The sequence below is a fragment of the Lissotriton helveticus genome, chromosome 4_2 (genome assembly GCF_964261635.1).
Source record: "Lissotriton helveticus chromosome 4_2, aLisHel1.1, whole genome shotgun sequence".
NCBI lineage: Eukaryota > Metazoa > Chordata > Amphibia > Caudata > Salamandridae > Lissotriton > Lissotriton helveticus.
In genome coordinates this window covers 129,259,804-129,331,892 of record NC_136064.1, presented here as the reverse complement: position 1 = coordinate 129,331,892, position 72,089 = coordinate 129,259,804, and the positions used below count along the sequence as shown (strand labels likewise).

General features: G+C 43.7%; 1 protein-coding gene across 1 annotated transcript; it reads left to right on the top strand.

Annotated features, from left to right (window-relative positions):
* The first annotated feature begins 20,110 nt into the window (after positions 1–20,110).
* On the top strand, positions 20,111–61,833 carry LOC144752251 (nicotinamide N-methyltransferase-like). The gene is made up of 3 exons (XM_078640257.1): positions 20,111–20,295; positions 33,482–33,689; positions 61,044–61,833. Exons 1-3 carry the CDS (start codon positions 20,148–20,150, stop codon positions 61,495–61,497), a joined length of 810 nt encoding a protein of 269 aa, XP_078496383.1. The 5' UTR covers positions 20,111–20,147; the 3' UTR covers positions 61,498–61,833.
* Positions 61,834–72,089: the final 10,256 nt, after the last annotated feature.

Here is a 72,089-nt window from a genome sequence, read left to right as displayed (position 1 = left end):
GTTTCATATACGCCGTTATATACGCAGCTTACAACGAGGCTTGGAAAGTAATGCAAATTGAAACTGCAGAAAAAATACGAGAAATTGATTGTATAAATTTGGAAAAATCACTGTCTGTAGTGGACAATGGGTTAACGACTCTGTCCTCCAGAATTTATTCACTGGACAGCATTGTATCATCTGCTAATGATATAATAGAGCAGGTCTTGTTAATGTTACAACATGTCCAGTCCCAATTACGTTCTATTGTACACCTAGGCTGGACGTTACAAAATTTGCAATCAGGTCACGTGCCATGGCGTCTAATCAACATAACGTCATTATTTTCTATCTTTAACCTTACTGATAAACAAATCAGTTTGGCACAAAAAGGAGCAGATTATACGATTCTGAGCATTGAAAAACTTGAGAGATTACCATTGACAATGTCAGAGAGACATGTCATTGAATTGATAATACATGGTACAATCACAATTCCGATAACAACTTTTCAGTTTCAATATTGCCAAAAGTATATACCAGCAGGCCTGTATGAAAGGTTGGGTAAAGGATACATGAAGTCAACCTGGAAATTACCTTATACACATAAATGTTATAGTGAAGGGAAAAAAGAAGCATTCCTTAGTGGTAACAAATGTAAAAAATCACTAAGCTGTACACTTCTGTGTCAAGGTATTAACTTGCAGGGAGCCTGCGAAGGTTCATCAAATAACGTTTCATGTCACCTGCATGGCACTCCTGCAACACAGATAGAGCCTTTTTTCATACAGCTTTTCAACGGCAGCTACGTTGTAATAAATGACCGCAGCGGCTGTGGCATGATGCCAGGATTAGCTTATCTTGTGAGCGTTACTTCCAGGGTCATTTGCTGTATGCAAGTATTGTATCCAAACAGCAATCCAGACAAGGAGGCAACATTATGGCCTTCTGTGAATATCTCTTCTATTCAAATTGATACTTTAAGCAGAATGAAGTCTATTCTTTTACAAAAAACTGTGCCAATCTTCTGCACCCCAGGTCGTTTTTGTCTCAATTTTGTATTTCGAAAAGTCGAAACCCTGTCTAGACAGTTGGGCATTAAAGGATGCAGAATACATTGTTTTGTATTTGTCAACATAATTTTAATTCCTGTTCTGTTTATATTTCTAAAGTAAAATGTTTCTGCATTCAATATTCTGTACCCTGAAAAATATGGAAACTTATTCACAAAGGTTTTTTAGCTACCCTTTGGAGGTGTAGGACAGTGTTCCCATTGGTTATAAATATATACATTTTCTAGGCATTGTTGATTTGTGCAAGAAATGATGACCTTACTGGTTATAAGAATACATGTATTCATAATCTGAATATTCATGATTTGTGAATACTGCTGACATCTATAGATCAGACATCATATTATTAATCTTGAAGTCCCAATCATCAGAGAAGGTACTATAAGTAATAAGACACTTAATTAAATTAAAAATAAGTGTGGAATCTTCACAGCTCCAACGGGCTAAAAATGTTCTATTCTGTTTTGTCCTAAGCTATACCATCAGGTATAGGAATGGCTGATATTCACTGCTGACAAGTCTCTTTGTTCACGATGGGATGATTTGTGTGGCTTGAGGAGTAAGTTCACTTTCTGACTTGCTGTGTCCATTCTTACATATCTTTCATTTATCAGCATATCCAGAGTTATTACTAGAGTTAACCAAAATAGAAGAAAAAATATTCCCAACACAATCCATAATTCATTCCTTGGTGAAACCAGGTAAGTTTTTTCCATGTGATGAAAAAAGTCTGTTGCTTGTTCTTTAAAAGTTCTTTTTGCTGGCGTTGTTTCAGGTTGGCTGGGATCCTCAGAAAAAGTATCAACCTTTATGAAATAGCGAGTGGCAGTTCTGCCAATGGCTGGAATTGCATCCGGATTTATTGAATTCACTGGAACCACTTGATCGCTTGTTACTTCATTGTAGACAGGTCCTTCTTGTCAAACTGTTATTTGGGTCTCAAGAGGAACAAGTGCAAAGCTTTGTTGCATAGTTCTTCTTTTCTCACTGCAGATTCTTCAATGGTGATGAGTCTCTCAGTTTGAACAGCTTGGATTGTAGCTAGAGGAGTGCGTCTGCTACATTGTCGGAGTCCACTTGGCCTACTGCTTAGTATCGGCCACATAGTGTGGTCTGATCAGGTTGATACACACAAAACTGTTCTCCTTTTTTCCAGCCTGGGCAGCATTATCACTGTTCCTGTTCTGTGGATTGCTAGGACAGGTACTGGTTGTCTGTAAGAAGGTCCAAATTCCTTCTTGTCCGCGATATTCTCTCTGACTAGATCACCTAGCTTTGGGATCCGGACAGGCCTTGCTGGGAAGGGTAGTTTTTCCCCAGTGGTAGTTGGCTTCAGGAACACGTTGCTTTGTTTTGTTCTCAGTTCGTTTAAGTCCTGTTAAACAACCAAACGATCTTTGATATAACATTTCTCAATTTCCACCACTGATGTGTGACAATCAAGGTCCAGGACCAACATTCTTGTCCCAAATAGGACCTATCATGCTTTGATACCCACTAGAGAACTTCTTGGCAAGTTGTTAGGACTACGTTGGGCACTTATTAGATGTGTAACCCACCCGTCACCCAAAACTAATCCCCTAGCTGTTATAGATTGCCTCATGTCCCGGTTTTTCTCTTTCTACAACCAAACTTCCCTCAGGATGGAATGGACTAGAGAACAGCAATGCAACGCCCAAACGGGCCATGGCTTCTTTGGAAGCTTGAGAGCTCGAGACTCTGGACGAGCGCTCTAGCAGTCAGGTTGACCGGCTAGAGCCCTATAAACTCACAGTATGGTAGCGCGCAGCGTGTGCGAGTTGCGTGTGCGCCGTAGTATCGCCGGAGTCACGCCAGAGTCCAGCCCGTCTGCGCCCGTCTGCGCTGAGGACGGGCTGGACGGCTGGTCGCTGGGTCTTCATGACGAAATATCTACGGCTGTCAGGTATTCAAATCATGATCTGCTTAAATTAAAACCATCCCGGCTCCCTTGTCACTTTAAAGCCCCCCCCGGAGGCCTTTTCCCACCCTCTTTGCTGTGGGTGCTCTCTTGGGGGTTTTGGGGGCTCTAGCCCTCCACCTTTACTCCACCCATTGGTATATCACACTAACAAAAGAGGTAACACCGTGAGGGAAGATGGCTTTCTTATCAATGCCCGCTCGCTAATTAAGCATAATATTGCTTTTAAAGAGTCTGTGCTGAACACAAAGCCCTCATGGGTTTTTGTTACCGAATCGTGGGCAAAGGATTCTTCGGGCCCAGACCTCGTTGAGGCAGTGCCAGAGGGCTATCTTTTGGCTCGGCTGGACAGAATAGGCCGGGTAGGAGGAGGTCTGGCTATCCTTAATAAAGATAGCTTTTATTGTCATACCCTACCTTTATCGGATCCTCAGGATAACTTTCAGGCCCTGTATTTCTCTCTAAAGGGCGTCTTCGAAAGTCCATTTAATGGGATCCTGATATACTGCCCCCCCGGCCCCAGAGCTGATTTTATTCAACAACTGCTACGCATCCTTGAACCCTATTTTGGTTGTGAACATCTGACGATCCTGGGAGATTTGAACTATCACTTAGAGAGCTTGGAGGACAGGGATTCTCTCTCCCTACTGGATGCCTTATCAGCCTGTGGGCTGAATCAGCTTGTGAGGGGTGCCACCCATCAAGCGGGTCATACACTTGATGGGATCTTTTCCAACGAGGTTGGCGGTAAATGCCCACCTCCCCCTTTCTTGGTCGGATCACTTTGCTGTTCCGATGGAAGTGATCTGCCCGATTGCCGTCAGAAACAGCAAAATCTCGAGTAAAAGGGAATTACGGAGGAATTTTAAAAACATCTCTAATGGCTCTCTTACTCCCTGGATTTCCAGTATGTCCACCTCTCAAGAGGAAGACGTTCATCAGGCAGTCTCGCAGTTTGAAAAGGCCGTTACCATGGCATTTGACGAACTGGCTCCTGCCCGGTTGCGCTATTCGGCGAGGAAAAATCGTCGGCTCCGTGGTTTTCTGAGCACTTAAGACTCCTTAGGCAGGGAGTCAGGAGACAGGAGCGTCTCTGGCAGACCAGCTGGGATCTAAGGGATAAAGAGGCGCACAAGATCCTATTGAGGAGCTATAAGATGGAGGTGATAAGGGTGAAACAGGAATATTTTACGTATCTCACTGTTTCACTCTCCTCCCCGAAAGAACTCTTCAAGATTGTCCATTCCCTTAAATCCTTGCAGACCCCGGACCCGGTTATTACCTCTCAGCAACTTTGTAACAACATAGCGCTCTTTTTTCAGACCAAGATCGCTGACATCTATTCAGCTTTAGAGCTGCAGAGGACTCTTATCACTGTGCCCTCTGTCCCTTTGGCTTCGGTACCAGTCTCTGCTGAGAGGCGCCTTGCTTTCTTTCCTCCTCTCTCTCTTCAGGAATTAGAAAATCTCCTGAATAAAACCAGGTCGGGCTCCCCATTAGATGCCTGTCCGCTTAGGATTCTTAAGCACTGCAGGGAATCTTTCCTGCCTCCCCTTGTTGAAATTATGAACAGGGCTATAACGGACGGCGTCTTCCCTCAGCAATGGAAGAGGGCTGTGGTAGAGCTTTTGCTTAAGAAACCATCTCTCGACCCGGGAGTATTAAAAAACTTCCCCCCGATCTCACGGCTCCCTGCCCCCGCGAAAATGCTTGAAACCCATCTGAACAAGCATCTCGCTGGTTTCGTGGAAAGTTCGAGTCAGCTGGATTACTCTCAGCACGGTTTCAGGAGGGAACATAGCACTGAGTCGGCCCTCACCATAGTGCTGGATAATATCCGCACACGTGCTGATATGGGCCTGACCACCCTCCTGATCCTGCTCGACCTCACGGCGGCCTTCGACACCCTCTCTCCCTCGGTGTTAACATCTCGTCTGAGGGAGATTGGTGTTGAGGGGTCTGCCCTGGGTTTGATGACCTCGTTCCTAGATCAGAGAGAGCAGAGGGTGATGTTGGGGGATTTCCTATCTCCATCCCTGTCTGTGCATTGTGGGGTCCCTCAGGGGTCGGCATTAAGTCCGACCCTTTTTAACATCTATGTGACCCCCCTTGCCAGACTGATAAGATCTTTCGGGATGGAGGTAGTTTCCTATGCTGATGACACCCAGATCCTCGTCTCTCTCTCCCAGTCGGCAATGGATGATTCACAAATTATTGAAACTAAATGGGGAGAAGACGGAGGTCATGGTGTTCGGAGGGAAGGAGGAGATATGGTCGGCAAACTGGTGGCCTGACTCACTGGGAGCCTGTCCTGTCCCGGCCTCTTTGGCCAAGAATTTAGGAGTTTTGATTGACCCTACCCTCAGCATGCGTCAACAGGTCAACAGAACAGTCTCAACCTGCTGGGGCATAATCCATGTACTGAGAAAAATTAGACACTATCTGTCCCAGCAGGCTAGAAAACAGGTCGTGGTCGCACTGATTGGCTCCCATCTGGACTACTGCAATGCGCTGTATGCAGGACTAAATAAGGGTCTGTTGCAGCGCTTGCAAATGGTCCAGAACGCGGCGGCCAAATTTGTATTAGATCTGCCTAGACGTGCCTCGGCTACCTCTGCCAGAAAACTGTTACACTGGCTCCCTATTGAAGATCGTATTCATTTCAAAACTCTGTGTATGACCTACGGGGCCCTGGCTAGAGGTAGCTCCACTGGGATTGGGTCCATTCTGTCCCTTTATAGTCCCTCTAGGAACTTGCGCTCCTCCAACAAACCTTTGCTATCTGTACCACGCACCCGTAGAGCCAAATGGGGTGGCAAAGCCTTTTCTACGCTAGCATCTAAATCTTGGAACACTCTTCCGATGGAATTTAAGTCTCTTCCCACCATGCAGTCATTCAGAAAGGCGCTGAAAACTCATCTTTTTGCGAAGGCATATTTGTAGTTGTGTTCCGCCTTTTGTTTTTCTGATCTGTTTGTTAGGCGCCTTGATGCCTTCGGGTTTTAGTTGCGCGTTTATACATTTTATTTCATTCATTCATTCAGCTACACGCAGGACCCTGGTCAGAATTTAGCTTGCAAATTGCGTGGGTGCCGATAAAGACTCACAAATCTTTTATAACAGTTTGAGCGTCAGCCGAGCATTGAGGCCACATCCAAAGGAACCTTGAACACGAATCCACTGCGACCATGATATATTTGTAGTTACCATCCCTTTGTAAGGGACCGCAGTGGTCCAAAGAAACGCAAGCTAATGGTTTATCTGAAATTAACAGGGGCGTCTAGGCAGGAAGTTTCACAGTTGAGACTTTCATCTTTTGACATATTTCACAGTCCAGAACATTGTTTGTGGTCTGCTTACTAATGCCTGGCCACCAGTACCTATGTTTTAATAAGGAATAAGGAAACTATGGCTGAAACACCTGCATAAGCAGAGGCCATCCCTTCATGGGCTGCAAGGATTAGTCCTAGTCCATGTTCCATGATTGGAATTACCTTATCCCCCCACTCCAGGGATTCGAGCAAATGGAACATTGTTCGCATCAGTTATATATGAGTATTTGAGTGGAAACCCTTTAAATAACGCTGTACCGTGGACTTTGCTTGTAGCATTGACAGGAAGCATTATTTCACTGTCAATTTTTGTTTTTGAACAAGTAATTGCAGCTACGGAAGCCAATTGTACAGCCCCCTTTGCAGCTTCATCAGCCAATTAATTCTCTTCAACGTGAATGACTCAGCGTGTGTATCACATCAGTGTTTTGTAGCCATTTGGCAACTGAACTACTTGTTCCCAAAGCATTTTGTGCTTGATTGTGCCACCTTTTGCATCCTTGAAACCATTTTGAAGCCAATTCTGTAAATATTAATTTTAAGATTGAACACAATAAAAAGAATCGCACACTATGAGTGTGGGGAATCTTCGATCCGTATTTTCAAGTGCCATTGTGAATGCTTGTAGTTCACCTCCTTGAGCTGTACAATCTCCTAGAGATTGCTTTTTTGTGACCATCGATCTGAATTTGCCATTGCGCATATGACCTGACATGCAGCACTTTAAACTTGTTTGCCTTCCGTAGCGGGTTGTACTGGTCCGTCAGTATAAATTATACATTCATACTGGTCTAGAGGTAGAATTTCATCAGGCAGAGGACATTCGTGTCCGTATTGCAGGAATGCTTGAGTTTTCAAATAAGGATCAAAAACGTATTCAACATCAGTTGCAGTAAGAGCATTAACCCATTGTATCCATCTCGGAGGTAACGCTTTAGTATTTGTAATGCTCACTTTTGTCACTGCCTCTAAGGCAGGTACAGGAGTTATGACCAAATTGCATTTCCCCTCTGCTAGAGTTCTTTCTATTGCTACAGCGGTTTGAACTGCTGTCAGCATTTTTTCTGTAGAAGTGAATTTCATTTCTGCTTGTGTGTACAAATGTGATTTGTGCGCAATTGGTACTTTTTCACTTTCCTTAAAAGTTAAGTTGGTAAAACCGCATTGACCTGGAATGATTCAGATCACTAAGTTGCGTACGTTTATGCGTGTTTGTAAATGTTTAGTTGCTAACATGTCTTTTTGTAGCGAACAGAACATTTGTATGTGTTCTTGTGTCCAATTTACAGTTTTAAAATCAGGTTTGATTAATTTGAAGAGAGGTTTAACCCTTTCTGCATAGTTTAGAATGTAACTTCTTCCAAAATTCAAGAAACCTAGAATCGATTGTAAATTCTTCAGCGTTTTTGGAGGTTGGAGCAGCGCACACTTTTCTAAAAAGTTGGCTGCAAGGATTTGGCCTTCACTTGAAAGTGGATTTCCTAGCAAAAGGAAGTTGAGATAGGCAATTCTTGATATTTTCAAATTGAATTTGTACCCTTCAGAGGCGAAGCCAAGTATAATGGTGTTCATTCTGTTCAAGTCAGATAGATATCATCAACATATGACAATGCCTCGTCATCTTAAATTTGTTGTAACACTGTCACCCTCGCTGAGAATAACCCTGGACTATTCTTGAATCCTTGAGGGAGACAACGGAATTGACGCAGTGTCCCCTTATTGAGAAAGTGGCCAAATACCTACTTTCAGCTGCAATTTTTTGACAAATGAAAACATTAGAAATATCTAATGTGATTTTAAAGTTTTTACGCACAATGTTTTTCATTAATGCTGTACTGTGTACATTTTGCACTGCAAATGTTTTACAACATACGCTTAAGTATCTGTAATCCAAAACTAGATGATATGTATTGTCTGGTTTGGAAACAGGAAACATATGATTGGTCATTGATGAGGTACAAGTTTCAATCACCCATTTATATTCAAGTTGATCTAAGCTCTCCCTGGCCTGTTTTTTAGCTTCTTGCTTATCTGGGTAGTTGGTTGATTTTTTAACTGGATTTTATGGTGAGGTGTATCCTCATCCCATCCTACATGATTTTTGTATAATGCTGGGGCATGGACGACTGACCATTTCCTGGCATAAGTATATATTTGAAATGTACTGGTACTTGATTAGAGAAGGCTAGCATAATGATGTCTTCGCCATGTGGGCACTCCCTGACAAATTCTGGTGGCCAGTCCCATTCTGCTAGAAGTATTTCATAACCCTTTGAAAGTTGTTGCCAAAAGAGTGCTTTCACTTTTCTTGGTATGTCTTCCTCCATCCGGAGTGTTATTTCATATAACCTATGTGGAGAGCTAACCCTAGTGTCTGCAGTTTCAACTTGAATGTCTTCATTCAAGTCCACTGTCTCCAGAAGTCCCTTCAGTTACTTCTGCTGTGCTGTCCAACATTGTCTGAGCCAATTCTCTGTTCTTAAGTAGTGTCCTCAAGATCAGCGGCATGTCTGATTTTCGGACCTGCTACCTTCTTTTTGGTGAATTGAGGTGTTGGTTTACTTTTCTGAACATGTTGATCATCTTTGGACTTCACGCGTTCTTCTTTTTGATCCGACCATCCTCTTCTTTTGGATGTTTGTGACAATATCTGAAAGGTACAAGAGGAACGTGCATCAGTATCTTGATACCTGTCAGGTTTTCTCAAATCATCCTTATTCCTGAGGTTATACCTCCTTTCAGAGGAACTACCTCAGAAATGAGAACACGTCTCTTTATAAGTTTGTTTGCTATTCTCCCGCTTCTTTTTAGGAGATATAGGAATGTTTTTAGTAAAGGCCTATTCAGGACTTTCAGACAGTTGTGGTTTAACTGGTTTCCCACCCAAACTGTCTCTGCCCAATTCTTCATAGGATTTTTCAATTATTCTGGCTAGTTTTTGTAGTTATTCTGTTACATCAAATTCCCTTAATTTTTGGTGGATTGCACCTGATGCTGCTTCTCGTTGAATATTAGATAATATTATTGTTGAGACCTGGTTGAAATGTTTCAGTAATTTCATACTTAAATTCAGAGCAGGCTCTGCCTCGTGTTGGTTTTGAATCTGTTTCAGGACATCAGATATTACCACCACAGACGAAACACCATGTGTTTTAGTGTAGATAGCAGCGAATATTGTACTCCTAATGGTGCAGTCCTCCAGATGTGGTGTTATCCCCATTGGTAAACGGATTGTTAAAATTCTATGTTTCTCTTAAGGGCTGGTATTAGGAAATACCGCTTTGATTTGAGTAATCTTTTGAGCTGTCTAGAATGGATTTTGTTAAAGTAATCAAATGGAAAAGGACACTTGTATCTACAAACCCATTGGTTCACTTTGACAACCCTCATAGAAGCCAGAAGTGTTTTTTACGATGCGGTATATTCGTTTATCCGCCCCTCTTCTAGCGACATGGCATAGTCATTGGGTGGTCAAATGTAAGGTATGCCTGCCTCACCCGAGGCACCTCTGGAGAGTGTAGAAGTGTCCAGAGATCAAAAAAGATAGGTGCAGTGGCCAACCAGTGAGGGTATAGTTAAAAAACAGTATAAGCACCAAAACCAAATTTAATAAAGACGGTGAATACTGTAAACTAAAAGTCAATGGATATATTCGGTAATCGTGTGACTAGATTACCATATACGTTGTTTTTTTAAAAGTCGACATGTTTCAGCTCCTATAGGGCCCAGAAGGGTCGGTGGAGCTTTCGTCCGTGCTTGTGCTGGCTCTGCCCCTGGAAGCTGCTTCCAGGGGCAGAGCCAGCACAAGCACGGCGCACAACGCATGTCGCGGTGAGTAAAAAACGGCGGCTCTCAGCACCCTGAGGGAGTGATTTTCGCCCCGCAATCAGGATAATTTTCCCATGATTGCCTATTAAGCATTCGAATACTGCACGAGTAGTGTAAGTACAATTTTGTGTGTACGTCCTGACGAAAGCTCCACCGACCCTTCTGGGCCCTATAGGAGCTGAAACATGTCGACTTTTAAAAAAACAACGTATATGGTAATCTAGTCACACGATTACCGAATATATCCATTGACTTTTAGTTTACAGTATTCACCGTCTTTATTAAATTTGGTTTTGGTGCTTATACTGTTTTTTAACTATACCCTCACTGGTTGGCCACTGCACCTATCTTTTTTGATCTCTGGACACTTCTACACTCTCCAGAGGTGCCTCGGGTGAGGCAGGCATACCTTACATTTGACCACCCAATGACTATGCCATGTCGCTAGAAGAGGGGCGGATAAACGAATATACCGCATCGTAAAAAACACTTCTGGCTTCTATGAGGGTTGTCAAAGTGAACCAATGGGTTTGTAGATACAAGTGTCCTTTTCCATTTGATTACTTTAATATTGTCCTTGGGGAACTGAACGGGACAACTATTCCTCATCCCCCCTTTTTTTGATGAACGTAGAATGGATTTTGTACACATTTTGTGGGCAATTTTCCCATGACTGCGTGTAAAGTCTGTGGTGTGATTTTTAGTGTATTCCCCTGGTGAGAGGTTTGTTGTGGAATAACTACTGGAGGTTGGACTGTGAAAGTCTGCATGACATATTGTACCAATTGTCTATACATTCTGATTAACTTTTTGAGTTCAGTAAGTAATTCTATGCATGACATTTCTTCAATGTCAGGATGAGGTGTATAGCCAGCCATAACCGTCCATGTTGCTCCAAGTCTACCTAGTGGACTGAGCCTGGTAATGTGATTTAAATGTTTTATGGCGCTTTTGAACCAGAGCTCAAGCTCCTGGTATGTGAGTGGAATTTCAATATGCTTGAAAGGAATATATTCCTTTGGTGGATCATCTTCTTTGTAGAAGTGAATCATTTTAGTTACTGGATATGATTCTGAGAATACTATCCATGAATAGAATACCTCTGTCTGGTGATATTCATGTGCCTCTATCACAAAAACTGCTCTACCACCTCTGGGTGTTATGCCATGTTTTATACGTTTTAGAGTGATGGCTCTCCGTAAGTTTGGAGAAATGATTATAGCATTCTCATCGGTTTCATTAAAACCTGTTAAATTAAAAGCTGGTACGGCAGTGTCACCTGTAGCTCTAACAGTTTTGGTGTTATTGGCTCCCGTTAGGGACATTTCTGTCTAATGAAAATTGCAGAGCAAGATTCAAGGGAACAAAGATAAGGTGCACAATATTTTGGAACACTGTATTCTTCAACGTGGAACAAACCAAAAAGCTACTACATAGGATTTTCGTCCTACTCAGCTATGGCGGATATTTATCTCTACCCACGCCAGACGTCTAATGGAGTTTTATGAGTAGGGGTCTCTGAGAAAAGCACAACTGAGTTACTTCAGTATCTAGCTTTAAATGGGTGCCTTACCAAACGCTGGGCCCCGGGTAGTGTTGTTCACTAAAGTTTAGACATGAGACTAAGGTCAGTATGTCTCTATTGAGTACATTAACCTGAATTAATTATGCATGTGCCAGATAACTCAGTGGTCACTAGAAAATTTATTGAATGAACAAGAAGGGATTTGTTTCTGACAACTGCTTAAACATGACAACTTTGTTTCCCTTAGAGTCGGAACAATATCTTCAAAGTCGGGGAAACAATAGATAACCGTTTCACTCAGTCAATCGTGCATGCTTTGTTTCTACAGAGTTTGCACAAAAATAGAGAGACAGGCGTTTCCATAAAAAGGGGTTTATTGAACAGTCTTCTTTCTCTTGCAAGAGGTATGAACTGCTACAATCGTAAGACAGAATGCGTAGTTTATTTATTTATTTCATGCCTTTTTATATAGCGCGGACTTTACCTGAAGCTGTCAGAGCGCTTCAAAGTAGGAACAGAACTGATACATGAGGAGAAACATTACAAGTGAACATATTACAAGAGCAAACGTTAAGTTACATGAGGCAAAAATGACAATTGTGAGCAAACAAAATACAAGAGGTAGAAAACGGTGCATTACAGGAAGAAAAAGTGACAAGTGTGCAGGTTACAAAAGCATACACAGGTACAAGTAGAGGTATAATACTGCAATAAATGGCAGACACTCAAACACAAAATGTTACGTAGGCACTGGTGGCACTTGTGCAAGTATCTAAAGCTAACAAAATGTAAGAGGCAGCAAACAGTGTGTTACAAGAGAAAAGTGACGTGTGTATGTAACAAACAAGTACGAAACACAGGTAGAAGGATAATACTGCAATAACTGGCAGAACACAATGGGAAGGTACTTCCATAGTCATGGAGAAAAGGATTCTCTATAATGGAGGGTCTTCCTTCAGATAATAGAGAGGGAGTGAATTACATTTGGTAGTGTCTTTGAAGGAGAAAAACTTTGAGGTCAGTTTTGAAGGTCTGGGAGAAGGTGGTGGTCCGAAGGTGAGGCGGAAGTGAGTTCTAGATTCCCACCGTGTTGCCTGAAAAGGATTGGGCCATCGATCTTTTCTTCTTGAAAGTGGGAGGTTCAAGAAGGACATTTTCTGCATTACGTAATGTTCTAGAGCCTCCAGAGAGTTTCAGTTTATTCGCCAGGTAGCAAAGAGAGGAGTGCAAGGCTTTGTGGGTGATACATGTAGTCTTATAGATAGATCTTGCCTCGATGGGAAGCCAGCGGAGGGTTGATAGCATGGGTTTGATGTGGTCGCTTCTTTTGGCCCCAGAAATGAAGCGAGCTGCTGAATAAAGAATTGATTTATGGGGGGACAGGTGGAATTTGGGGAGGCCAGTGAGAAGAGAATTGCAGTAGTCCAGTCTGGAGAGGACCAGCGATTAGACCCGGGTTTTAAGGTCTTGCTCCGGGAAGAAGCGACAAATTCCCCAAAGAAGGCTCAGTTGTTATCGAGCAGACTTTGCAATGGAGTTGATGTGGGATACTAGATTGTTTTTTGTTGAGTATGACGCACAGGAATTTTGCGCTGTCGACAATGATGGGTTTATTGTTAAGTAGATACATCGGATCCATCCATGATTGAACCTGGGGAGGAGAGAGTGAGGAGGAGAGGAGGAAGAATTCAGTTTTGGAGGGATTCAGAATCAGTTGATGTGTTGACATCCAGTTTTGAATGGAGTCGAGAGTGGAGCTTAGGACAGATAGGTCATCAGTGAAGGCAACCTTGAGGTTGATTTGGGTGTCGTCTGCATAGAGATGATAGTGGACCCTGGATTTACTTAGGAGATCGCCCAGTGGTTCTAAAACGAGATTGAACAGTGTGGGTGCAAGTATAGAGCCTTGAAGAACACCTTGACCTACCGCTGACGGAGGTGAAAGACTGTTCGCTATTTTGATCATTTGGGATCTATCAGAGAGGAAGCAAGCAAACAAGTTGAGCATTTGAAGTGTAATGCATATAGCATTAACAGTAATATAAAATAGTACTGTAATAGCATGGTCTGTAGCAATGACATTTATAAAAATACATACATAAATAACACAGGCTAAAATACTCAACTGGTGCTTCTAAAATAATCCTACCCCAGTGTACCTAACCTAAGTCTAGTATGAGCGAAGAAGTAGCTGCTGTCTTAGCATAAGTTTAGTTTTGCCAAGGATTTCCAAAGGTTTCCCTACGTTATAATCAGCTCCATACGTTAGAATGAGAGAGGTTGGTATCTCTTTCCCAGGATTCTATTTTCTTACACCCCGCAAGGGGAGTCAGAAAAACTGGAGCTGGATTCTCGGCGAGGAGGATGACTGTGTCTGGTCAGTGCATCAGTTGGGGACTTGATTTCATTCGGGACTTGCTGTGGCGAGCCGTGTCGTGCAAGTAGGTAGGTGAACCGCACCGTGCCTTGCGAAAGCAAATGAAGGTATATTTATACTTTGAAGGTATTTTGGAATGCCAGTATTGACTTAAAAGTCGGGCATATGAACATCATGAATGAACCCCTAAGGAATAGATGTTCATGCATAATAAATGAGTTCCTGGAGAAATTAATATCCAGGCAAGGGGAAGTCCCTAAAGCTTAAGAGTTTGGTTTTCCAAGACTTTGTTGTGATGTATATGAACGGATGTAAGTAGCCATGCCTGTATTTGGGTAGCATGGACTATGCCTAAATAAGGAATGGGTTTCTATGCCTTTATAAGGGCAATGTGAATTGTACCTATATAAGGGCATGAATCGGGAAATTCTTATGGAATCTAAATCGATACACAACAAAGGGTGGAGGAAATTGCTGAAGTGTACAGATGGAGATCCCACTGTAGGTGGGCAAAACACCCTGTTTTATCCTGCTTAGAGCTTTTGTTCCGATCAAAACTGGTTCAGTGGGCCATTGCGTGAAAGGTATGCAGCAATGTGGAGCCTTGCTCAACCCTGCCCTGCCAGATGATTGCTGCTTCCAAAAAAGTTACTAAGTCTGAAGGTAATACCTTGAGCCAGGGCAAGGCAATCCATCTTTCTGTCTGAGAACCACTCTCCACCACTGCAAAATCCAGGTTTGTTCCACTGAGACCAGGTACTGAAAAAATCAGCTTATCCTGCACATCTTGATGATGTTACGTAAGACTTTGAGGGACATTACACGGACCATGTTAGAAGGTCAAAGGTTTGATAGGGTGTTTTCTTGGGTTTGTTTTTTACTTAAAAATTGTTGGTGCTACTTCAACACAGCACATTTCTTGGAGTGTTGTATAATATTTTAGGACCCTATTGTAATTTTACCAATTCATGCCCTTCGATAGGTATAAATCACCATATCCTTATATAGGCATAAGAATCATAACCATATTTAGACATAGCTCATGCAGTCCAAATACGGCACAGCTACTTCCATTAGTTCCGAAAATCGACAACAATTTATTGGAAAACTTGGCTTCAGCAGCTTCCCTTTGCTTGAATAGAAGGGGCCGAGAGGCACAGGAATAACCCGGAGGGGAAAGAACAGTCAAAAAAACAAAAGAATCAGAGTAAGGAAAGACAGGAAAAAACGATGAACTGTGACAACCTTGTTATCAACATCTCCTCACACCCTTTGACTGAACTAGAGACCAGGTTATTACAAAAGGGTCAATCATTTGTACCTACTACCAACTCTAACACTCTGGAATTAGAAGTGAGTTTTTTCAAACTGATGAGAAACATTAGTCTTTGTCATTATTTTGAAAATGTGATCACCACAGAGTCTCAACCAGACGGTACCTTACTGGACCTACGTCCACGCAGCACATTTATGGCTCCCACCAGTCATAAACTCATCGACACATTTGAGAACCTGGTGAAACAAGATCTCATGACATTGCGATTCCAAACAAAACTGAAACACAGTAACCTGACTGTCAAGGAAAGATCCTTATTAAAGTAGATGGCCGAAAATACTGACATAATCTGCCAGAATGCTGACAAGGGTGGCGCCTTGGTTATAATGGACAAGGATTTTTATTACCAACAAGTTGAATTACACGTTACTGATACCACCACCTATTCACGCTTGGATAGGAATCCCACTGAAGAATTCAAACAAACACTTGAGAATATTTTGTCTAATGCTTTGGAAGATAACATCATTACGGAGAAAACCAAGCGGTTTTTGACTCAGGAACACCCTAAGACTCCTTCATTGTATATGCTACCGAAAGTCCACAAGGACCTCAAGAAACCTCCATTTAGACCCATAGTCTCTACAAGGGGGAGCATACACGAGCCAGTGGGGAAACTATTGGATAGACATCTTCAAACTTTGGTGGTTAAAACACCTACATATATACGTGATACCACTCAATTCTTGAACAGATTGGAAAATATTCAGTTGTCATCTCATGAAGAATACTGGCTTTGTACAATAGATGTCAAGGCGTTGTATACGTCCATCCCACACAATCTAGGGATTGAAGTAATCGAAAATGCTATCCTAAACTCTGATAATAACCCGACACTTCAACCTTTCCTGATGGAACTTTTGGGATTCACACTTTATCAAAGTTACTTTATGTGGCAAGATACATGCTACCTACAACTCAACGGGACCTCAATGGGCAATTGTGCTGCCCCAGTTTATGCGAATCTATTCATGCACTACTTTGAACAGAACAACATCCTCAACCTACCAGATTGGGCCCAATCTGGCAGACTGTACATAAGATATATTGATGACATTTTCCTTGTGTGGTCGGGAACAGAAAATAACCTGAAAACATTTTTGGAAGACCTAAACAAGATCAACGATCGAATACAATTTACATGGATGTATGATCGGAACACTATCAATTACCTTGATGTACAAGTCACATTAGAGAATTTGGAATTTCAAACAACAATATACCGAAAAGAGACAGACCGCAACAGCACTTTGCATTACACCAGTTTTCACAGGCAGAACGTGAGAAATAATTTACCTTTGTCTCAACTTATGAGAATCAGACGCATTGTTTCGGATGACACAGATTGTAAAATGCAAATAGACATTATGTGCAAAAGATTTAGAGACAGAGGGTACCCGGATGACATTGTGAACACTGCGAAATTGAAGTGTGAATCCATGAGAAGAGAAGATTTACTTAGACCTAAGCTTAAAGAACACCAAAAACGCATGACAGTGGTCTCTAAATACTCAACACTGAGTAACAAATATCGTAACATGATACTGAAACACTGGTCGTTATTAAGTAAGGAGCCAGACTTTAGAGGAATATTTGAACAGAAACCGATTTTTGCTCACACACGTGGTACCAACATCAAAGAATTGTTGACACACCCCAGAACCACCAGTTCCGCAGTGAGATATAAAGGACTCCAACCATGTTACAATTGCAGTAACTGTAACAATGTCATGAAGGGTAACATTTTGTATCATCCAATGAAAGGCCACAAAATTAAACTGAAGGTCAACGCCACATGTAACACGTCCAACGTGATCTATCTATTGAAATGCCCATGTGGCTTGTGCTATGTTGGCCATACAGAAAGAAAAATCAGAGTAAGAATCTTGTAACACAAGAGCAACATAAGAACTGCTAACACCAAATCAACTGTGGCAATGCACTTTTCGGAATACAGACACAATGTAGCCCAGCTACAATTCATGATTCTGGAGAATGTAATTAATCAGGAGGGCATGAACCCCAAACACAAATTACTCCAACGAGAGAACTTTTGGATACGGTACCTGAGCACGATGCAACCCACAGGGCTGAACGATCGTATGGAATTTCTATGTCACCTATAATCAGCTGGATCATGTTATTTCATCCTATTACCTATTACCATGTTGAACGTTTACACATCGTCGTTTCTTGAATGCGATCCTTTTTTATTTATGCGCTTTTAGATTAAGGTACCACTATTAGGTTCTTCATATGTTTATGCAATTATCTTTGTGTTACTTGAACACCAGCCTGATTATTGTTTACTTCGAATATTTACATCATGGCACCCGTTTGTTTCCACTCACACACTGCTCCAAAATGGCCCCCATACTGCGGATCAGTAAATGGTCCGTCATTGATGTTTATACACGAATGCACCTCCGTGCTTTTTTAACCACATGAGCACAAACTTTCAGCGTGGAAGGAGAACCGCGACTTATAGTGTCCCGGTAAAACGTTTTCTGTGAGTACTTCTAGTCATGTAGATTATGTATGTTGCACATAGTATGGGATATGAATGTGGTGGTTTCGGATATTTTTTCATAAGGCACACGCGAGCTTAAGCGCACCTGAACTGAGATATTTGTTTACCTTGAACTGCACCCTAATGGATTCCTTACACGATGTTAACAATAGTGGTTTGGTGGCGGCTTTTCAGATGCTGTTGCACTTTTTTGAGCACATGATTGACAACGAGAACATTGAGGTTAACATGGTAACGCATGAACATGTATTGGTATTACCTACAGTCGTTTTTTTACTGTTTACAATGTGCAAGTATATATAGCAGATATCATCACTGATATCAGTCCATTTTGATTTTTCCTCATAGATTAATGCCCTGATGAAGGGCTGGACAAGCCCGAAATGCATAGGGATATGGAACCAATGAAATCTGGATATATAATTTGAACAATGAAGAGAATTGCATTGATGAAAAGCAAATATTTGTAATGAAGAAATGATTTTATATAATTACAAATTGATTTGGAATCAACTTGTTTTTTGTCCTTTGAACTTTATCATACCTTTGGTATCTACAATGCGGTGCACTGGGGGACAGCTCCCATTGGGAGACTGCGAAATTATTCTGACTTTAACGCTGATTTGTACAGACAGCGAAGCCCTGGTTTGCACGTGACAACTTTTCAGTAATTCAACATGTGGTGTACTCCACGGTGCGTGTCTAACTCTACGAAGTGAATACTGACTTGTCCAAGAACTCGTGGAGTTTTCAAAGAGCTGAGGCCCTTTGTTGAAGTTATTATGTCCACCTTTACGTCAAATTCGGTACCTTCAAGTTAAAAAATATGCCCACCCTTGCCCAAGCAAACACATGATGGTTTGAAGCAGTTCGACTATCTACTTGCCTGAGAAACTAAATCCCTTCTTGTGAACTCGAGAATGTTTCTAGTGACATCTGAGCTAGCTGGCACTCACAATTAAGTCTAATATATTTCGATAGAGACCTATTCAACATAAATCCTACGTCACATCTATAGGATATATAATTCCAATGCACAGAGCCTATTGGGAATATAGGAACTACACTACAGGAGCCTGTTACCTTCTTGTAAAACAGCTACCAGGGGTTTAATGGAGATGCTCTTAGAACATTGTTTTATATAACCAAAGTGTATGTTTTAGTTGGTGTGAGCACCCACTCCCAATTAGTAACTCAATTTTTTAAAGAAATATTCACAATGTGGCGATTTCCTACACTGGAACATTGAACAGATTTTGAGTGAATCTGATGGGACCCATATGGCTATACTTTAGGTTTTTGTTATTTTTGTGATACTAATTTTTTTCATAGTACAATAAAAAAGACTACAAACAAAAAAGCCCAAAACAAACTTAACACACAAAATGATGGACAGAATGCTGCACAGTGGCAAAACATTCACCCCAGTCACAGATCTGGGTTTAATCCATTGTTATTTTGCTCACCTCGCCACTCCAGATCAGACATGGCCATATGCAAATCAGTCTTGACCCTGTGCCTCATGGGAACAGTCCGGACCGAACTGCCAAGCCATGTCTTCCCTAGACTGGAATCAAGCATCCTAGGACCGGTTTCTGGCTATCAGCTGTCTTCAGCCAGGATAGCTTGACTCCAGTGGGGTAGTGAGCACGGGACCCATGTCTGGGCATACCCTTCTCGCATAGGGCGAACAGCAAAACACACAAGATGATGGACGGAATGTTGTACATTGGCAAAACATTCACCCCAGTCAGAGATCTGGGTTTAATCTGATTTGCATATGGCCATGTATGAACTGGGGTGGCGTGGTGAGCAAAAAAGGATGGATTAAACCCGGATTTGTGACTGGGGGTGAATATGTTGCCAATGTGCAACATTCCGTCCATCATCTTGTGTGTTTTGCAAAACCAAGCTTGTTCAAAGACTGAATAGCAAGTGCATATTTTGAAGGATTAATTTTAGTCGCAGAATAGCATTGTTGTGTCTGTGTCAATTAAGGTGATGAGACATGTGGCACCATTCACAACATTATGCTTTGCAAACAGTATGCTAAATATTTCTAAGCTTCACTCAGCTGACATCAAAGAAGAATAGAATTTAGATGAGGTTTAGAGCACACACAAATAAAACTGTCATTTGTTTATCAATCATTTGTAATTTAGATGGTTTACTATAAGAATAGGTGCACGCACAGAAGAAGTAGAGTTGGAAACTTTGAATAATTGAAAATGTCTTCATATTTTGATCTGAAAGAGCTCCATGAACAATACTTGAAGCCAGATATGGCGGTGGGAACATACACTTCAAAGGATTCTGCCTTCCTTGATGATTCAGTTATTAAGATATTACCTCTTTTGAACAAAATATTCAGCTCAGGTATGTTTCCTATAACTCATGTTATCCAAGCTGAAAAAGTCGAGAAATATTACTGTTGTACAAATATATGATCTATGTTTATGAATTGAATTCTAAAAAAATGTATAAGAGCTTCTTTGCTTTCTGTGCATTAATTGTTTCGTCGGTTCTGGTTATTTAAAGACAAGAATGAATAATAAATGTATTTCAAATTTTTGATATTAGTGAAATCAAAAGCAGGAATAGACAGTTGACAGAATGACCAAATTTAATAACGGCAAAAGCACATTGATGATGAATAGGACATTGTAAAGTATATTAATATTTACAATCTAACCATGTGCAATGGAAGTAAACAAAGGATCTACAAAATCTGTGGAGGAGAAGATAAACATGAGACATTCTTCCTACAGACTCGAAACTTTTTTGCACATTTGTGTACTGGCCAACCACGAGAAACCATCACACCTCCTAGTGTTCACTTTATTGTTGCGATCGTTCAGGTAAGCACCCTCGTGCTATTGTGTATAATTGGCTTTAGTTCTTGACATGGTACAGTGTCTCATGTTCGTCTACTCCCCCCCAGGTTTTGTTGATCCTTTGCTTATTCGGTTTGGTAGATCATGTTCTCCTCACCCTCATATTTTTTTTTTATCCATTTCTGTTCTTGCCTTGATATCCAAAGGTTTTAGTTGTACCACGCCTGGGATACTTTCTTAGCCATGACTTTTTGTTTGACCAATGCTTTAATGTCTATAGCAGAGTTTAGCCAGCGTGACAACTTTGTGACGCTATGTTCCAGATTATCAGCAAGTTGACAGGGTGAGGCGGTAAGGGAGTCTCTCAGTTTGATCAGCTGTATCTTGTGCCAGGCTCTGCTAGGGGTTAGTTGAATTGTGTCTCGGTGCCTGGTAGTTTCCTCAAACTTTAGCTGCCAGTTGACTGACAAAAGGTCAAACCAGATGAGAGGAAAAGAGGGTAGTATGTTCATATCTGGGTAGTTGGGGAAGATCACATCAAGCATTTGTCCAGCCTTGTGGGTCGGGTCTCTGGAGATTAAATATAATCCAAGTACGTTCATTGCATCAATCAGTTTTAGGGAGTCTGGATCAGCTTAATTTTCCAGATGGAATTTAAAATCACCTAATACTGAGAAGTTCTCATTAAGAATAGATGATTCAAGGACCATGTTAAGCTCATAATCAAAACCACTTCTGGGTCCTGGTGGATGGTAGATTAGCATTCCATTAAAATGCTGTGAGTCCGGAAGCTACATTGAGAAGTTTAGAGCCTCAAAGCCAGGGATGGTTGCTGGCTCAAAAGTTATTTTGAAAAAGTCACGAAAAAAGACAGCCAGCCCTCTGCACTTTTTTCGTTGCCTGTCTCACCAACGGATACCATATCCAGGATGGGGGTAGCTGCAAGAAATTCTGTGCCAGAGCCACAGTCTGCCCACATTTCAGCTACAAAGGCGACATCGATGTGCTACACTTGGATTAGGACGGAGATGCTTCACTCAGGACCTGGTGTTTAGTAGCATACATGAAATGGACCACAACTTTTCCTATATTGCAGGTCAAATACCACCATATAGACTGAGTTGATTGCAGAGTTGGGTCTAGGGCACCTGGTATGGTTAGGGCGAGAGAAATGTGAAGGAATATCAGGGCAGAGGTCAGGGGGGCCTTTACCATAGGATCTCAGTGCCTCCTGAGTGTACCTGAGGATCCCTATACAACTATTTTGCAACAAATCTGTTGCCACCCAACAAGAGTACTGCAAGAGCAGCTTGCATGCTTCTGGTAGTGAGGCTTGCTGCTTGGGGCTCTTGAATTCTGCGAGACACTTGCAAGACGTGCATGGAAAATTACTGGGCCTGCCACAAGGATTTTTACAATCCCACAAGAGTCTCTCAAATTTGAATGGAGAGAAGCAAAAAAAAGATACAAACTCAACCAATAGTTACCATTCTTATAACATGGCTCAATGATGCTGTGATGTGATTGGGTGAAGAACCAGCAATAGCTCAATTTGTTCTTGATACTTTGGAGAAGAAGGAAGTCTGTTTGAGTTGTGCTCAGTAGAAGTGAATGTATTTGGAGTTGAAAGAGAGTGGTGTCTTCAGCTGCATTAAAGAAAGAACTCCAAGTACAGGTATACATTTTGTTGTGAAGTGGCAGTAAGTGTGCTAATGTTAGTAACCATATTGTACAGCATGTATACCGAGTAAAAAACTGCTTGGGGAGTTGTACCTTTTGCAAGGTAGACATTGGGATGTAGAAATATCAGCACATGTAGCAGATTGTGTTGAAAAATGAAAGTGTTTCAACTGTATGTACTTGTAAGTAAAGGAGGCAGTGTTTCTCAATATTAAAGCTAAGAATGTGGAATGTGTCAATACATTCTTTAGTTTTGTGTATGAACCTCATTCTTCATACACTTTACGCCTATGAGATATATGTATTTCTAGAGTGAAACATCCTGGCAGATGTGTCTCTAAGAGTAATGTGTTACTTTATAAACTTGTATGAAATGTAGTGACCGTCCTGACTCGTGCAGATCCGGTTGCTCCCCTCTGTCCTCCTGGGTATCGTAGCGCTATCCCTACGCTGCTTTGCTCTGTGCTCTGTGCCTGCTTTCATCCTAAACTTTATCACTGCGCCGCATTGGGATTTAATTGTGCTCTGACCTTAGCGCTGCTTTGTAATTGATTTGCACTGTACTAAAATCGTAGCGCCGCTTTCTACCCTTCACGTGCTCTGCTCATAGCGCTGATTTGTGCTGCCCATCATAGCGTCCTCCACTCAGCATTATTATTTTTTAATTCCATTTCGCAGTAATAGCGCTCCACTGCTCGCCCCAACCTCCCCCTGCTTAAAGTTGTTATTGTTGCAGCCATTTGCTTAGTGTGACGTCCAAGCCCGTCCCTCCAATCACGCTCCCGCCTCCCAGCTGAGCCTGCCTCCCACTGATAGAACAGGTCGACCCCACCCCCCCTGAGAGCTGTGACCGTCCTGACTCGTGCAGATCCGGTTGCTCCCCTCTGTCCTCCTGGGTATCGTAGCGCTATCCCTACGCTGCTTTGCTCTGTGCTCTGTGCCTGCTTTCATCCTAAACTTTATCACTGCGCCGCATTGGGATTTAATTGTGCTCTGACCTTAGCGCTGCTTTGTAATTGATTTGCACTGTACTAAAATCGTAGCGCCGCTTTCTACCCTTCACGTGCTCTGCTCATAGCGCTGATTTGTGCTGCCCATCATAGCGTCCTCCACTCAGCATTATTATTTTTTAATTCCATTTTGCAGTAATAGCGCTCCACTGCTCGCCCCAACCTCCCCCTGCTTAAAGTTGTTATTGTTGCAGCCATTTGCTTAGTGTGACGTCCAAGCCCGTCCCTCCAATCACGCTCCCGCCTCCCAGCTGAGCCTGCCTCGCCCCTCCCCCTCCACTATCCATTTATGACAGTTGCTCCCGCGCGCAGCGTTCACGCGCAGCGACCGCGCCCAATCCGCGCCGAAGGTGCGCCAAAGGTAAGCCCGTCTACGCCCGTCTGCGCCTGGACCGCGCCCAGCGCCAGACCCCTTGCCCCTCGCGCTGCCCAGCCCACCCGCGTTACCTACGATGCCGCCACCCTCCTAGCCCTTAACCCCGGTCGCGCCCCCAACTGCGTCCAAGCCGCTCCTGGACGCACCCATGGACCGTTCTCCTGCTTCTCCTGCAAATTTAGCGGCACCGACAACATCTCCGCTACGACCACCTAGAATGCATCCTTCTCAACACCCGCTCGGTCCACAGGCACGCCATTGACCTTTGGAACCTACTAGACACCATCTCTCCTGACGTCGCCTTCCTAACGGAAACATGGATGAACGCTTCCTCCGCCCCTGACATCGCCATCGCTATCCCTGATGATTATAAGATCACACGCAAAGACCGCACCGACCATACAGGAGGTGGAATCGCTATCGTCCATAAGAAAACAATCCGCATCTCAACCAGCTCTGATGCCAACCTCGCCAACTCCGAACACCTTCACTTCCAGATCCACATCGACCCCAAGACCACACTCAGAGGCACCCTCCTCTACAGACCACCAGGACCACGCGCAAAATTCAGTGAAGACATCACGGACTTCATCACCCCACACGCGCTCCCCTCCAAAGACTACATCCTTCTGGGAGACCTCAACTTCCACCTTGAAAAGATCAACGACCGCAACACCGCCACCCTCTTAGACAACCTCGCCAACCTCGGACTTAAACAACTGGTCACTTCCCCCACCCACATCGCAGGTCACACTCTCGACCCCATCTTCACCTCCAGCAACCATGTCTCCTTCAGCCACACTACAGATCTCCTCTGGACTGACTACAGCTGCGTTCACTTCACCTACAACAAGCCGAAACCCATCATCCACCTCCAACCAACTCTACAAAGAAACTGGAACAGAATCACCACAGAGCAGATCTCCACATCACTCCTTCAAACCTCCCCAGCCCTCTCTTCTAACGCCAACGAAGCCGCCTCCAACTTCACCCTCTGGTTATCCAACACCGCCGACACCTTAGCACCACTGAAAAAACATCAACACAAACTTGGCATCAAGAAGGCCTCATGGTTCAACGACGACCTCAAGAAATCCAAGAAACTGTGCCGCTCCCTTGAAAAGGCCTGGAAAAAAGACCCATCCACCAGCAACAAGGACGCCTTCAAAAGCGCCATCCGCACTCACCACCAACTGATCTGAAAAGCCAAGAAAACAGCATTCAAAGATCGACTTGACAACAACGCCCACAACAGCAAGGAACTTTTCAACATCGTCAAGGAATTTTCCAACCCCTCGGCCAACTCCAACGACATCACCCCCTCTCAAACCCTCTGCGATTCCCTAGCCTCTTTTTTCCACAACAAGATTGCTGACATCCACAACAGCTTTGACAACCAACCCGGAAACCTACCCAGCCTACCATCAACTGACCATCTTCCCCCCGTTAACACCCTTAACGCCTGGAACCCAATCTCCACTGAGGACACCATCCGCCTGATGAATTCCATCCACTCTGGATCCCCCACAGACCCATGCCCCCACCACATCTTCAACAAAGCAGACTACGTCATAGCTCCGCACCTCTGAGACGTCATCAACTGCTCCTTCAACTCCGCTACCTTCCCAGAAGATTGGAAACACGCTGAACTCACCGCCCTTCTGAAAAAACCAACAGCAGACCCCACCGAACTCAAAAACTACCGCCCCATCTCGCTTCTTCCATTCCCGGCCAAAGTCATCGAGAAAGCTGTCAACAACCAGCTCGCCGCCTTCCTCGAAGCCAACAAATCACTCGACCCCTCACAATCTGGCTTCCGAGCCAAACACAGCACTGAGACCGCCCTCATCGCAGCAACAGACGACATTCGAACTCTACTGGACAATGGAGACACAGTCGCCCTCATCCTCCTCGACCTCTCTGCAGCCTTCGACACAGTCTGCCACAGCACCCTTTTACAACGCCTCAGAAACATCGGAATCCAAGGAAAGGCACTGGAGTGGATCACCTCGTTCCTCACCGGAAGAACCCAGAGAGTCCGCCTACCACCATTCAAGTCCGAGGCCTCTGAAATCATCTGCGGCGTACCACAAGGATCCTCACTCAGTCCCACCCTCTTCAACGTATACATGAGCCCCCTCGCGGCCATCGCCCGCCAACACAACCTCAACATCAACTCTTACGCGGATGACACTCAACTGATCCTATCTCTCACCAAGGACCCCAGCACCGCTAAAACTAACCTACACGAAGGAATGAAAGAAGTCGCCGAATGGATGAAACAAAGCCGTCTGAAACTGAACTCAGACAAAACAGAAGTCCTCATCTTAGGTAAATCCCCCTCTGCATGGGACGACTCCTGGTGGCCGGAAGCCCTCGGAAATGCACCCATCCCGACTGACCACGCACGGAACCTTGGCGTCATCCTGGATTCTTCACTCTCAATGAACAGACAAGTCAGCGCCGTATCCTCTTCCTGCTTTAACATTCTTCGCATGCTCAGAAAAACATTTCGCTGGATCCCCTCCGAAACAAGGAAAACAGTCACCCACGCTCTAGTCACGAGCCGACTGGACTACGGAAACACCCTCTACGCAGGTACCACCGCTAAACTCCAGAAGAAACTACAACGAATCCAAAACGCCTCAGCCAGGCTCATATTAGACATCCCACGCAACGAACACATCTCTGGTCACCTCAAAGACCTCCACTGGCTACCCGTCAATAAGAGGATCACTTTCCGACTGCTTACCCACGCACACAAATCACTCTACGACATCGGACCAGATTGCCTCAACTCCCGACTGTCCTTCTACACCCCCTCCCGCCAACTTCGCTCTTCCAGCCAAGCCTTCGCCACTGTACCTCGCATCAACAAGACCACCATGGGAGGCAGATCCTTCTCATACCTGGCTGCCAAAACATGGAACTCTCTCCCCGCTTACCTTCGCCTCACCCAGAATCACCTAGCGTTCAGAAAGCAGCTTAAAACGTGGATATTTGACAAATAATCCACCTCCCCTTCCTAAGCGCCTTGAAACCCTCTGGGTATGTAGTGCGCTATATAAATATTTTGACTTGACTTGACTTGACTAGTTTGATAGCTGGCTATAATTTGTTTGTGACAAAATGTACTGGGTGAGAGTGTGGAATTTTTCTGATGAAAGATACTGGGGAACAGAAGTTGTCAACAAGAAAACTACCTTGTAAGAAAATACATGGAGGACAAAAAGAGGTCTTGCTCAGTTTTGATAAATACGGGAAATAATGACTGTGAAAAGTCAGAAAAAAGTATTAGCTAGAGAGGTGATAATGTTTGTATGGGAAACTATGCTGAGTCCTTTTTGCTAGCTGGCATCAAATCAAAACACTGCCAAAGACTTTTTACGAGGGTGAGGTGGTGCAGCTACACCAGGCTGATCATCCTAATGGAATGAAGACATTATGAATTAGTAAAATTGGTTGTTTTGTTTATTTTATAACTGCTATTTGGCAGGCTAAGGTGGCGTAAAGCAGCAGAAAAAGAAGTTCCACGCACATCTTATCCAGTAGGCAAATAAAGAAAAAGGGTGGAAGCATTATTACCTGCTGATGAACATCAGAACGTATTTTTAAGTATTAGTAAAGTGCATTGTTTTGTTTGTTTTATAAGTTTTGATATAGTTAGTTAATATAGCTGTTGCAGTTTTGTAATGTTAATAAATTGTTGTTTATTTTTTACTACTGATCTGTTTCCTAAAAATGTGTTATAGATTGGAATATATGTTCAGTACTGTACTGTTCCATCTTCAGGGGGTGCAGAAGTACTCCTGCATGTATATATATCTAAACAGTACTATGCACATATTTTATGCTAGAGAGAATTGTTAATGGAGAAGTCAATAATATGGACACTCAGCTATGGTGACTTCTCATGTAACATTGAGGTCTCACTAGAGAGATCAGTTGTTGTGTTCACTGTAGCATACAGACCTCTGATTTCAGCACAGAGGCCAGTGTATCATCATATTCTTCAACGCACAGCTATCAGCTGGTGGAGATGTGATATCAGAGAGAGCTGTTCTTTTTCATGTTACTATACTTTGGACCCCGGAGAGTATTTTCAGTGGAGGAGTCTGTCCCAGTGCACACCCCAGTATGCTTCATTGTCCCATGTGAAAAGGACTGAGGGAGAGGTGTGTGTCCCCATATTCAACAATCCAAACCAATCAACCAAGACACAGTTCTCAGCAGAGATTTCTATACCCTACTACTCACAGCCTAAATGGCACATATATTACTCAGGGGAGATGTCTCAGCTGACATAGTAGTATGTTTACACATAATAGTTGTTATGTAAGACAGACGTCTCAGCATGGAGGTAATTTCATCCCCACACCTTAATTGTATATTTGCTATGCTGGCCAGAGAGGTACACTTATTTTCACAGACTAATTTATACACCCATCACCTAAGACACAGGTCACAGGAGAGGGGCCAATCTCTCTCCCCACTGTGCTATAAAGACTTATCATGCAAGAGAGATATGTCAGCAAGCAGGGCACTTCCTCCCTACAGTCTGCTAAGCATACCTGTCTGCATGGGAAGAGGTATGAGCAGAGAAATACATTGATTGGCACTGTGTTTCTTAAGTCTAGGTCAGGGGTCTTCAAACTGGGGTCAGCATTAAAAGGTTTGAGGACCATTGTTCTAGACTTCTCAAGCCACACAGGGCCATGCAAGGGGGCCTTACAGGGCTTCAAAAGTCTAACTTAGGAGCAGCATTGCTCTTGCGTCCCATTGCATGGTGCAAGGGTGGGAAAATCATTGATAAATATGGCCCATCATTTCTCTACCTTTACACAGCCTACACATATCAACAATGAATCTCTGAACTCCCACTAGCCAGGTGAAAGTCTGCCACTGCCAGTAGAACTTTGAAATGAAACATATCTAACATTATAAGGATATGTTTTCCTCTCTACCATTCACACATTGCAGCCGATCACCCTGAGTATTATGGCTGCAATGTGTCTGCATAGTATGAGAATGTGTCCGTTGTCAGAGTAAGCTCATACACATGTAAACATCATGTTGAGCGGCTACATAACATCATTGCTTTCAATAAACATGTTGCCTTTTCATCTAATTATATGGTTAATGTGTAGGTTGCAACATTAACAAATCAAGCACTCAAAGGTGTCAAACTTATTATAGGATCACAGCAAATTACTAAACTCCTGACTACAACTATCTAAACCATATGTCTGTATGTTAATACTTTTATCTTCACTGGAACGTAAACTACTTCTATCTATATATAAACAACATATATTTAACATAAATCCCCAATCCCCTTAACCCCTTCGATGCTTGTGACGGAACCGTTCCGTCATCAGTCACGGCTGAGCTGTGCTGATGACGGAACGGTTCCGTCACGACCGCACCCTGTTCTGGAATGTCCAGCACAGGGGCGGAATCGGCGCCGCACGGAAGCGGTTAACATGTATGAACAAATTCAACACATAAACATACAGGTTGTTAAATATCAACTGATTTAAACACATTCATACACAAATAATCTACAATCCTAACATTGTCTTCCCTTCAAATAACTAAGTTATCTTACTAAATATAAGACTAACTCTACCTTACCCTACATGTAAGCTATATCTAAAAACAAAATAAAATCTATCTACCTAACAAAGGGGCATATTTACAAGGACTTAACACCGCTACAGTATTACTTTTTTGATGCTGCAGCATTTTTTTTTAGCACATATTTAAAAAGTGGCGACAGAGCCCTGTAGCATTCGCCTTTCCACTGCTAGTGCCTATTTTTGCAACACCAGTCCTGCTAGCGGCATTTCCCCAAAATTATATGCAAGGTAGGTGTTTCCTCGCAAAACTGATGCTGCCATATGTACGAGGATTTTTGGCGACGCTTTTATTTTTCAAAAACTGCCGCTAGGTCCCATTATTGCCAGATTTTAACCTCTAGGGAAACGCTGATCTTAAAAATGACACTAGCACACTGGTACAAAAGCAGAACAGACCCAATGCCATTTGGCAAGTTCAACTATGCCTCAGATCAACTGCTTTTGATGCTAGGAGTAACATGGAGAACACCAGCACTGCCACAGAGGAAACACAGGAGAAGGGAGCGGAGATACTGCCAGATGATAACCCTCATTGACCTCATGAAGGAAAAGGTCATTATGCATTACAGGCTCAGGAGGGAGTCCGTTGTCCACCTGCCACACCAGATTGTGCCACGGGCTACCTTGGGATAGTTAGGGGTCGGGTTGATGTGTTTTATATGCATAAAAAACTAAAAAAATGTAAAAACATTACAAATACTGTATGATTGTTTAGGCTTCTGTGTGTAGGTAGTTGATGTTTAGGTGCTGTTTTTGTTGTCCTGTGTGTAAATGGAACTTAAGAGGGGATGGGAGGTTGATGTTTGTCATGTTGTGCTAATTGTATAGAGTAAACTGAGTTAAGTTAAGGTCGGTGTAAACAGTAGATAGGCTAAGTTAGTGTAGGATAGATAGTAGTTACTATTCAACCTTTTATATTTACATTAAATCTAAGAGTTTGCTACATACAGGTATACATCGTGATTTCCTGTGTGGGAGTGAGCATCTGTGCTCAGGTGAAGTTTTCTACTTGCAGTGTCTGGCAATATTTGTGAGTAGGTTTCTCTTGTACGGAGAGGGATCTGTCAGGCTGCCCATGAGTTTACATGATCTTACGATCAGACATTATTGAGCAGTAGTCCTGGCGTTCACGGATGATTAATGACACAGAGCTCATCTTCTGTTCACATACAAGATCAATGTGTGTGCTGCTAATGCAACATACATTGGAGGTATGTTGTGCTCAATGAGTTTTGCACATATAGTAGGCATTTGCACTCACACACTGGTAGGTATCCCATAACCTCTCACACTTACAGTGTTTAATTGTCAGCCCAATGTTGTATGTAAATGTAAAATGTAAATTTAATTCATTTATATAGCGCTGTATCACCTACCGGTTTCTAAGCGCTTGCTTAGGGAACCCGTCCTGGTATTCCCCTGTGTGATAACCCCTTTACTGGGCATCCCCAAGGTGAAAGCCAGGCATCCCGCTGCGAGGGGCCGTCGTGGAGATTAAGCAAGCTATTGCCCAGAGTTGCAGAGTGTGACTCCATGATTGGAATAGGCACCGAGGCGAGAATTGTCAGGTCCAGGGAAATTTGAGCCCAAGACCCGACGAGGCGGGGAATTGAACCCTGGTCCGGGCCAGACCTCTGCATCAGGGTCTGCCGCTCCAACCACTTTAGCCACACTTCTCCACTGTATGCTTGCTGTTAACAATGGATGGACCCAACACATGTGGGGAGACTGAATTCACCATTCACAATGACTGCTTGACACGAGTTGAACTTAATACATGAAACCACATAGATAGAGATTGCAATCTATGTTACACTCTCACTGCCTAGCATTGTCCCACACCCCAAAAAAGGTCCCTTTGGCTAGTAGTGGGTGTAGTGGCCTCCCAGAATGTCCAATTGTGACCCTTGTCCTGACTCATAGAGACACACAACATACAGGTAGCAGTTATTGGTGCCTTTAGTTACAAGTGCTAATGTTTGTAGGAGATCACAGCAAAAGTTGATTGGAAAACTACTCAAAAGGATGTTTAGCACCAGTGGATGTCCAGACAGAGTCCATGTGGGGAACATGTAATAGGACATATTGAGGTGAGGGGTGCTTCACTCAGGAGGCTGGCCGCAGTATCATTAGGGAGGAGAGGCCATATTGTCAGTCAACTGATGGTCAAGGTAGACAGGGCGAAGTCTTTGAGATCACAGGGACAATAGAGGTGCCCTGGCATGTCATTCATCACAGGGCAACAGAGAAACTAGGAATATGGCACAGATAAATTCTAACGGACAGTTCTTCACGTGAAGAAATCTTCCTCCTCTGATGTGTGTGGTGTCTCCTGTGAAGGTGGTGTTGTAGATAAGACAGCTGAGGGAGGCACAGACACATTAGGGGCTGAAGATGCAGAGCCTGTGCCTGCAGCAGCATACATCTATGTCAGAACATGAGGCAGCACGGCGGCGAGGAGGATCTGCTGGTTTTCCAAAACAACTGCAACAGCACAGTGAAAGGCAGCCATTGCAGCTATATGTCAGTCCTGCTTCCGCTCCATGAACTCCAAGATGGTTCTAATAGCACCCAGCTTTTTTGCCACATCACTAGAGTCACTTAGGCATGGCAGTTGTTGATGCCTCTGCCTCATGATACCAGTGATATCAATCAGAGACTGATGCAACCCACAGAGCCGAGAGTAGGTATCTCTGATGGTGGCAGTGTTGTCCCTATTGGGACTGAGTCACCCAAAGACTCCCTCTAGAGGGGCTGCCACAGTCTCCATCCTCAACCGCACCTGATCTGCCAACTTCCACTGGACTCCTTGGAAGGTATTGGTGGGGTCCTGGTAGTCTAGGGGTGGCAGGTAGTACCTGTTTGTTGTTAGGTGGGGTATGTGGAGATGCCACAATGCTGCGGACCCTCACTGAGTACAGAGATGGTAACCTTACAGAGTCCAGGAGCTCTCAGATGATGCCATGGTCCATGGTTGGTAGGTTGTCACCATTGTCATCATCACTGATGTCCGGGACAAGGTGCAGGCCAGGAGGTAAGAATTCATCCTCTGCAATTAGATGGGGAATGGCTATTGGTGATGTCGTCTACATAGTGACAGGGCTTAAAGCAGTTGACAAACAAAGTGCATGTCATGACACTTTCAGCTTCTCATTGATGCGTGGGACAGCTGCTACCCAAGGGTGTGGATGTCAGATATCACTGTCTTTTGATTTCAGTTGACAGGACCTCAGCATTGTCATAAGTACCACTGGGTGCCAACTCTGATAAAAACCTTACTAGAAACGGTGCCGCATGGAGGTACATAAGGGAGACTAGCCCTGATCTCCTTCTCAGGAGCCACAAACACGAAAGAGGTACAGGGCATGCTTCATTATTAGCCCCTTAGCTTGTATGAAGGTAAATTTTTGCCAGCTACTGCCATTGCTTCTACTCATGTCCAGAAGGTGCAGAACATCACAGGCCCTCACTATGTTGTCCAGATCCGGCCTTTCACAGCATTACATACATGTTAACATTCACTGTTGTTCCTGCTGCATAATTCATCCTTTGATCCGGTCATACAGGGGGTTTTCGGTCACTCCATCACGTTAGCTGAAATAATATTGATGCTAACGCACCGCTAACGCGCTGATCCCATGCAGTCACATGAATGCCTATTGCGTGTTTGCAGGAGTTATTGCTTCCTTTCCCGGACACCATTGCATCTTACCGATGTGTTCATAATACATCGATAAGAATGAGAAAAGTGTCCAGGAAAAGAGGCACTAAAAAATGCTGATACCTTGCCCTGGCGATCATTATCGCCTTTTGTAGATATTATATGCTGCCAGGTGTGGTATCTTTTTGTGTGGTGTTTTCACTGTTAGAAGTGTTGCAATAATACTTTTCGCATTGCCTCTTAAGTGAAGCCTGGCTGCTCTGTGGCAAACTACCATGGGGTGACCAGAGGTTAATTAAATGTAATTACATTTAATTTAATTACTTCAAAATATGTAATCATTAATCCATTTTTCTTCCCAGGTGGTGTGAAAGGGGAGCTGCTGATCAATCTTTCTTGTGGTCCTTTCTTCCAATGGGTTATTCCAGCCTGTGACAATTTTTCAGACATCGTTCTTGGCGCCTCCACTGATCAGGTTATTGCACTGATTGAGAAGTGGCGGAACAATGAACCTGGAGCTCTGGACTGGAGTCATGTAGCAAAGGTGGTTTGTGAGCTTCAGGGCAACAGGTATGTATTCTACACCTGATGATGTATTGCAAAGGCCTACCTTTGTTTACCTTGCCAGCATGTGTTGTGCCGAGAGCAGCAGGTTTCCTAGCATGAAATCAATCAATCAATCAGAGTACTTGTAAAGCACCCTACTTACCAGAGCGGGGCCCAAGGCGCGGAGGGGGGGGGGGGGGCTGCTTCTGCTCGAAGAGCCAGGTCTTGAGGAGTCTTCTGAAGGCAATGTCAAATTTTTCAGATGTGAGCAGCAGCTTCATGCCATTTTTTTTGTTGTTGATACTAGAGATGTGTGGGGTGTTCATCAAACTTTTTTCCATCTTTGAACCTGTATGTGAGCAAACATGAAAACACTGCCTCTCACCATTTCTTGAAATGCCTCACATCAAATGATGCACAAAATAATTCTCTTGTCATAAAACTGGTGGATTGCCATGTACTAAACACATTTTGTGATTTGGTAAAGACTTTTTGTATAGCACAAAGGGTTACTAACTCATTCTGATTCACAAATAGAAGCCATGAAGGGTGCATTGCCTCTTTTTTTACAATTAGCGTTGAGCTTTGTCACTGGTTTGTGACTGCAATTGTGGTAATCACATTTTTAAAAGTTACTCAATCCTCAAAGGAGGTGATAGATAACACATTGAGAAGAGGTATGCTGTTCCATTGGACAGTTTCCCTTTTAGGAATTGTGTTGGGGTGTCTGTCCCTGTACATGATTTTCTCAAATGGGATTTTGTTTGTTGCAATGACACATATTCCTGTAAGAAACATGGACTGCTTTGAAAAAAAATCAATTTTGGAATTCAGATACATGGACTGTGGTATGCCGTTCCCTATAAACCTTTATCCTCATGTTTAGAGCCAGTAACTGGGAGTCACACAAACTGCACTACCTATTTAATATACATTAGGCCCTGTTTTTTGACACCCAATGTAACTTCACATTTTGTAATGCAGCTCTATAATACATATGGTGTATTGCAGATAGTTTAAAAGAACTTGGCGCACAACACCCAACCACTATTTGTGACCTATCTGTTTGTATACCATGCCCCTAGCTTATTAGGACATATACATTTTAGCATTCAAAATAGTAAGAGGACATTAAAAAATGGAACAACTAAGGACATGTTTCGCCTATTGTATCATTGTACAATAGCAGCCCTATCAAATTAACCCCTTCCATGCTGATGACGGCCCCCGTCCGTCATGCATCACGGTGGGCGTGTGCTGATGATGGCTGGGGGCCGTCATGAACCCTCCCACTCATTAAAACGGCGCAGAATGGCGGCCGCGCCCAAGGGGTTAATGGTGGATCTATGATATACCAAATCCATGTAAAAAAATCAGGGGCATATTCACAAAATGCTTCTGTAGTATCTTTGTTTCTGGAGAGATCTCCCCCCTGCTATGGAGTTTCCACACACATAAGTGTACATTTGAGTGACGAAGAGGAGTTGCCAGAAATGGGGAATGCTAGCTGCTAAAGGGAAGGGAAACGTGAGGTGTATGGAAGAGTTAAAGGAGGGTTAGATAGGGGTTTATAGAGGAATGTTCACCCATCTACAAAAGAGTATCACCATTACTTTTCACAAACCGCACTTCTAAAGTTACTGTAACCAAAACAATACGTACTCCACAGCAGAGGTGGTGTAAGCCCAGCACCACACATGGCTAACCACTGATAATGTAACACCATCCCACAGAAAATAATAGAGATAGTGACTTCAAATAAAACCCCATAGAAAATAACATTAAATAAAATTCAATAAATAGTTGTAAAGAAAGGGCTGTCAGGCTTGTGTATGGGATATATACTCGGCTCTTGTGAACAGTTTTATGACTTAGGGCCTGATTTAGACATTGGTGGATGGATATTATTTCACAAGTATGACAGAGTATCCCGTTCGCCATATCACGAGTGCAGTATATCCTGTGTCACATGTAATATGGCAGGCAGAGTATTCAATCCAACAAACTCTAAATCAGGCCCTTAGTGTCCAATGACAAACTATATAATGTCTTATTAAACACGGTAAATGCTAGAAGAGAGAGACAGTCAAGACTAGAATACCAGACATATGGATTTACAATAAGCATTTGCAATGCAATAGGTATCACATTTACAACATTTTAAGCTATTGGCATTGTAAATGATAATGCCTTTTATTTAAGTTTTCAAAAGGAAAAAAAACGTTGTTGTTTACAATGCCAATAGATCAAACATGAGTAATTGCAAGACTTACATTGCAAGTGTTTGTCTTAATTGTATTCACCCTGTGCAATTAGTTCACTCAAAACTACAGCTGAGCATGCTAAAATCTTAGTGTGAAGTTTTGTGTCAATGTTTTTAGTGCTGAATCAATTTGCCTCTACTGGTTGTATTGTTTTGTTTTTAAATCTTGAAGGATGAAATGTGTTTTTAAATTTGTAATTATGTAATTGAAATGAATTCTGTTTTAAAAAACTAATTTTAACAATTTTGTATGTTTTTACTATACTGTTATGATCTACGAACCCAAATAAAGAGAATGAAGTAAAATGAAAAATACATAGATATAGAGAGAGAGAGAGGGTGTGGAGAGAGAGAGATTTTGAGAATGAGATGCAGGGAAAGATGTCAGAGATGGGAAAAGAGAGGGAGAAAGAGGTACATAGAGAAAAAGAAAGGGAGAGATGGAGGGAAAAAGAAAGGGAGAGAGTGTGGAAATAACAGCTTAGAAAACATGCAGCCGCCAGTGTCCAGGCTCAAAGAAGAAAAAGTTCACGTACTGAGTAACAAGCAAGTAAAGAGGACAGTAGCCCTGGGAGGATATAGATGATGACATTGCCGCAATAAGGAGGGACTAACAACGTTATAAATGAATCTGAATGCAGCATTTACGAAGGACAAAGACACAAGCCAATGAAAATATGTGTGCGGGAGTAGGCGGGGCTTGGGTTTGATATTGCGTTAATATATCATATAATATATCATGTGACATAGTATCAAGTTAGTTTTTTTTTAGATTATACTACCATATTGAAAAAGATGAGAACGATACATAACAAGTCAGTGGTAGATATAGAAGAATTACTAATTACAAAGGCAAGGGTCTGATTTATATCTTGGTGACAGAGTTCCCCCCTCATCAACATACTGATCCACCCACCTGAATTAAATGCGAACAGACATTATGTTTTGCCACAGCCGTGAGTACATCATCATCACCATGAACAAACTTCTCCAATGGCCCAAAGGCACACGTGCTGGTGGAAAAATGGTTATATGTCTATCTACCCAATTAGGATGGGTGGACACATAGCTGTTTCATACTATCAGTCACCTCCAGGCACACTGTGGTGGTAAGGGACAGTAAAAAATAAATAATGATCCCTTCCACATGGGAAATTACTCATGTGGCAAGGTAGGGCATTACCTTTTTTTTCTTTAACTCACACAGTTGGATTTGTTTATTAAATGAAGAAGAAAACTCTTTGGTGCCAGAGCCCTGGACCAAACATCAAAATACATTGACAGAAACTGCTGTGACTTTGGTTCCTGCCAACACTTTATAAATGAGCACCTGCTTGGTGGGCATTTATGAATCTGGAGGGCGGTATCTCCACCAGGGCGAAGGAGTAGCTTACTCCGTCACCCTGGCAGGAAAATGGACTATCCATTGGAATCTAAATCAGGGCAAAGTTGTAATTGCTTCCCTAAAGATGGGTAAGTGAGGTTCTGCACTGAGGGTCAATAGGAGAGAATTCCACATTTTTCTGCAGAAATAGAAAAAGATCCGTCTCATTAAGTATCTGTTTTATGCTCAAGGCGAGTAAGCAAAATCTGGTTGGCTGAGTACAAGTACCTATTCGGAGAATAGGGTCCACATGTGGATGTCAGGAACTGCATTGATGTGAAATGTGGCAGACGCATGTACGGACTTTAAACTCTGATGCAGACAGGCATCCAATGAAAAAATCTTATTGATGATAAAAAATATATTGTTTATTAAAATGCCTGATAATAATTGATACCATAGATTAGCCAGGTAAACTTCACTTGAAAAATTCAGCCTAAACTGAAATAAAAGATTTACAAAGGGTATATGCCAGCTTCTATCAATGTAGGGAAGAGGTTACCTAAGGTCCTGAGTTGAATAAAATATAATTGATGCCCCTGTGCTTCATGTAAGTTGTTGAGAGATTTGCATAAAGGTACATGCCTAGGTTTTGTGTAAACCTTACATGAGAGGACATGGGGTATACAGATTCAGCCCAGCAATAAGGAGTGAGTAAATCAGCCCTCATGAGAAAATTAGTGGGTTTCCACCAGGGATGGAGAGCAAGACAGAGTGCCAATGTTTTTGCTTCCTTCTCTACGTAGACACAACCTTTAGGTCTATATAGGAGGAATATGAATGTGGGGCCACATTTTAATTTTTTTCACATAGCACAATCCATTTAACCACCTTGCTGCTCTGCATCAAAGGGCAGGAATTTACTAAATGTAATATTATATGGGACAGTCCTGTACTGTCTTGCACTGGCACACTTTTGGCTGCCTACTGCCAATGTAGGCACTCTTCCATCAAGATGCACGAGTGCCTGCGTTGTAGGTAGGATTGTTTTTGTGCCAGAAGTGATACCTTCAGAGGATCTCTGATGAAGATTGTAGCGATATTTCATCATGAAGACTGCCAGCGAGGGGGCTGTAAGCAGCTGGCGGGGAAGATGGTTCCAAGTCTTCGCAGCGATATAGGAGAGAAAGCGGCAACTGCTCTGGCTGGGATGGATGTGGGAGGTACGTGAGTGCGAGTGAAGTGGAGAGCAGGTGTCTAGTGGGTTGGTGGAAGTGCAGTCGGTAGTTGAGGTAGGCAGGTCCTAGGTTGTGGAAGGCTTTGTAGGCACGCATGAAGAACTTGAACTGGCATCTTTTCTAGATGGGGAGCAAGTGGAGGTTTCTCAGGTGGGGAGTAATGTGGGTTCTTTTGGGGATGTCCAGGATGATTCTTCTGAGGAGCTGGTTGGAGATGCCGGTGTAGAGGGTGTTGCCATAGTCGAGGTGGCTGGTGACGAGGGCCTGAGTGACAGTCTTTCTGGTGTTGGTTGGAATCCATCTTAAGATTCTGTGGTGCATGCAGAGTCTGTGGAAGCAGGAGGTGGTGATTACATTCACTTGTCATTTCATGGTCAGATGGCTACCAGGCTGATGCTGAGGTTGTGTGCGTGGTTGGTCCTTCTTGTTGTGGCTCCGAGTGCTGCAGGCCATCAGCTCTGGTCCCAGGTGGAATCTCTTATGCTCCATCCATCATCTCCTTGTGTGAACACTGTTTATAAGCAGGTATATAAATAAGGCAGTAATCTAGCATACTCCTTCTATATGAACCCTACTCTAAGTGTACTGAGAGTGTGTGTAGATATAGTACCTAAAATCCCCCCATGGGATGATCTAACCCCATTACCTGAATGAAGGTAACAACCTGGATACTCCTCATGAGATCTTAGACTGGGCCTGGTGATTCCTCAGCATGCAAGGAACCCTCAAGGTCAATGGAAGAACCTCCTCTACTAATCTATCAGGATGCTAATTTTTATAATACAAAGCAGCCTTGCATTTTATGCATAGATTAGTGATGTTATGGATAGACAGTTAGCTCAGTCAGCCTGTGGAAGAAGATAGTGATGTCATGTGTACGTAGTGTGAAACGAGACCTTGTACATGACGTTCAGGGCATTGTGATAATGTTGTGCAAATCTAGATGTAAAAAAGAAAGTTTTGTTTCAGAGAAACTAATCCAACATTGTTGCGCATGTAAATGTGTGCCAAAGGTCACAGCTTGAAATGTTGTATGTGAGGACAATGTATGAAATGAGCTGCTTCGCTACATGGGCCTAACTCGGGAATATAACACCCACTCCTCATACTAAGGTTCAATATCCTAAAAGCTATCTATAAAGCAGGCAGACAATTTTAAACACATACGCAAAACTACTCTTTAAAAGCATCTAAAAGCTGGCTTCCTAATAAAATATGTATGAAAAGGTTTTAATTGTCATTATATTATTCAAGCTCCCAAGCACTCAGAAACCCATCATGCCTAGAAAAAGAAAAAGGTGTTTTGGTAAATTTTGTTTAAAAAGAGACCACATTGTTCTCACATGAAAAGGGCCAATTGTTTATGTGTTCCGAGTGGTAGACGCATCGTTGCTGTTGCCCACTTTTGCAGACATTCCCAGAGGCACACCTCATAGCATGTTTATGGAGCAAAGGTGATTCTATCCAGTTTCCACAGCAGCCGCTGAGGCAGGTGTTGTGTCCCACAGGTTGTCTGCAGAGCCGGTATTCACATCACTAGGAGCTGAAGCATCCCAGGGCGGCTCTAAGAATGCATTCATCATCAGTGGAATACGCTGGGGACAGCAATACGCATGGGTCTTTAAGCGGTCCATCAGTACTTTAATGTCTGGTGGTGCATCCAATTCTCATCTCAGATATATATCCAGGATGCATTTATGGCTGCAAAGCAGGCAGCAGAAGACAGGCTATATGACTATGCAGTCAAGTCCGACCGGCCTCTATGACAAGAACCAGTGCTCATTTAGTTCCTGAAGCTGAGGTGTGCTGAAGCAGTGTATCATGCGTTCACAGCAACGCAGCACTTGCAGTGCTGTCTCCTTCCACATTTGAACTGGGACGTCCATTACGGAGCAGATAGAATAAAATCAGTATTACCACCAAAAGTAGCAGGACAAGTCCTCCAAAAATGCTTCCCAACACTGAGCGTATGAAAGATGGTATAACTACATATATCATTTTAAAGGTACTAACCAAACCAGAGCCAATACATTTAAAAAAGTGCACTATTCCTTTTCTATCACACATGTTACAGATACGATGGACCAGCTCCCCAAAATGCAGTTTGTATCCAAAGGGAAACCAAGCAACCCTTCCAATGGGGGTCTGATGTATTGAAAGAACCGTTACATATGATGGTGTCCAGAGTATCCTCACTATAGTGTGTAAAGTGCTGCCAATTCTCGAAACGTGAGCAGCTCTTTTCCCAGGGTTTATAAACTACACCAGGCAAACCATGCATGGCACACAATTCAGACCTCTGATCAGTTGGGAGGGGAAACAACCTTTGCGACGCAACTTTTACAACGCACTACCATTAACACGAAACTTTTACAACGCAACATCCATTACAACGCATGCATTTACAACGCAACCATTACAACGCATCACACTACAACGCACACCACTACAACGCATGTCATTACAACTCAGTCATTACAACGCATACCATTACAACGCATAACATTACCATCCAACACTTACCCTACTGTTGCACCCCCTGGAGTTAGAATAGTAATTTTTACACCTACACTATCCAACACTTACCCTACTGTTGCACCCCCTGGAGTTAGAATAGTAATTTTTACCCCTACACTATCCAACACTAACCCTACTGTTGCACCCCCTGGAGTCAGAATAGTACATTTTACCCCTACACTATTCAATACTTACCAAACATGCAATGTACTGTAATGTGTTGTAATGGTATGAATTGTAAAGGTAGTATGCGTTGTAATGGAATGCTTTGTAAATGTAGTTTTTAAAATTTCGTTGTAATGGCATGCGTTGTAATGGAATGTGTTGTAATGGATGTTGCGTTGTAAAAAATGCGTTGTAAAAAATGCGTTGTAAAGGTATGCGTTGTAAAAGTGTGCGTTGTAACATCATACATCCGTTGGGAGAGGGTTACCATAACTGGATCAGTGCAGCTCTCAATGAGGTTACTCCTTTCAGGAGTGATGAAATGAATAGTTCAAAGATGTCTCAACCCTGGTTTGATGACTCTCTTGAAGGCGTCAAACAGGAATGTTGAAGACAAGAGCGCAAATGGCACTCAGGTTATAAGAGAGAGCAGCGGGATAAGTAGAAATCCTGTCTAGGTAACTATAAGACACTCATTTTTGCTGCCAAATCTAAATGTTAAACATCACAATAAATTCAGCTACCACACTCCTAAAACTCTTTTTCAAACTGTACAAAAATTGATCATGCCAATTGGTTCTGATATAACACTTATTATATTCTGTGACTATCTAGCTTGTTCCTCTCAGGAATTCTTTGTGCATATTTTTAAAAACTTCATCAGCAGTGGCTCCACAAATACATCTATAGGATCAAGCTCCAAGTCAGTTAGCTTTGGACAATTTACGACTCCCTCAGTGGCACATATAGCTGAACTTAACCCCAAAGTTTAAAGCAGGTTCTCCTCATGACCCATGCCCTCATAAGATAGTTCATCTTTTCCCAGAAATCATAGCATGCCATTTATCTACTATCTTAGCCACATGGAGTGTTTACCTATCTCCTGGAAAGCCGCCTCAGTGCTTCCTCTCTTAAGGAAACATACTCTTAACTGTTAGATGTTGGCTTGGAATATGCTGTCCACTAATTAAAGTGGGCACCTTGCACCAGTCCAAAGAAACCTTATGTTGATTAGGTTAAAGATAACCTTTAGGAAGCATCCCAGTGCTAGCTGTGGAGAGCAGAGTTCAGGCTTAGTCTTGAAGGAAGGTTAAGCAGCTTCTTTTACCAGAATGCAATCTTACAGTATTGGTTAAATGAAAGGGAAACCACACAGTAGTTATAAAAATATGTATTCATTAATATAATACTGTCTAGCACATCACAGTATCTCCTACACAGAGATAACACACAATACACAATACTTATAGCACAGAATCAATCATAAGTAGCAATAATATACAGAGGGCCCCAGGGGGGACCAAACCATTTACTGAAATAATTGTATAAGAACCACGACTCGAGTCAAGACAATATCTAGGAGATGTAGAATCACTGGGACTCAAAGGAAACACCCAAAGTGAGTACATAGGGACCGACAGGTGCAGAGTGAAAACACGGCTGCATGCTCTGTACAACTCGATGGGAGATTCACAGTAGGAGTTCTAATGTTTAAGGACCCTTCCCAGTGGCTTACAAGGAATCCCTTTGGAACTTAGAAGGTAGGATACTGTAGTACCAGAGTTACCTAGCCCAGGGAAGCCGGGTGGATAGGGCTGAAGAGGTATCAGTAACTGTTCTTGTTCTCAATGGGAAACTTTAAGGAAATGTCACTGCTGGAAGAAAGAAGAAAGTCACACAGGTTTCAGGGACTTTATAGTTAATGGGACCCCAAAATTAATACTTATAATGTATTCATGACAAATGTTCCTAGATTAAAACAGGTAACCAGAGAGGATGAGGATTCATTAATAAATAAAGTAACACACTGGATCAGAAGTAAATACCAATGCCTTTCCATAGTATGATCTGATATTATCAAAACTGAACGTCTCCAGCAAGAATCGGGGAACATGGACAACTTAAAGTTAACCTTCCATTCTAAGTTTATTACAGATAATCTAAAAGCCATGAATCTACAAACTCACTCATTTTTTAATCTGGCATTTGTTTTAGACAGAACTAAACTCCTGCAGATGAGAAAAATAGTGTCTTGCATGACCAATAGGGGATGAACAACTTTGACCTTGTAGATTGACTAAATGAGCAGGGCATAGGTACAATTGGTACAATTTCTTTATTTGAAGAGTTACTTAAAACCATTGCAATACATACAAAATAAAAACATATATAAAATATTCGGCCACCATCATACAATGTCATAATGCCAAAAGTGTAAAAGGCTTCTGTAGCTTTACAGTGTTAAAATACAAATTTAGCCATGTGGGAGCAACCTTGAAAATAACACGGTCGTCTGTATCATTTAGTGCTCCCCCTTCTTAGATTAATAGTCCAAACACCGAAATGCCCAGCAGCTTTAGTGTCAGTTTGGCATTTTTGCCTGGGCCGCTTTGAGGAATCGGGCCAATCTAGTGTTCAGTTCAGTTCAAATACTTTTATTCGATTAACTTATGATAATCATAAAAAGTGCATCATACAGTACAATTTGTATAAAAACATTGTTACGTTATAAAAATGCAAGTAGAAAAAACTTTACATACAATCATTGTCAAGGAAAAAATTTAAAATATAAATCATATTGACAACAGTACTTAAATACTAGAATTAATTTTGCTACGGGTCAACAAGCAAGATTTTAAAAACAGGGTCAACATTTTTGGCCACGTATTGAGATTCTAGCAGCTGTAGCGCCAGAAATGCTGGGCGACAGGACCTCAACCCCATTTGTCGCAGGAGTGGGATAATCCAACGCTTGCGCGCTTGTTTATAATAACGACAGAACAAGATAACATGTATAGTCGATTGGGTGGAGTCATGATCGCATGGGCATTTGCTTAGTTCATGGGACCAATCGGACACAGTTGGAAAAGTGACGAGACGGAAAAGTAAATTAAAGCGAAACCTGGTCAGTAAGTACTTTTCATAGTTTGATAAATAAAAAGTAAGGTAGGGCTGTATACCAACAGAAACTTGAACCATCAACACTTGCGCGTTAGTTTTCTTTGTTACTTCAGACAAAAGGCGCAAGTCCCTTAGGTGGTTAAGACATAGATTTTTCAAAGACTTTCTAGTAATGTCTACCATTGTTAAGGGCTCAGTAAAATATTGTGGGCAATTCAGGTCCTGAAAAAAGTTAAAAACGTAGAGTAGCCATGGAATCTTCTTCCAACGAGCCAAGTTTAAACAGTCAGCGATCAAAGTGCGTGTTAGGTGGCATTGTGGCTTCTTCCAGATACGGTGCCAAAGGAGAATTGGTTGGCATTTGATATCATCAGAAAGATAATCCATACCAATCTCAATGTGGCAACCATAATTTGGAGCGCTACTTGGGAGTGCCAAAAGATATTTTAGAAAGCCATTTTCGACTTTTTGTAAGTTATCGGTGGGTACATAGCCCCAGACTCCTGCGCCGTAGGTTGCTATGCTTTGACATTTAGCTCGATGGATTTTTAGCAATTCAGACGGGGCAGGTTTGCCCAACTTCCTAGAAAAGGAGACTAACGCCGAGGTCGCCCTCTGGTAGAGGAGCTTTCTACTTGCCAGCCCTCTCTTCCAGGAAAGTTGGTCATCGACCAGCACCCCCAAGTAAGGATACTCTCTAGCTCGTTCCAGCCTGGTTTGCTCGACGAAAAGAGGTTTTGGGTTCTTAATCATAGTTCCTGTGTACATTACGAAAGTTTTACTCTTATTTACCTTCAGCCCTAAAGAAAGCATAAAATTACAGTATTTATCAAGCTGTTTTCGAAGCTGCACTAAGGTTCTGGCGAGGATTACAGAATCGTCAGCGTAAAGTAATGCTGGGATGGGGCGATGGCTGATGGTAGGTAGGTCCTGGCTCCCTTCCAACATGGCAGTTTCCAGCCCGTTGGTCTATAGGTTGAATAAAAAAGGAGCCAGGACACAACCCTGCCTTACGCCTCTGGTGACAGGAAATAGGGGTGTAAGTTCACCACCAATCCCATACCTTACGCAGGCAGTGGCATCTGAATAAAGCTCACGCAGAAACTTGATAAGTGGAGGGTCCACACCCAAACCTTCTAAGATGGACCATAGCTTGGCGTGAATTACGCAGTCGAACGCCGCACTGAGGTCGACGTAGACCAAGTACAAATTACCCCCCTTTGCTCCTACATACTTGCCTATTAAAAGGGTTAGATTTAGAGCCTGCTCCACAGTACCAAGCCCCTCCCGGAAACCATATTGTAGGTCAGTCATGATGTTATTCTCAGACGCCCAGTCCTGGAGACGTTCCAGGATCAGGCGTCCGGCGACCTTCCCCAAGGAATCCAGGAGGGAGATGGGCCTGTAGCAGGCTGGGTTGTTCCGGTCGCCCTTTTTAAATATAGGGAGAAGTATGGAGGAGGACCAGGAGTCTAGTAGGCCGGTGTTTAAGGCTGCCACCATCAGCTTATAGACGATGGGGGACCATAATTCTATATTGGTAACGAAGATGTCGAGAGGGACTCCATCGGGGCCGGGTGCCTTACCAGTTTTAGAGATGGTTAAGGCATGAGTGACCTCACTTAGGCTAAAATGTAGATCTATTGGATAAACCTGTGTTCCATAAGGATCAATATCCGTTGCAGCCTGCGCAGTACTAACTGAGGGGGAACCACTGAAGATTTTTGAAAAGTGGGATACCCTCTCGTCGGCGGTCACTGCCACGTCCAAGTGCTGATGGGAGTTTGCATTAGCCAAAAAGGGAGATTTAACTACGAGCCAAAACTGGGAGCTATCCTTAGTACGGCAGCTCGCATGTAGTTGAGCCCATAGTTTTTTCTTGTGCTCCTTTTTACAGTTATTTAGGGCTATTTTATACTCTAATCGGAGTTTAGCTATTTCCCTCTTGTCTCTAACAGAGTTGTGAGTTGCTGTTTTTAGGGCGGATAGAGCTTTACGGCAGGCCGTGTTAAACCAGCCGGAAGAAGGGTAGTTGCTCGGCTTATGGTGACGGAATAATTCGGCCTGTATGATGGTTAAGATTTGAAACTAGACATAACCTGCGCGGGCGAAGACTCGTCCGCCAGGCAAATGTTTACCAAAGAGAGTGCCTTTGAAATGATTTTTGTAGAAGTTGTTATGGGGTCTGTTTTAGACCATTTTACTGAAAAACCATTAGTTCTATCCATGGCCAAGCTGTTCTGGGTCAGTAAACTCTTTCTATTTATTGAGGCATCACCCGCATCTATCCTAAGGGAGATGCTGTTCGGGAAGTGGTCACCAAAAAACTCTGAGCCTGTATTAAATTTTAATAGATTGCCCTTTAAAGTATAGGAACATAAAATGAAATCTATAATAGTTGAAAAATCCCTACGATGAAATGTAGGTTTAAAATCTACAGGGGGGTCTACAAGTTCGTTAGCATATATTAATTCCAGTACGGTGAGACTATCGTTAATAGCTTCACCTGGTTGAGAGTGCGAAAAATGTGTCAGGGGACATTCGTCTTCGTCCTGTAGGCCACAAGTGCCTTTCTTATAGTTGGTACACAGTAGGACATTGAAGTCCCCCCCCATATTACTTTAAGGACGAGCGATGATTGTTTAGATCGTTGCTCATTAATGATATGGGAAATATCTGACACAGTTTTCGCGCAATCTACGGGGGTTAAATTATTATAAAAAATTAATAAAACAGTATGACGTGCACCTGGTAAAGTTAACCGTTAAAATCTGATAATTGACAGTACTGCTAAACCTCCCTTGTGTCTACCATGAGTGGTAGTACTTGCTGGGGAGTGAAAAGTTTTATAGCCTTGTATATGTAATGGATCAGATGTCCAGGTTTCCTGGAGGCAAATTATCTGGTGAGTGTGAACAAAGTCCAACCATGGTTTAAGGGTAATCTTTGTTGAGAGGCCTGCTACATTCCAGACTAGTACAGATAACAAGGAGGTAGAAGAAATTGGAACGTTGTCGGCTGAACTATCTGGATGCAGAGAGGATCTAGTGTTCAATTGTGGTGATACCGGGACGAAGCAGGCCAAAACTGCCTGCCTCCTTGTCCGAATCCCTCTTTGATGAAAGGGAATTTTTAGCAGGTGCCTCCTTTCTTGGAGCATCACGGTGCAAGAGTAGATGATGTCCCCCTGGCCATTTTTGCACAGACTGCATAGTGTGAAAGTCTGCACCCTTTTCCATGGAGGAAGGTGCTGTGTGCATGGTATCACTCTGGGGCGTAACTTTAGGAATTTTAATTTCAGGGCTTTTGAGTATCCCAAGTTAAAATACTGTTGTGGGGCTAGGGTCTTGTACGAGTTCAGAGTCATCCAAGCGTGCGTTCTGGTGGAAAAAGCAACTTTATCCTCCACTAGTGACTGTGTTTTCAACGACTTCCACACTAATTTTTGGAAAACTGAATGGTGACGATGTGTGTCCCATAAGGGCGATAGGCCTGTGTTTGTCAGTGCCTCCTGAAGGTGGGCAATTTCTCCCTCTGTTGTAGATCTTGCCATAGGAGGTGGTTTAATGTGTTAGGGTTTGATGTGCTGATCTTATGCCAACAATTAATGTATACTCCATAACTATCCCAGGTTTGCTTTATTAGACCAAACACACGTCGGCTGCTAATACCCAGGAGAGGTGAAGGAGATGCCAGAGTCCTGGTAAAAAGTGGGTCACCCGATCCTTTGATAATTTATCCGACAGGTGTGCAAACCATAGCTCCTGTGGTTCGAACAAGCTAAATTCATCAAACAATGGAACTAAGGAGGAGAAGGTCCCTGATAGATGTTGTTTCATGCTTTGAAAAACATACAACAATAATTCCCAAAAGATAGAAACAAGGAACCAGGATATATTACGGTGATCGATTTTGACCCCTATACCGAATGTCTGATTGCCAATTTACTCTATATAGACATCTGGCTGATCTACATGGAGAGATTGTTTCCTCCCTCTTCTCACCAATGAAAGGATAATCCTTGGGGAGATTTGCATTAATTGTTTGTTAGCCTGAAGAAGGAGGAACATTATCGAATACCACTTAAAACGCGTCGCTTCTGTGTCCAAGAAAAATCGAATAAACAACTCCTGATCAGGACATTGGTGGCCCAGCTAGTAAATTTGTAGTAACATCTTGGTTAAAAAAAGAAAAAGGAATACCCATGTGTTTATTATATGAGATGTTTGAGCACATATAGGGTTCTGTTTTCTAAGTGGCTTCCCAGGATGAACAGGTTGTTGATTTGAGATCTAGTGATTACACTTTTAAATTCCCCCACATTTGTAAAATTGGTTACAATTTTTTTAATGTAAAATAGTTTTTTTTATCTTGTAATAAGCTCTCGTAAGAGAAGTTTTTTTTTAACAAAGAGACTATAGTTTTTTATCTAATGAATAATAAAGATTCATGATTTTTCTACATTATTTTCTTGAGTTCTAATTGGTGCTGTTAATAGTGTTTTCAGAGTGAACTATGATTGGAAGTAGCATGTGTGTGATGTGTTGATAAAAACAGAAACCCAAAGGGATTGTTGTTTTTAGTGTTTATTAGACCAAACTCCAGTCGGATTTGGGCCAGTGAGGTGTAAGTCGGGAGGCTGAACATGGTTCTTTATGCTTTTACCAGCATTTTGTCCAGAAGATTGGTATCTCTCCCGTGCTGTACTTCGCTACCATAGGTAATAGAAGGTAGGATTTTGGCCCGTGCTACCACTAAGAGAGGGCTCAGCGTTGGGCCCAGTAGTTTCGCTGATAATCCTTTCATGGTTAAGGCAAGGATCATCCCTTTCCTTTTGCTCTCTTCTTGTTGTCGGGTGAATGATCCTTCTTTGTCTAGATAAACTCCCAGAAACTTGTAAGTCTCCGCTGTGCAATGTGTTTGTCGCCCAGATACCATAAATAGCTCTTTTTTCGTTTGCTGTTGATTGTCAATGTCATTTTTTTTTAGGTTTTTTAAAAGGCTATTTTCTTCTACGTAGACCCATAGACCGTTAAGAAGATGTTGCAGGCCAACTGCCGTGTGGCTGAGTAACACGACCTCTGACCCTGCTTGCAGGCAGGTCACTCCCCGCGCCACCACACGGCCATCAACTGCCTCATGTCCTGCTTCATGCCACCTGCCTGGTTCCTGCCGTTTCCCGCTCCTTCCCGCCACTACGTCCCTTTGGCCCCGCACCCCTTCTCCCCATTGGCCATCCCGTTCCCGCCACCCAGCTGCTCCTCCCTCCCTCTCCCCCTCTAAGGGCACCGCCCAGTGGCGTAGGAGTGACCTCTGACCCTGCTCGCAGGCAGGTCGCTTCCCACGCTACCACACAGCCGGCAGCTGCCTCGTGTCCTGCTTCCTGCCTCCCGCCATTTCCCGCCGATGTGTCCCTGCGGCCCCGCCCCCCTGCTCCCCATTGGCCATCCGGCTCCCGCCTCCCAGCTGCTCCTCCCTCCCTATCCTCCGTTTATGGAGGCCGCGCAGCCGCCGCACGGAGCGGGCGCACGGCTGGCACACCGAAGGCAAGCCAAAAGCAAGCCCGTCTGCGCCTGTCCATGCCTAGACCGCGCCCAGAACCCCTGGACCCTGCAAGCGCCATAACACCAGACTCCGCTACGATGCCAGCACCCTCTATGCACTCAACGCCGGCCAAAACAACACCTGCTTCTAAGCCACCATGAAACGGACTCACAGGCCTTTCTCCTGCCACACCTGCAGCTTCACCTGCGACAGACCACCAAACCTCTAAGGACAGGACCCAACCACCTCTGCTGCATACTCCTCAATACCTGCGCCGCACGCAAACACGCCGTCGAGCTCTGGGTTCTGCTCGACGCCTCCACCCCAGACGTGGCCTTCCTGACCGAGACCTGGTGGAACAACTCCTTGGTGCCCGACATTGCCATAGCCATGCTGGATGGCTACAAGATCACCCGCAGGGATCGCACCAACGGAATCGGAGGAGGAATAGCCATCGTCCACAAGTCCACCCTCCAGGTCGCCACCCACACAGATGACACCCTCAACACCGCCGAACACTGGCACTTCCAGATCCACACCGACCCCAACACCACCCTCAGAGGAACACTCCTCTACAGACCACGCGGACCCCGAGCTCAATTCAGTGACTCCATCACTGACCTCGCCAGCATCCAGGCACTCGCCTCCATGGACTACATCCTCCTTGGGGATCTGAATTTCCACCTCGAGAGCAACAACGACGCCAACTCCACCACCCTAATCGACAATCTCGTCAACCTCAGCCTCAGACAACTCGTCACCTCACCCACCCACGCCGCTGGCCACACGCTGGACCCCATCTTCTCCACAGGCACCCACGTCGGCTTCAACCACACCAACAAACTCCACTGGACCGACCACCCTGAATACCTTCAAAACAAACTCTGTAAGCAGACCTCTTGCCGTAACCTGAGTTCGAATGAAAAGGCTCTGTTGATGACTCCGCGTATTTGGCGGACGCGTTTAGGGGGCAAATCTTTCTTTTATTTTGCCCCTAAATATTGGAGCTCCCTGCCAGAAGCCTTGCGTAAGTCCACATCTTACCATGTTTTTAGGAAACTATTGAAGGCTTTCCTATTCTAATATATCTCTGCAGCTTTGGTACCTAATTTTTTTCCCCTTCAGGTTTTCGCCTAGTTAGCGCTGAGATGCCCCTGGGTGAGTCATGTGTGTTATAAGAGTCCATTAACATAACATTAACCACTGCATCCATTTCACCTTCGACGAACCAACCACGCACCACCACACCCAACAGCTACCTCGCCGCTGCTGGAGCAAAGTCACCGAAGACCAGCTGATCACCACCCTCGCCCAAAATCCACCCACCGACCCCACCAACCCAGACACCACAGCCCGCAACCTCAGACAGTGGATTGATGACTGCGCCAACACCCTCGCCCCACTCAAGAAACCCTCCAACAACCACGCCAGCAAGAGAGCCACCTGGTTCACTGATGAGCTGCAGACCTCAAAACGCGCATGCCAGAAACTGGAAAAGATATGGCTCCACAAATGCACTCCGGACAACCACGTAGCCCACAACGACGCCACCCGCAGACATCACCACCTCATCAGATTAGCCAAGAGATCCTCCTTCAAAGACCGCATGGATACCAACGCACACGACAGCAAAGAGCTCTTCAGCATCGTAAAGGAACTCTCCAACCCCAGCGCCAACGACATACCGCCCTCACAAGAACTGTGCGACTCATCAGCCATCTTCTTCCACCGCAAGATCGCTGACATCCATGACAGCTTCAACACCATGACCTCCCCGACTACGCCAGACCCCACCTCGCCTGTGAACACCTCCAGCGCCAACCGCCTGACCTCCTGGTCCAACGTCAACGACGACGAGACACGCAAGGTCATAAACTCCATCCACACAGGATCTCCGTCAGACCCGTGCCCACACCACGTATTTAACAAAGCAGACACTGCCATCACACCCCAACTACCGAAGGTCATCAACATCTCCTTCGAAACAGTGACATTCCCGGAAAGCTGGAAGCACGCCAAAATTAATGCCCTCCTCAAGAAGCCCAAGGCGGTCCCCAAGGACTTCAAGAACTTCCGGCCCATCTCCCTGATCCCGTTTCCGGCGAAGGTCATCGAGAAAATCGACAACATGCAACTAGCCCGCCACTTGGAAGACAACAACATCTTAGACCCGTCCCAGTCCGGATTCAGACCCCACAGACGATATCAGGCGCCAACTAGACAATGGCGAAACATCAGCCCTCATCCTCCTGGACCTATCAGCCGCCTTTGACACAGTCTGCTGTCGCACTCTAAAGACACACCTCCTAGAAGCCAGAATCCAAGAGAAGGCCCTTGACTGGACCACGTCCTTCCTCTCCGGCAGAACTCAGAGGGTCCGCCTCCCGCCCTTCCGATCCGAGGCCACCGACATCATCTGCGGTGTCCCCCAGGGCTCAGCCCGATGCTGTTCAACGTCTACATGGCCCCTCTCGCACAAGTGGCCTGCCAACATGACCTCAACATCATCTCCTACGCCGACGACACCCAGCTCATCCTCTCTCCCACCAAGGACCCGCACACCTCCAAAACCAACCTCCATGAGGGAATGAAGGCCGTCTCCGACTGGATGAGGAACAGCCGTCTGAAGCTGAACTCGGAGAAGACGGAGGTACTCATCCTCGGACCCACCCCCTCAGCCTGGGATGACTCCTGGTGGCCGACCACACTGGGTACAGCACCGACACCCACCGACCATGCACACAACCTAGGATTCATCTTCGACTCCTCCCTCTCATGCCTAAACAGGTCAACACCATCTCCTCCTCCTGCTACAACACCCTCCGCATGCTCCGCAGGATCTACAAGTGGGTCCCGACCGAAACAAGAAGAACGGTGACACAGGCCCTCGTCAGCAGCAGACTGGAATACGGCAATGCACTCTATGCAAGAAACCCAGACAAACACATACGACGACTACAATGCATCCAAAACGCCTCTGCCCTATTGATCGTCAACGTCCCCCACCGCAGCCACATCACCCCCCACCTGAGAGACCTACACTAGCTTCCCGTCAACAATAGGATAACCTTCAAGCTCCTCACTCACACACACAAAGCACTCTACAAGACCGGCCCAGCCTACCTGAACAGCAGACTAACCTTCTATACCCCCATCCACCAGCTCCGCTCCGCCAGCCTCGCCCTCGACACTGTCCCCCGCATCCAACGAACAACCTCCGGTGGCAGATTGTCCTCCCACCTCGCCGCCAAGACCTGGAACACCCTCCCCTACCCACCTACGGCAGACCCAGGACCTGCTCACCTTCAGAAGACTCCTCAAGACCTGGTTCTTCGAGCAGTAGCGGCACCCCCTGCCCTCAGGGCCTTGAGACCCTCACGTGTAAGTAGCGTGCTTTACAAGTACTTCGATTGATTGATTGATTGATTGATTACGTCGTCCTCGTTTAGTTCATTCGACAGTGAGGTGCCCCCTAGTCTGGGCGCGTGTGAATTGCAGGTGTTAAGTGACTGTGTTAAGTCTGTCATGAATAAATTGAATAACATAGTGGCCAAGACGCAGCTTGGTTGTTGTAACTTTTCTTGATAGATGGGACCCTGAACCTAATTTGACTTGTACCCAGGTGTAAGTATGTAAAAGCATTTTCATCGATAGAAAGTTGTTTGGGATACCCCATCTGGCTAACTTGGACCACAGTTTGGACCGCTCCACGTTATCAAACGCAGCACTGAAGTCAATGAAACAGACATGGAGCTGTGTTTTCCTCATTTTTGTCATGTCCATTATCAATGAAATTGCCATGATGTTAGATATCGTTCCGGAGTTTTTTCGGAATCCTGTTTGATTTAGCGGGATTATTTCATTATTTTCCACCCAAGTTGTCTATTCCTCCAGCAGTGTTCCCGCAAAATATTTGGCCTCGTTGTCGATCAGAGTAACTAACTGATAATTGGCTGGCGAGACCTTGCTACCGCTTTTATGGATTAGAATGATCACTGAACCTTTCCATGATTCTGGAATTATACCCAGTTGTCTTACTTCCAGAAATAATGGATGGAATATTTCTGCCAAATCTTCCGGCTTTTCTTTAAACACTGCTCGTGGGATTCCATTTGGACCCGGCGCTCCCTCCTTTCTTCCCTTCCTGATCTGTTTCCTGATTGTTAGCTGTTTAATGGTGAGTGAGCTTTCCTCCTTGTGATGGATTAAGCAGGAAGAATTGAACGTATCAGTTGCTCTTGAACAGCAAAGGAAGTTTCCTGCCGGGTATGCTCCTGGTTGGTATCCTTTACTAGGGCCGTGATTTGATGCTGGTTGGCTAGCCCAGCATGGCTGTTTCAGTTAGATATGGTGGATTGTAGAGGGGGATCGGGACCAATACTTTTGGTGGCTTTGTTGCTTTCCAACCCTGAAACTGTGTCAACTTGCTTCGATGACTATTCCTCTGTTCCTGCTAGAGACCCTCCAAGGTTGTAGGATGTTTCTATGTCTTGGTGATTAATTGTGTGAGCCGGTTTTTCTTGCATATCGCACTCTTTTTAAGCTATAATTGGATTGGCTGTTTACTGAAAATTGAATAAGTCGCTGCTTGTTTAAGAGGGAGTAATTTCTGATTTCGCCCTTTTCTTTTCAGCTGGCGGCGTTGTTTTGCATTAATTTTTATCACTGCTGGAGTATCCGAAGCTATCTTTGAAAGGTCCCCGCTGTTGCCCGCGTTGTGCACGCTTTGATGTGTATCGGTTTTAATAATTTCACAGAAGTGCTTTGAGCTGTTGTCTGATGTCATGAGTGCAGAGAAGTCGTCTGTGGGACAGCTAACACTAGCGGTGCTGTTTGTTTTTTTCTTCAGCTCATTGATTGCGGTGGAAAGCATTATCGGAAGGGTTGCCAGCTTATCCACAATCTGGCTGCACACACATTGGTGATATTTCTCTGTTTGTGCCCATCTTGTTAGTGAATTGAGTTCCCCCAATTTTTCATCGATCCCTGATATAAACACGGCCAGAGTGTTTAAAAGTGAAAGCTGTATATCCATCTTGTCCGATTGATATTGTAGCATCTCCACTGACAGTTGCATGGTTTTTAGGAGGGAAGCCCAGGTGCTTACATCTTGCAGGTTTGGGTCCCCCGCTCCTTTGAGCCCACTTCCCTCTTTCCCCATGAGGACTGAGTGTCCGCTGAAAGCAGGTGCGGGTGATTCATCTTCTCCTTGACAGGACCCAACTGTTGATCTGGGGAGTATGCTGCCAGCATGTCCTCCCATTTCTGTGTTCCTTAATAGGATAAAGCAGCCCTACCTTCCTCCTGCTTTGGAGATGTTAAGTTGGCTGACTCACTTGGCTGATGGAACTAAGGTCACACCTAGGAGTATCAGTCATTTCACCGTTAGATATGTTTGAATCCTGGGAATTGGTGGCAAAACCTTTGGCGACCCGAGGAGAGTGCTGTTTAGTCAGCTTATTTTCTAGGCTGAGTGTAACTGAACTAGACTGCTTTCTCCAGTTGGCCTGTTGTTCCTTTTCCTTTGCCAGTGACTGGCCTCCTCCTTTTGGGGACTTTGGTGCCTGCGCATTCAGAGGGGTTCCTGATGTTGTGATTGAAGTTATTTTCCTTATTGAGCTAGCTGATGTTATTGATTTCTTTGCTTCTGCTTGCGGAGATTTCTGAGATTTCTGAAAACCTAGTGTCCCTGTTGATGCAGCTGGGTAAAATTGAGTTAGTTCAGAGAATATCAAGTCTCATGTGAACTGCGTGTTCTGTGCCTTATGCTGCACCGTAGGGCTGGCTAAAGGACTGGTTGTAGGGGATTCCGCTGTTTTATTATTCTGGGGGTTTCTCTGTATTGTTTTGTTTTGTAGACCTTCATTTATGCATTCCATTTTTGTTGATGTGGGTATGCATGTGGTTGAAGATGTTGTTGAGGAAATTGTGGACATCTCTGAGTTTTTTATCGTGGCTTGATTATGAACTTGTGCTATGATTTGCTGTTTCCGCTGGGCTGGGTTTGGTGAGTTTGGCTGGATTGTCTGCCCTAGTAATGGTGTCAGTACTGGTTCTTGGTCTGGTAGTAGGGGGGACTGAAGACCTTTCACAGTGGCATTGCTATAGTTCAGGGCAGCCCCAATGTCTTTTATAAAATTGAATTTTGTGTAGATTTTTGGTTGAACTAGAAGTGCTTTAGATTTCACTCTCGGTGACTCCCCTATATTTGGGTCATTCTCTGTCAAAATTAAAACCAGTTCCTCGCTGTTCTGGTCTATGGAGGGGAATGCCTTGCCCTTTCTTCTCTACCCTGAGATCGTAGGGCAGCCGATCTCCTGTACTCAGCCTGACCTCATCTCATACAACAGCTACCTGGGAGGATAAGGCGGGAAGTGCAGTGATTGCAGTCGGTAGCGCTGAACCAGTGGGGTTGGTGAACACTGAACCCAGCTCCTGGCTCTCCTGGTGCTGTTATGCTGCCCCTCTGCTATAGCTACTGCTGGATCAGACAATTTTAGCCCCAATAGTTGCTCCTTGTGTCCTCTGCGCAGAGGCCTTCCAAGCCAAACACAACAGCCTGGGCTTGACTTTCATGGCCCTCGTGCAGGCAAGTTGCCAATTGCGTCTCTGTACCCCCCACGCAGGGACTTGCAACAGTGCTGCTCCCTGGTGCCCGGTGGATAGCGCTGTTCCTGCCGCCGTGAGGTTAGCTTTATCTAGGCTTTGGTCTTTGCTTTTGCGCTGCTTTCCCCCGCTGGGGGGGACTGCTGCGAGTCAAGTCTAGCCCATTGCACACTGCCCGTTGCTGCAGTACCTGGAAAAAGCTGCTCCACTCGCAGCATGTAGGCTCCTCCTGAAGCGCCTCCCGCGTCTCCCTGCCTCAGTTTGGAAGTCGCTGCTCCTCTTGCCCTGGCTCCAAAGCAGTGCCTGGTGCCGCTGAGCTCCTCCCCCACACTCTCTCACTCTTGCTGGCCACTTGCGGGTGCAGTGCGGTACGACGCGGTGCGGGGGCTCCTTGTCTCTCGCTGCTTGCTAGTACCTGCGTCTGTGGCGGTGTGCCAGTGAAGTGAGATAGCCGTTGAAAGTCCTGGCTGGTGCCGGCTGGTGCTGGTGCTGGTGCAATGGCGTGCAGGCAAGAGGCGCACAATCGAACATGGAGGCGAGGAACACTAATGGTAATTCATTTCCTGGGCATCTGGAGACACACTGTGACCGTCCTATGGGCACCTTTCCCACCCCAGTCCAGGAACACCAGAGCAATAGGATGGACAAAGTCCTTCCCATAGGCCTAAGTTACCCTTCACATCTATTGGGTTTACTGGTCTGGGGGAACCAGTCTTTTCCACCATCATGGTCTGACTCGCACAGATATTTCTTGAGGAGTGACGGTATCACATTAACTATCACCTATTGGAATTGGTGACTCCCACCCTCAGGGATAACAAGTTTACCCTTTTTTTCTTTCTCACAGCTATGGGACACTCAGGCATGTTCTTCCCTCTGTTCCTAAGAAATACGTCCCCTTAAAGCCACACTGGCCATCCGTGTGGAGCTCCCACCAGCGGATGGTCTCTCAGAGCAGACCAGTTCCCTTTATGTGTGCTCCAAACAGGAGCAATTAAAGTGTGAGAGTAGAATATAGTGTCCACTCATTCTTAGAATCAATCAAACAGGATTTATAAAATGCTGCTATTTACCCACAAGGATATTATGGCATTAGGGGACAAGATGCTAAGGTTGAATAACCAGGTCTCGAGTTTCCCTCTGAATTCCTGAAGAAAAGGTGAGGTTCGGAGGTAGAGCCTTTGTGGTGAAGTAGGAGAAGTAGGAGAAGGAGCCTCCTTAACTGTTGATTCAGTGGGTGTAGGGGGTGTGAGCAATGACATGGGGGTGGAGTGCAGGTATCTGGAGGGTTGGTGTAATCTCAGGCAGTGGTTTATGTCTGCTGGTCCTTGATTGTGCAGGGCTTTGTAAGTATTTGAATTGGCGTATCTTGTGAATGGAGATCCAGTGGAGGTATTTTAGGTGAGTAGTGATGTGGGTCCATTTGCAGAGGTGGGGGTGACTCTGGCTGCTGAGTTCTCTATAGTCTGAAGTTTCACAAGGAGGTGTGCGATGATTCCTGCATAGAGTGTGTTGCCAAGAAGCTAGTGACAAGGGCTTGAGTGATGGTGCAACTGGTGATGACTGGGAACCACTTAAAGATATTCAAGAGAATGCGGAGAGTGAGGAAGCAGGCAGAGGAGACTGCATTGATTTGATTTTTATGGTGGATTTGTAGTCCATGATGATGCCAAGGTTACAGGTATGGTCAGTGGGGGTAGGTGAGGGCTCCAGTACTGTGGGCCACCAGGAGTTGTTCCACAGGGAGTTGTTGTTTCTGAAGAGCAGTACTTTTGTATTGTCGATGTTGAGTTTAAGGAAATTGTTTTTCATTCAGTTGGAAGTTGTCCCTTGTGTTGGATAGGTCTTCCGATTGAGAGAGGATGACCTGGGTGTCGGCTGGGTAGGATGCAATGTTTGGTCCATGGGTTTTGACAATGTTGACCGGGGTATCTTGTAGGTGCTCAACAGAGGAGGTCTGAAGGATAAACCTTGAGGAACGATACAGAAGATGTTATTGGATTTTTAGGTGAAAGGTGGTATGCGGACTTTGGGTTCTTCTTTTGATAAACATGTAATCCATTTGAGGGTGTTCTCTTGAATTCTGACCTGATGAAGCATCTTGGTGGGACAAGGTTTCAAAGGCTGCTAGGAGGTCAAGGTGAACCAGGACACATACAAAAGAGTGCTGCATTGAGGGGCTCCACCTTCGAGGGATGTATGTTGGGTCAGACACACATCCTTTTGCTCTTGCACGCTTGAAGCTTTTAATGACTGTTTATTTTCATAGGAGTCTTCTTGTCCTTTTTAAGGCATGGTTTCTTGCATGAGGACCATATTCTTGACTTTGAATCTGTCGCCGCACCAGGTATGTGACTGATTTTCTCCTGAGGCAGATGTTGAAGATGAGAATAGGAGTGTTTGTTTGTGTCCTCCTCAGTTGCATCAACACTAATCTTCTGACAAAGGCAGCAGACAATGAGACTTGGGACTGTTTCTTCACCTGTGGAGTCCTCCCTTGTAAGCACCTTTATTAATATAGATCGATTTTCATTCCACTTGCCATAGGGCGATATCTGTCCATCTTGGAGAGATGTATGCCGTGCCCACTGTTGATGCGACCTTATTTGTGTTTCCGGCATTAGGCCGCATTTCCTTGAAATGCTGGAACCTGCCTCTACTAACTGTGCTTCCTCTACCATTGGACTACATAGGGAGCTGTTGAAGCTTATTGAGGGCCTAGTACTGGTAATGCCACAACAATTGGCTTGAAACTTGCCCAGATTGTTGACTTCTACTACTTTCTGCAACATCCACTCCTGCTCTCAAATCATAGTTGCAGAGTGTTAGTTCCCATTCCCCCATTCAGCACTGTCTGAGTGTCATACGTGTTCTTAGGCGGCTGACTACTAGAGAGCTGTACTAACCCTTTCCAGCACCCACACTTTAGGACAGTTTGAAGGTTCTGACCACAATAAAATATGCTTTTTGCAGAAGCAGTGGTGAACAAAACAAAGGGGTGTATGGATCAAACCACTCCAGACTCCATTAGATGAGCATCTATCAATTCAGTTTAAGATTAGCTCCACGAAGAAGGAAACAACATCAACTACAGTAGAAGTCTACTACCACTCGAGGATGGATATTGCCAACAGAAAAACAGAAGCCTTTCGATTTACCCTTGGAATGCCTCGTCGAAGGTCCAGTCGTGGGGCAAAAAGTGTGACATTAACTCAATACATTGATTAAAGCACGAGACAGATGGTCAGGGCAATCAGAGCCTGCACCAGTAAGTTTTATGTTTAATAATTTGGGCACAAATAGTTGTGCAAAGAGCTGGGAACTTGACCTTCCTAGTTCCCACAATTTTGGAAAACCAAAAGCACAAGGTGCAGGATGGCTCAGCACACACCTAAAGTCAAACTATAATAACAGGAAGTACAGTGCAATATCCCAATTAGTGATTAGTGAACGAGAACAAATCTCCCAAAAGAATAGAATGACTCTTCAAGTTATTTGAAAAAATATCCTCATTATATTGAAGACAAATCATATAAAGGAATAAAAGAAGGATATTTTTTCTAATAACATGGAGATTCATTCTATTCTTTTGGGAGATTCTTTCTTGTTCACTAGTGGAATAGAGTTCAGTAGATTTTAGTTGTGTGGAGTTGTATAGAGTAGAGTAGAATGTTGTACAGTGGAGCGGCATAGAGTAGAGTCATGTAGAGTGGCTCAGAGTAGGGTAAAGTGTTATACAGTGGACAGAGTTCTGGCCAAATTCTTCCAACCGCTGCACGGCAGAATTTTTTCCCCATAAGTTTCCAGGATTGAGAATGAGATTTGCCATCCCCTAGTGGCATTTTACAACATGGGCAGTTGCAGCGGTTGCAACCAGAGGGATGCCTTATGAGTAGATTTGCTAGTGCTCGAGCAGATTTTCTACTCGAGCGGCAATCAAAATCAACTGGAATGGCTGGGTACTCTTGTACACCACACAGTGCTATTCACGCAGAATTTTCAGCGCTGTTTATACAACTGGCTCTAAATTGCAGCACAAACAGTGCAACATGCATATTTCCACCCATTTGCAGAACTCAGCAGAACCTTGCAGAGTTCTTATTCAACTCAATGGAAATCTTGCAGAGTGAAACTCAGCAAGTTCCACCCAACCCTTTATGTGAATGGCTAATGACTGCCTTTGCAAAATTACAGGCATCCATATTATTTTTACTACACTTTAGCTGTGTTCTGATTTACACCAAAAATATAGGTCAGTTTGCTTTTATGTTGTCCCTTCCTATTACCACTTTATGAAAGTGGTGATTGGTAGGGAAATGTATTTATATTTTCCTATATACATTAAAAAAGGTTTACGCTCATATTAAATTTTTTAATACGTCCTAGGTAGTACTCTGTGATTTTTAACAAAATATATAGAAAATATATAGAATCCTTATGTAATTTTCCTTATCTATTAACACTTTAATAAAGAAAAAAGGTAGGGAGAAAATATGAAACCTTATCTATATCTAAGCCCCTACATTAGACAACCGCCTAAAAATGAGATGTGGCCACAATATCACAAAGTTCAAATGACTTATAAGTTTAAAAATACTTACCCTACTTACCTCTACTACTCATAGGATAATCCTCACACCATAATGTATAACCTTGTCAAATTTCATCCAAATCCGTGGAGCTGTTTTTAATCGCTGCATGCAATACACATTTCTATCTAAAGGGTAATAGTGCAAAAACATGTTTTCCCCCATATCTTGTGAGAAAAGAACATGTTTTTATCAATAATAAATCAAAATTGTTTTTTCTTTCTTTTTTAGGGATGCTTGGCCTGAGAAGAAAAATATGCTACAAGGAAAAATCACGCACGTTGTTAAATATAACATCACTAACATTAACCCCTTGTCTCCCATCACCCTGCCTCAGGCTGACTGCTTGATTTTGCCTCATTGTTTGGAGATCCACATGACAGATAAAGAAGGGTTCTGCAGTGCTTTAAGAAATGCCTCAACACTGTTAAAAAATGGAGGGCATTTAATTCTGATAACGGCCCTCGAACAAACTTTTTACATGGTTGCGGATTTTAAGTTTCCTCATCTATGTATTGATGAGAGTTTTGTCAGGAAAGCACTAAGTGAGGCTGACTATGTAATTGAGGAGCTGCAGGTGTTTCCTAGGATGTGTAATCAATTGCATGATTTGACAGATTACAGTAGTGTCATACTTGTTCATGCTCGAAAATCAATACCAGTTTCATGTTCACAGAAACCATAATTGATAGACATAATGTCTACAAAGAGGCAATGAATACTTTGTCCCTCACCTGAATCAAGTTTCTTCTGTCTTCTCCTTTGTTGCCCCTATTGCTTCTGACACCTGTGGTGCTCTGCTCTCTGCCTCTCCTCACTGCTTGACAACTAGACATTGCTTTTGCTGCGACCACTTTCCCTTGGCTCTGCCAGGTTATGTTTTAGTCAATATCCCTTTGTTCTTTACTGAAAAGTAACACGGATTGTTTTTCAATCAATAACAACTGGAAAGAGTGATGATTTGATCTTTCATTTGATTCCATTTTGTAGCTGAAAAGATTAATTAAATCTTACAATAACATCTTGTGTGTTTTGTTCTTCAATGCTATAGCTCTGTGTGTGTCTGTGTGTGTCCATTAATGGTCATGAATAGATGGTTCACCTATCCAGTTGACATTTCCCATTGGAGAAAAGGACATAGCATTATTTCCACTATCTATGAATTCCAAATGTGCATTTTATATTTAAATATACCAGTAAAACGCACTATTGATATGTGTAATAATAGTAATTCTAATCATGTGTTTCATTATTTTGTAGTACACTAAGTAATGGGGTGGAATCATTCACTTCTGCAGACTCATTTTAAGATTAAATATGTTTTAATACATATTTAAAAGGCTGTCTATCAACGGAAATACTGAAACAGCAAGGACATTCCATTCAACTGTATTCCCTCTTCTCACCCTTCCTTTCCTCTGTACAACCACCCTTTTTACCCATCCCCCCCACTCTAGACACCCTGCTCCTTTCATTCCCTGCAGACATCTTATGTATTGTTTAGACATTTTACAATGGCCTATTAGTTGGCGATCTATGGGCCTGACTTCCATTTTGGCATTTTGCCCATCCATCCTCTGTGATGGAGGGTTCAATCCATGCGTCTTCAAATTCACACACTTGAGATGACTGGAAAAAGTAATCACACCAGCAGACCACACTTTAAGGCACACCTCCTTTCAAGAAATAGGGTGTATTTGTTGCCTTGTACTACTACTATGTTGGTTTTTTTGGTTCTCTCCACTAATCTAGATATTAGTAAAATTATATTTGTATCTGCCCCATGTCCGAAAAAAGAAACCCCAGATTTTCAGATACAGAATTAACTTTTATGCTAGACAAGCTATTTAGGATAGAGCTATAATTGTTGGTGCCCGTGTACATCTTTTACCCAGAAAAGGCATATGTGAGAGAGTTGTCACACGTGTGAATGCTGTTTCTAACAACAGGCACTCACAGAGGGAACCTGCAAGGGAGAGTTCACTCATTCCCTGGCTTTGAAATCCCACCTAGAGTCCCAGCAGACTGGTGGTTCTTCTCTGAATCCCAAGACCCTCTTGCTCTGGGAGAAGATGTGTAGAATCCTCCACATTGAAGGTTTTGCGGGAATCCCTGGTGGATTTGAGATTGTAAAATGACTGTGTGTCATTGAGCAACTCTGACCTCATGTGTTCATACTCCTATATGTTTACATATTTGTCATGTTTTTATTTTTGAAGGTGCATTTTTTACCTAAAGAAAACAACAATCTAATTGTAATAGTATATCTTCTCTTCCTTCTCACTTAGTAATCTCTGCCCCCCCCCCCACATGCACCACCAGGTGCAAACTCGCCCTGTCAGGGCCCCCTTACTTGCATGTCCGCCACCCTTTTCATGTATCGCTGACTGACATAATCTAGGCACCAAACCCCCTCACACATGCTTTGAACAATGAGGCAAAAGTTCTAGTAACAGCATCATCTGCTATTCTTGCCTGCCTTGATGGGCAGATAAGCCTCGTTAGCTTCCAGCACAAGTAGATGATAGGATTCGTACATAGCTCCTCTCTGACCCATTACACCCTTCGCTTTATACTGTTATTGTTGAATGTTGTTATATGAACAATTAGCAGAAAAATCCCCACTAACCTTCTACTAAAGTTCATTCTGTGGAACTTTTAATGATAATGATGATGATGATGATAATAATAATAAAAATAATAATAATAAGGCCCTAGGTACCTGCACAGCCTCCTTAATCACTACGAGCCTACCCGCCAGCTAGGATCTCGTGGTACTGGGCAGCTTCAGGTTCCAAAGTTTAAAAGAGTGAGAATGGGTGGACGATCTTTTAGAGTCCTGATCGCCACGCAGTGGAACAAGCTGCCAAAGCGGATGCGACTGCAAACATCAGAGCTCATCTTCCGGAGAGAACTCAAAACAGTCCTGTTCCCCACAGTATAGTGCACGGTCAAAGACAACCTCCCCACAGTCGTGCCTGGACACAAATGAAGCGGCTGCAAAGCAATCAGCACGGGGACACACTTGCTAGTGTAACCAAGCGCTTTACAAAATGTATAAATAAATAAATAATAATAATAACAATAATCATAATCATAATAAAAATATAATATTCTATACATTACATTTTCAACTTTGATTGAACTCACGTTTTTAATTCAAAAACAAATACTTATAGCTCATATTTCAATTCAGATTCAATATTCTGATTATATTCAAATAGATTTGATCATCACATTGCAATGAATAACAATGCATTCTAAAAATACGATAATTATAACATACGAGAAAGCAATGTGACCTGTAAGGAATTGGATTATTATTTGGTGGGGGCTACTACCCTTCTTGAGGAATGATTACAATTAATAATGGTAAACACTAAAATTCAGTAAATTATTCTGAGCTCATTCCCCTGGTAGCTATGGCCCAGAGCAGTGCAATGAGTGAAGAATTTATGCAATACAAAAGCAGTAATGTAGTCAGAAAAAAACACTATAAAATTCCCAAAGCAAATCTTGAAAATAGAGTACATTTTAGGAAACAGAATGATATCATAACAACAGAAATGCAATAAGGGGAGCTGGACATATGATTTTATAAAGATTTAATTAAAAATAGTGCCACAAACACTAAGGGCTCGATTCCAATCCTTGTCAGATAGCCCTCCGGGAGCCATTCGTAGCCTTACCTTACGACCGACTTGGTTCGGGAGCCGAACCGTCCGTACAAGGAAGTACGATGCCCAAATGTGTCCAATTGCTGACCAAGCCATAGGCTTCAAAATCAGCAACTTTTTCAGTATGAGCCGGAACCATAACCGATGAATTCGACTTGTCCAGAGGTATTTGAACAGCAGCTTCCGGCCGGGCAAATGCAATCCACACTTCCTACACGGCGAACGGTTAGCCACTGACGGCACGTCCCAGCATCCGGAACAGGAGTCCCTTCGCATCGTTTCGTGCCGCAACACGAACAGCAGCTACGAGACGAACCAAGCATGTATCCGGTCAAGCATGTAATCTCTGCACTGTACGTCTATGACCGAATCAACAGCAGGAATCGACGTGTACCCCGCAGACGGCAAGTACAACACTCATAGGGGGTAGATAGCCATACCTCCCAGTAAGTTTAGTAGCAATGGGGTAACTCAGTATCCATCAGAACCTGGGCAATCGTATATTGAAAAAACAATGGCTCTGTCGAGTATTACATATTCCTTAAGCAGCCGAAAAATCAATGAGTTATTCAATGTTTACTTTGAATGAAAGGAACACACACAAAGACCATCTGGGGTATTGCGTCACTTTTATAAATGACGTCATTTATAAATACCCCAACATTCTTTGTAAGGCTGTCAACCAACACACAAGGTGAAATATATTGTGATATGTGACAAAAGTGACATCTAGTGCTCAGTGATACAGGATTAGCGCAAAATATGCACAAGGTGATTAAAATATGTACAAGAAAATTGGTGGCCAGAAAACAGGTATTGTAAATTAATAAATCTGCAAATTAAATGAATAAGTCTTTTTCGCTGAGCCTTAGGGATGGTCCAAGGGATTATGTTGACGTTTCAACCCAGGGTCTACACTACTAGTGAGTCAGTGTGGGTCTTCATCAGGACATAGGCAGGGGATGATGACAGCCTAATGCTGCCCCATAGGGCAGAAGGAGCGTCTAGACAATGGCGCAGACTTTTCGTAGCAACTGGTCAGGAGGGGCGTTTACCTCTGACCGGTAAATACTCTGGAGTGTGGAAACACGCGTCTCGGCACTTCCTTAATGCCTGCAGATTCAGAAAATACTCTAGAGCGCGGAAACTCGCATCTCGGGATTTCCTCGCTGCCAGTGGGTTCTTCTGTAGTTAGGCTTGAATCAACAGCTCCTGTTGATTCAAACCGGCATGCCAGGATTCACGCCTCGTTTTGTCCAAGACGACCAGATTCCTTTCTAACTACAGAAGAACCCACCGGCAGTGAGGAAGTCCTGAAACGCAAGTTTCCGCGCTCTAGAGTAATACCTGTTTTCTTGTACATATTTGAATCACCTTGTACATATTGTGCACCATTACTGTATCACTAAGAACTAGATGTCCCTTTTGTCACATATCACAATATATTTTATCTTGTGTGTTGACAGCCTTACAAAGGATGTTGGGGTATTTATAAATTATGTACTTTATCAAAAGTGATGCAATATCCCGGATGGTCTTCGAGAGTGTTCCTTTAATTCAAAGTAAATATTGAATAACTCATTGTTTTTTTTAGCTGCTTACGGAATATTCGATACCCAAAAGAACCATTGTTTTTGCTTTACATGACTACCAGTAGGCGGGGGGCATCATTGTCAGCAGTGTCACACTTCAGCGCCAAGACGCTTTGGCATTCGAGCACTTTACAAGCAAACAAACATAAACATAAGCCCATATGGGGTGGATGCCGATCACTACCAGCATACTCGTTTTTTAGCGGATACAATGGTTCCGTCGGGTATGCAACCTGATTGCTTCAAAGTGTAAATGAATCATTCAACATATGAATTAACCATGGGTTACATCAATCATTTGGAGAAAAAAAAGGAAAAATTCATTAAATGCAAATCCAAACAAAAACAGGCAGGGTAATTGTAGATTTTAATCTCTGAATTATTTTTCATTCATAGAAACCCTGTGATAATGCATGAAGAGTAAATCAGTAATCACAAAATGCTTTATACTAAACGGCGCATCAAGTACAGTGAGTGCGATATGACAATCTACAATTACCCTGTCTGTTTTTTTTTGGATTTGCATTTAATGATTTTTTTTTTTTACAAATGGAATATTGATTGATGCAACCCATGGTTAATTCATATGTTGAATGATTCATTTATACTTTGAAGCAATCAGGTTGCATACCCGATGGAACCATTGTATACGCTAAAACTGTATTGCCCTGGTTCTGAGGAATACTGGGTTACCCCGTAATAGCTTACCTACCAGCATACTCCAGCATATAGCGGTGGATGCCCAGTTGTTAATCCTTAGGGGGGATGCTTATCACCACCAGCAGTCCCAATCTACATTGGGGGGATGCCTATCACTGTTTGCATACTCCACCTGCATGAGGGTGAGTGCCTATCACTATCAGCATACTCCACCTGCCTGGGGGTGAGTGCCTATCACTACCAGCATTCTCCAGCACATAGGGGTGGTTGTCCAATCCTTAAGCCTTAGGGGGGGATGCCCATCACCACCAGCAGTCCCAATCTACATGGGGGTGGAAGCCTATCACTATCAGCATACTCCACATGACTGGGCTTAGTGCCTATCACCACCACTGTCCCACTCATACGTCTTGGAGGCCAAACACCCCTCACTCGACTATCATGCCTAGGCTGTGTATTGTTTGTGAAGTCCATGCAACAGTGACACCGAAAGGGAACACATACTGTAACTCACATCACATCTGTCAGCAAAAGGTGGATGTGGGGGTCAAAGACACCATCAAACGTGGTACATCGTGCCAAAGGGGCTTGATCCCCCCCACCCTACTATGTCCAAAAGCTGATTCAGGCATCCTACATCCATTCATGACGTGAATATAGCATCAATGTTGCAAAACCCCAACACACCTCAGGGATCCTTATGTGAGTGCCTGTCCAAAATTGACAGCCAATGCCACTCTGCATGTCAGAGTTCTGCCTGTAACACTACAAGCAATGTAGTGGCTAAGTAGTGGGTGTGTTGCAAACAAACACGGATCTGTGGAGTAGAAGTAACCTGTGTTGACTAACATCACTCCGACATGTGCAGAGTACCAGCCCACATGGGGGCTGACAATGCCTTCAATGTACGATTACATAATGTCAGTAGTGCCTCACCAGAATACATACACACATATGCACACAAGCAGACACACATACCATCCTGTGTAGATTGCAGCCATCCCGTGATCAAGACCCATGCCATGGCAGCAATGTATCATAATACCCATGATAAATGTGCTGAATGATGAGGTAGGAGTCCCAGGGACAGTATGGCAATACCTACACCGACATGCAGGCAATGTCCAGAAAAACTATTCCAATGCATGGGTGCAGGTGCACAAACACAGCCAGCCCCACAATGCAAAATAAAGACCACACGTGTGTCTGTCTCAGTGTACCCAGGCTAGTACCACACACATCCTGTGGTGTTTAACTCAAAACAGGTGTATGTGTACACACTGCCATCCAGAAGTCGCACACGAACTGGCTACCTCTATGTGGGCAATCAGCCATTTTAACATTAGTGGTCACACAACACAGTCATGTGACATAAGCATGGCTGCACAACAACAAACAGCAAGAGACAGACACACTCCATCAACACCCACAAGGAGCCCACATTGTTACAACAGTTGCCTGTATGATGAGCCCTCTGCATTTACAAATTTGGATGTACACCCTACTGTTGAGCATAGTCACATGTGTGCACTGTGGCTTGTAGTGACACCCAAACTGCCATCACACTCATTCATAAAACTAAATGGCCAAGGACTGTGATGTCGATCCGCTATGTATGTAGGGTCCTAGACATCAGAACACTCACATATGCCGACTCCAAATGCCACACAACTTGATCTGCACCAATGAGCAGCAGCCAATCCCACATGGACTGCAGAAATTGCACATGCACCGATGACAATCCCAGGGGTAGAGGGGGATCTAAGGTGTACAAACAGATCACACATGGCCAGGCAACATCCCTTGTAAATGACTCACACCATATATTATGAGGTACATGTGCATGATGTGACACTTATCTGACACATTGGGATACTTGGAACAGTCCTTGAACAATGGAGAGCAAATGGATACCCACAAAGAACACATTTCACAGCATCAGACATTGAAGGCTAGGTTCTGACGAGTGTGAGCACTCACACACACATACAAGTCACCCAGTCACATGAAGTCACCACAATGTGAAAACAACCTGATTTTTGCAATACCAAAGTGCAGGGCAGAATCCTGATTAAATCCTATGTGAGTTTGCACACATACCAGGGCCATAATATCGCACACACCCACCGAAGTTTGACGTTTATTTTATTATGCTTGATTAATTAAAACCATTGCATACACTGCCAATAGAATATCTTACAATTTTTTGATAAAACCATTATAAAAATGTCCCGGTTTTTATCAACAATAAGTAGAAGAATAAATAAAATCATTCAGGTCACTAGAGGAAGTACACAAATTATTAAAACATTCTGCATATTGATTGTGTTTGACTGTGGGTCGGTTCTTGTAGTAATTAGTCCATGGTCGACTCAGACCGGTGTTTCAATCTTTTTGCGGTTATGTCAAAGAATGTAGTTAGCCGGCAATTTAGCTGCGCCAACTCAGGATTGAAACACAACATTACCACTTGTCTGCAAGATCACACGCCCACTGATGACTCCCATGTGACAGTATTTACCATGCACCCACATCGCAAGAAACCTAGTCCTAACACCGATGGCATACAAAGGGCAACTCAGCAAGCATCACAGTCAGGAACAACTGCAGGGAATGTAGGCTGTGTTGAAAAAAACAAGATAACCCACTGAGACATGCACAAAGGGCCAAAACCATGGGTACCAAAACCCCCTACAGCTCACAGTGAGACAAAGAGTCTTTGATAAACTCCAACAATACCGGAAGCAAGAACCCTTTGAGAGACATAGAGACCTCTGAGACCCACATCCTGAGTTGCCCACCTGTCCTGAATTTACCTCTCCAAGTGGCCTGCTTCTGACTGCAAGGACTTTTCAATGCACGACACTCAGCTGACCTATATGCTCTGCACCTGGCCCCTACAACCCACCTTTGGTACTCTGCTCCGGATGAATACAGGACAGTCCTAACTCTCATTGTAAGTTGGACATTGTCCTGCTATAAACCTAAAAGGAGAAGGTGAACTTTGTGTAAGCCTTGCCTGATATTATATGCATTTTCTGCTTTTCTCCATTGACTTCAATGGTGCATATTTGCGCGCAAGTGTGATATAGTTTAATAACTCTGTAGATCAAAGTTCTTCATTTTAAAATATGCATACCAATCTAATATTGTTTGTAAATTGATCTGTTTTATTGCCATTGGGTGTACAACAAATGCTTAGCACTACCCTCTGAGAAGCCCAACTGCTCGTCCACACTATCACAAAAAGAGCATTAGTATTATCTACCTTACCTCTGTGTACCAGTAGGGGATCAACTGGACTTTCCCAACAGTGTACTTTGTTTTAGTACAATACAGAGAGAGACAGCTTTCTACATTGGTGGTTCAGCGGTGGGTTAGAGGACTTTGCATTTGTTGGAATCACTTTATCAATAAGTCACACATGAGTACATCCAAAACATTATATTTAGTCTAGTTGTATTTCTCAATTTGTCTATTTTTTCTAAATTCCTAAGATTCGGTGGTTACAACATTTAAAATACCATTGCTATAGTTAGGAAATATTATTTGTTGTTAGATTTTGTTAACTTCCCAAAAACGTCCAGAATTTAATAAAATAATGTCTGATACCGATAAACAGGCACAGGAGCTCATTCCTGGTTCCTTACATGGACCTGTCCGATGCCAGGCTAAGGACCCTCTGGAAGGTTTAAGGTATCAATACTGGCAAACATCTAAAATAGATAAGCTTAGACAGCTTTTGGCAGAGATTAAAGGAGATCATCCAGAGCTAGTGGGACAATCGGATCGAGATGAGAATGCTGGGGATGACTATGAAGATCAAGTTGAGGAAGTGGCTGAGACCATCTACTCGGAACCAGATGAGAGTCCCACAGAGGAGGACAGCAGCATAGAAGGATTGATGTGGATGTTGAACTTAGAAGTTCAAGTTATGGACATAGAAATATAAAGAAGGGAGCTGGGCCTATGACCTATCTCTGGTGGCAGCAATATTATCCATTAGGAGCAAGTAGTTTCCTTTGACTCAAAATACACCAAAGAGATTATCCTTATCTACTCAGAGGGTGATGACATCATCAAAAGGTTCACTGCTTTCCAGAGAGCCCACTTAGCCAGAAGGGTAGCCAGAAGAAACTGGCCTCCTCTCTTGTAGGAACTATTTTTAGGAAAATGCATTGATAAACTTCTGACATTGACTGAGAAAGATACTGATTCTTATGATCTCATGATAGGTCCCCTGATTGAGGGTTATGGACTCACCACTGAACAGATAAAGAATAACATTCAGGGAGACTCCAAACACCCAGAGGCTGTCCTGGGTGGAAGGTGTTGTGTTTCCTAAAATCATTATGTGGTTGGTTACCACGTAATAATGTGCATGACTATCAAGGAGCCTGTACCTGTTTGCCCAAAACCACCACGTGTTGGTACCTGTTGGGACACCAGTCCCCAGAGTTATTTGTGCCAGGGAGGCGCCAACGCTTGTTTTTCATGCCAGGAGGCACTGAAAAGGGGGCTTGGGCTCCCACAGTGCAAAACGCACATGGGCGTGCCATGGCCATGCCCGGGCAAAGCCCAGACCAAGGGCGGGCCCATCCAAGCCCGTTGGAGCCCAGAAGAGGCTGGACGGGACCATTCCTCTATGCCCCAGTAACCAAGATCTCCTGAGGGCTGATACTCCCTCTACACAAGGTACAGTTCCTTTAGCTGTTTTTGGGCGCTTATTAAAGTCTGCCACTCGATGGGATTACTAACATGGTCAAAAAGAAGGGTATGACTGACCACCTTGGGAAAGGATCAACAGGGACACTGGATGCTTTTTTAACCAGTTTAGAGTCTGTCCTTAACCACGAGATCCAGCTGGCAGAAAGCTGGCTTTCACTGGGATCTCCTATTTCCCAAAAGCGCTGTTCCCTAGGCAGCATTGCTAGGGCAGGTAAAACTCCAATTGTCTCCCAAACATCACCCATTGCTTCCCTGCCCCCTGCATTAATTCCACTTTCCCCTTTGGTGAAGGTAATGAAGGGTCCCAATATTACTACTAGGGGACAGGCTGTAAAAATCCAGCTTGCGAATGCACCGCTGGTAAAAAAAAGGAAAACTGGGTAATCAAAGAAAGCAAAAATCCCACAAACCATCTAGGGCAGTGAAATCTAGAGGGACTGGAGGGACAAGAGCTGTTGAACCTGGCCAAACTGTCAATGGGAACACTATACCAACGCCAACTCAACCCCCAGGATCACTTGACGGATTCACCTGGGAAAGATTCAAGACTATAGTCACTAGGCTTTTGGAATAGCTTTTCCTCAAAATAACTCAAATTGAGGAGAGGATTAAAACTATTG

Excerpts from the sequence above, each read along its gene's own strand:
- LOC144752251 (XM_078640257.1), top strand. The coding sequence starts at position 20,148 with ATGTCTTCATATTTTGATCTGAAAGAGCTCCATGAACAATACTTGAAG. Across the intron at positions 20,296-33,481 it reads GAACAAAATATTCAGCTCAG|GTGGTGTGAAAGGGGAGCTG; the intron begins GTATGTTTCCTA and ends TTTTCTTCCCAG. Across the intron at positions 33,690-61,043 it reads TGTGAGCTTCAGGGCAACAG|GGATGCTTGGCCTGAGAAGA; the intron begins GTATGTATTCTA and ends TTTCTTTTTTAG.